The 62,838-nt window shown below is 43.6% G+C and overlaps 3 protein-coding genes, 1 long non-coding RNA gene and 3 other non-coding genes across 10 annotated transcripts; 6 read left to right on the top strand and 1 right to left on the bottom strand.

Moving 5' to 3' along the window:
• Positions 1–14,010: 14,010 nt before the first annotated feature.
• Positions 14,011–19,566, bottom strand: ub2r2 (Ubiquitin-conjugating enzyme E2 R2). Of its 3 annotated transcripts, none has more exons than XM_045702899.1 (6): positions 19,511–19,566; positions 18,232–18,480; positions 17,746–17,832; positions 17,544–17,641; positions 15,696–15,830; positions 14,011–15,490 (listed from the first exon to the last, which is right to left on the bottom strand). In XM_045702899.1, exons 2-6 carry the CDS (start codon positions 18,406–18,408, stop codon positions 15,232–15,234), a joined length of 756 nt encoding a protein of 251 aa, XP_045558855.1. In that variant the 5' UTR covers positions 18,409–18,480; positions 19,511–19,566; the 3' UTR covers positions 14,011–15,231.
• A 316-nt stretch (positions 19,567–19,882) lies between these two features.
• On the top strand, positions 19,883–21,544 carry LOC106580077 (uncharacterized). The gene is made up of 3 exons (XR_001322799.2): positions 19,883–20,343; positions 20,939–21,049; positions 21,155–21,544. It is a non-coding gene; the product is annotated as an uncharacterized lncRNA (long non-coding RNA).
• Positions 21,545–25,590: 4,046 nt separating this feature from the next.
• On the top strand, positions 25,591–25,662 carry trnah-gug (transfer RNA histidin (anticodon GUG)). Its single transcript has one exon. It is a non-coding gene; the product is annotated as a tRNA-His (tRNA).
• A 2,804-nt stretch (positions 25,663–28,466) lies between these two features.
• Positions 28,467–28,538, top strand: trnah-gug (transfer RNA histidin (anticodon GUG)). The gene has a single exon. It is a non-coding gene; the product is annotated as a tRNA-His (tRNA).
• A 2,774-nt stretch (positions 28,539–31,312) lies between these two features.
• trnah-gug (transfer RNA histidin (anticodon GUG)) lies at positions 31,313–31,384 on the top strand. Its single transcript has one exon. It is a non-coding gene; the product is annotated as a tRNA-His (tRNA).
• Positions 31,385–31,734: 350 nt separating this feature from the next.
• On the top strand, positions 31,735–45,345 carry LOC106580078 (kinesin-like protein KIF24). Of its 2 annotated transcripts, XM_014160692.2 has the most exons (11): positions 31,735–31,874; positions 32,486–33,261; positions 33,495–33,657; positions 37,640–37,737; positions 41,506–41,742; positions 43,606–43,693; positions 43,856–43,977; positions 44,419–44,524; positions 44,628–44,699; positions 44,871–44,980; positions 45,104–45,345. In XM_014160692.2, exons 2-11 carry the CDS (start codon positions 32,531–32,533, stop codon positions 45,264–45,266), a joined length of 1,890 nt encoding a protein of 629 aa, XP_014016167.2. In that variant the 5' UTR covers positions 31,735–31,874; positions 32,486–32,530; the 3' UTR covers positions 45,267–45,345. The 2 variants fall into 2 exon arrangements, with proteins under 2 accessions (XP_014016167.2, XP_045558947.1); XM_045702991.1 differs by lacking the exon at positions 31,735–31,874 and having other exon boundaries at positions 32,128–33,261.
• Positions 45,288–49,499, top strand: LOC123729129 (uncharacterized). Its single transcript, XM_045702992.1, has 4 exons — positions 45,288–47,240; positions 47,434–47,971; positions 48,236–48,327; positions 48,523–49,499. Exons 1-2 carry the CDS (start codon positions 45,563–45,565, stop codon positions 47,538–47,540), a joined length of 1,785 nt encoding a protein of 594 aa, XP_045558948.1. The 5' UTR covers positions 45,288–45,562; the 3' UTR covers positions 47,541–47,971; positions 48,236–48,327; positions 48,523–49,499.
• The last annotated feature ends 13,339 nt before the right edge of the window (positions 49,500–62,838 follow it).

Below are 62,838 nucleotides of genomic sequence, written 5' to 3'. Positions count from 1 at the left end.
CAACCCTCCAGGCATGTGGCTTGAACTTATTTCCGCCATGCCAAAGTCCCAGATGTGGTGGTCAATGAGAGAGAGGGGCTAGATGGTGATATGTAACAGGAGTTTTTTTATTGGAGTGCTATTGGCCTCAATAGCCTGACTCCTTGATCCAAATGTGCCAAATGCATAAGAAGGGAGACCTTTGAAAAAGCCTAACTTGGCAAACTTGTCTTGTTGAGAATTAATATAGCGAATAGCATCATTAGTGTGAGCTTATGAACCTTGGAATCACAGGAGGCTGCTGAGGGGAGTACGGCTCATAATAATGTCTGGAATGGTGTGAATAGAATGGTATTAAACACATGGAAACCATGTGTTTGATGAGTTCGATACCATTCCATTTATTCTGTTGCAGCCATTACTAAGAGCCCGTCCTCCCCAATTAAGGTTCCACCAACCTCGTGTGCTTCGACCCTCTGAATATAAGTTCCAAACTCTATTGATCAAGTGTAAAGTCAACAAACCTCCCATGGTCAGCTTATATATATTCTCAGTTGGACTGCTGTATATCTCACCATGAATCCATAACAATAGTGTAAGTCACAATTGTCAAAAGGCCATATTTGAAGGTTAGATCTAAAGACCTGTGTTAGACAGGTTCATGTGATGGTTGATACTTAACAATGTGATTATTATATGTTTGGAATATGTCGAGGTCAGAGAGAGAAAGAGAATGAGATAGAGGGAGAGGTTCTTCATAAAAACAATACATTTGCATTGTGGTGCTAACAAATAAGCACAACAAATAAATTCAAGGTATTAAACAGCAATGTCAAATTTGAAAGGCAGGTAGACTTTGCAGTTTATCAGGTTTACCCAAAGCAGATATAAGGTAGATAGATTATACCAATATATCAGATATGGGAGAATAGATCGGTGCACTAAATAGAAATACAAAAATTGAGAAAGCTACGACATGTGCTACATTGTACTGCCCTCTTTTCAACAGAAAGATCACCCCCTGGTGCTTTGATAGTGTCACGACACTCAATTCACTTAACTCGTAAAGAAAACCGACTGACAAACGGGATACGTTTCTTCTCAAATGTTAAACTTCCTCTAAAACATTTCTCATTAGTGCTACTGGCCTCTACTCCCTTTTCACACACTCACACATGGGGACCAGTTGCTGTCACACCACTGGCCACTGTCTGAAAGGTGAGCACAAGGGAGATGTGTGAACTCTATTCTGGGCAATGCTATGACATTTGTTGAAAAACACCAAACACCACACCCCTGGTCTAAAAACAGGAAAATAGCCTCTGTCATTATATTGGATTACATGAGTGTGAGAGCCTGCCATGTAGACAACATGGTACATATGTGAATTGTCATATTATCAGTCTAAGGAGTTGTATTATAGACATAGTTGCCGTGTTTATTAATAGACTACAGTAGGACTTGGGGTTGGTCTGGACACACCCAAGGTCATCTCATGTTGGATTGTAGGGGCTCAGGGAAAGGAGGAGGTGTCAAAAAGGCAGCCACACTGCACTGTAACAACAATGATACATGACATAGTACATGACCCTTGACAGCAATGATACATGAAGACTGCCTGTGTCATGATGTGCCATGTTTCATCAGTGAATCAAATCTTGCTAGCTAAAAACACTAACTCAACAGATTGTGTGTGAAAAGTGCACCTTTTCAACTTGAATCCACTTGAACGGACTACACAACACCATGTATTTGGCTACACATGTTATTGTGTGTGGTTATGTAAAGGCAATGCTGAATGATTTCATTACATGGGCTTCCTACTTCATTGAGGATGCGTGAGGGTGCATAAACCGAGACCATTTCTTTACATTACAGCATCTGTGCCACAACGTCTTTTAGTAAGGAAAACAACGAAGAGGAATAAAGTTCAGTCAGGTTCTGTTCTTACTGGAGATTAGCATTACATTAGCATAGTATGCCTCAAACTTAAATTGCCCGCATTAACGAAGAGGCGGAACGCACCTCAATTTCAAACTATAACTGTTGTTTGAAAATAATTTCAAATTGACAAGTTGAAACATAGCCTATAGATAATTAGCAGGCAGCGTGCCTTGGTTTGAGAGGGGGGGGGAACAAGTTAATTGTCCTGTTGTGTAACAATCACATTTTGGAACAGTGAGCGCATTCTGACATCATGTGCATATAAAAACTCACGCTGGGGGGACTGTTAGATGTATTTGGAACTGACACATGAGAAGGTTAACAGATGGTGAACAACACAGGGCTGTGAGATTTTTTTCATTTATGAAATCACCAGTGTTGTAGTCTTGTACTCGGTCTTGACTCAGTCTTGGAGAATTATAAATGTATATAAAATTGTGCATTATTTCCTGTGATTGCAGACTACTGATGGCAATAAGACATTTAGGCAAATTTGGTGTTAGAAAATGACTTTTTGGAAATCCTTAATACTTCCTGGTCTCACATTTGACTCTTGGTCTTGACTTGCTCTCAACCCCCCACTGTCTTGGTTTTGAATCAGACTGGAATAAGGTGGTCTTAGACTCTAGACTAAGCCTACTATTACAAAACTTCAACCTTGCTGTTGGGTAGGGGCGGACTCTACTGGACAAAAGTGAAAATTCATAATGTTGTGGGAAAATAAACGAATGCACAACAGTGAGATTATTGATGGGTGTTAATAATAATTATATTTATTCAAATTCGTTTTTAACACTTTCTTCAACAAAGAATTGGCCTAACGGTCACTGCACCACTTGCCTCGTGATATATGATATTGTGATATTTAACACACCTGACCCCATAATATCAAATCAACTGATTGGAAGATGTTTTATAATAAGCCTGAATAGATCTCATGTAAAATATGGATAGATGTTTGAAACGTGAGCTGACACGCTTTACTATTGGTCCATGCCACTATTCCTGTGAAGTTGCTACTACCGGGGTGTATGGCTGGAACCTGGACTCAGGGGTCTCCCTCCATTTCTTTTGATATGTTACATTTCGTATGATATGTATTCATTTGTGAATGTCCATCACAAATTCCAATTTGTTGTGGCTAACGTCAGCTAGCTGCTAGTTAGGCTAGGAGTTAGGGGCTTATGTTAGGGTTAAGGTTACAAGTTAGGTTAAAAGGTTAGGGTTAGTGTTACAGGAAGGGTTAGCTAACATGCTAAAAAAGTAGTAAGTAGTTGCAAAGTTGCTAATTAGCTAATGCTAAAGTTGTCCAGGATGAGATTGGAACACACAACATTTGGGTTGCTAGACGATATCCCCATGATACACCCATGGAAGCATAAGCAACAAAACGGGGAGGGATCTACCTGAATTTGTCCAATATAAACTTGTTTAAGTCTGCGCACCATACTGGTATCGCCAACTGTCTTTGACAATTTCAGTCAACAATCTGTTTAGGATCCCTCCATTCATTACCCTGCTACTCTCTAAATAGCAACATGGCTGAGGCATTCATTGCAGACAGAATTAAAGGGGATATAGACAAAGTAGTTTTGTTTCTAAAACCATCATGCCCATTTTGCGTAATAGCTAATGATGCTTTGTCAAAGTATGGATTCAAATCTGGACACTTGTAATTTATAGATACTTATTATACAAGAGACAATTCACAAATTTTACAGCACAACGGCAGAGTCATGTCTTAAGTGTAAAACTAACAATTACTCAATAATCCATGCCTTCTTGGAATGCTATGAAGTCCAAAAGTTATGTGCAGAGTTAGAAAGTTGTCTGTCAGAAGTATTACGTCAATTTCCTTTTAATCCACCTGTCTGCATATTTAAAGACATGGCATATTAGGGTGAAATACCCGATGGGTTGGACAATACTTTTCTTGTCACTCATCTTGAAAAACCGTATACTTAAAAACTGGAAATCAACCAATACTCTATCGTTAACAGATTAGAAAGGTCAAACGCTTTACTATCTAAATGTTGAAAGTGTGTGTGAGACAGAGAGAAACAAAATGGTACAGTTTGAGGCCATGTGGCGCAGAGTGATGCGGCGCTGGAGATGGGGGGTGTGAGCAGGTGGGTCCAGGCAGGTGTGATGTCGTTGATGTTTGTATGCTGTTGTTTGTATGCATATTTTGTATTGTTAAAAAAAAATAGAAAAGGAATTCATAGACATTACTGGACGAGATGAAGAATAAAATCCAGGATTACCTCAATACAGTAACAGGTGCGCGAACGGTGAGTGGACGCATTTTTGTTACACTTTGTCATCCATCAATTCCTAGACATGGAGTAATCCATTTTTGTAATGGTTTTGTACCAGCCAACACTTTTACCCTCCCAAAACGGGGCATACAAAAATAAAATAAAAATCGTATAGGGCAACCCTTCATGGTACAGAGAAAGTGAATTCATACTTTCATTTTACTCTTCCCAGTAAGCAAAATTATGTTGAAAAGACGTCTTTTAGACAACTTTTCAAGGAGTCAATGTCAGGTGCATTTTAGGTGAAAGCATATTTTCCGACATTGAAAATACATACAGTTGAGGTCGGAAGTTTACATACACCTCAGCCAAATACATTTAAACTGAGTTTTCCCCAATTCCTGACATTTAATCCAAGGTAAAATTCCCTGATTTAGGTCAGTTAGGATTACCGCTTTATTTTAAGAATGTGAAATGTCAGAATAATAGTAGAGAGAATGATTTATTTCAGCCTTTATTTCTTTCATCACATTCCCAGTGGGTCAGAAGTTTACATACACTCAATTAGTATTTGGTAGCATTGCCTTTAAATTGTTTAACTTGGGTCAAATGTTTCGGGTAGCCTTCCACAAGCTTCCTACAATAAGTTTGGTGAATTTTGGCCCATTCCTCCTGACAGAGCTGGTGTAACGGAGTCAGGTTTGTAGGCCTCCTTGCTCGCACACGCTTCTTCAGTTCTGCCCACAAATTTTCTATAGGATTGAGGTCAGGGCTTTGTGATGGCCACTCCAATACCTTGACTTTGTTGTCCTTAAGCCATTTTGCCACAACTTTGGAAGTATGCTTTGGGTCATTGTTTATTTGGAAGACCCATTTGCAGACCAAGCTTTAACTTCCTGACTGATGTCTTGAGATGTTGCTTCAATACATCCACATAATTTACCTTCCTTATGATGCCATCTATTTGCACCAGACCCTCCTGCAGCAAAGCACCCCCACAACATGATGCTGCCACCCCGATGCTTCACTGTTGGGATGGAGTTCTTTGGCTTGCAAGCCTCCCCCTTTTACCTCCAAACATAACAATGGTCATTATGGCCAAACAGTTATATTTTTGTTTCATCAGACCAGAGGACATTTCTCCAAAAAGTACGATCTTTGTCCCCATGTGCAGTTGCAAACCGTAGTCTGGCTTTTTTATGGCAGTTTTGAAGCAGTGGCTTCTTCCTTGCTGAGCGGCCTTTCAAGTTATGTCGATATAGGACTCGTTTTACTGTGGATATAGATACTTTTGTACCTGTTTCCTCCAGCATCTTCACAAGGTCCTTTGCTGTTGTTCTGGGTTTGATTTTATACTTGCGTACTATTGTTTGTACAGATGAACATGGTACCTTCAGGCGTTTGGAAATTGCTCCCAAGGATGAACCAGACTTGTGAAGGTCTACAATTTTTTTTTTCTGAGGTCTTGGCTGATTTATTTAGATTTTCCCATGATGTCAAGCAAAGAGACACTGAGTTTGAAGGTAGGCCTTGAAATACAGCCACAGGTACACCTCCAATTGACTCAAATTATGTAAATTAGCCTATCAGAAGCTTCTAAAGCCATTACATCATTTTCTGGAATTTTCAAAGCTGTTTAAAGGCACAGTCAACTTGATGTATGGAAACTTCTGACCCACTGGAATTGTGATGCAGTGAATTATAAGTGAAATAATCTGTCTGTAAACAATTGTTGTAAAAATTACTTGGGTCATGCACAAAGTAGATGTCCTAACCGACTTGCCAAAACTATAGTTTGTTAACAAGAAATTTGTGGAGTGGTTGAAAATCTAGTTTTAATGATCCAACCTAATTGTATGTAAACTTCTGACTTCAACTGTATGTTCTGGACATTGAAATCAGGTGCATTTTAGGTGCTGAACGGAAGGTGAAAAGACGTAATGTCCTCACTTCAAAAATATTTTCCGGACGTTAAAAATAATTCATTTACAGACTTTGAAAATATGTATTTTTAGGTCAATGATTCTTTGGCCAAATTTCAACTGCACATACTCTGAGTATACCAAACATTAGGAACACCCATTGACCCTCAGAACAGCCTCAATTTGTCAGGGCATTGACTCTACAAGGTGTTGAAAGTGTTCCACAGCGATGCTGGCCCATGTTGACTCCAATGCTTTCCACATTTGGATCAAGTTGTCTGGATGTCCTTTCGGTGGTGGACCATTCTAGATACACACGGGAAACTGTTGAGCGTGAAAAACCCAGCAGTGTTGCAGTTCTTGGCACAAACCGGTGCGCCTAGCACATACTACCAGACACCGTTCACAGGCACTTAAATATTTTGTCTTGCCCATTCACAAGCTCATACACAATCTGTCTCAATTGTCTCGAGGCTTAAAAATCTTTCTTTAACCTGTCTCCTCCCCTTCATCCACACTGACTGAAATGGATTTATCATTAAGGGATCATAAATTTCACCTGGATTCACCTGGTCAGTCTATGTCATGGAAAGAGCAGGTGACCTTAATGTTTTGTATACTCAGTGTATATTCTCAATAAAGTAAGCATTATATCACATGAATCATTTTTCAAGGCTCTTAATATAGGAAAGAGGAGCCAACTGAATATTTATTATTGCGCCCATATGTCATATGCACTTACAGTGCCTTCGGAAAGTATTCAGGCCCCTTCACTTTTTCCACATTTTGTTGCGTTACAGCCTTATTCTATATAAGGTCCCACAGTTGACAGTGCATGTCAGAGCAAAAACCAAGCCATGAGGTCAAAGGAATTGTCCGTAGAGCTTGAGACAGGATTGTGTCGAGGCAGAGATCTGGGGAAGGGTACCAAAACAATTCTGCAGCATTGAATGTTCCCAAGAACACAGTGTCCTCCATCATTCTTAAATGGAAGAAGTTTGTAACCACCAAGACTCTTCCTAGAGCTGGCCGCCCGGCCAAACTGAGCAATCGGGGGAGAAGGGCCTTGGTTAGGGAGGTGACCAAGAACCCGATGATCACTCTGACAGAGCTCTAGAGTTCCTCTGTGGAGATGGGAGAACCTTCCAGAAGGACAACCATCTCTGCAGCACTCTACCAATTAGGCATATATAGTAGTGGCCAGACGGAAGCCACTGCCCAGTAAAAGGTACATGACAGCCGTTTGGAGTTTGCCAAAAGGCACCTAAAGACTTACAGACCATGAGAAACAAGATTCTCTGGTCTGATGAAACCAAGATTGAACTCTTTGCCCTGAATGCTAAGCTGATGTTTTTCAGCGGCAGGGACTGGGAGACTAGTCAGGATCAAGGCAAAGATGAACGGAGCAAAGTACAGAGAGCTCCTTAATGAAAACCTGCTCAGGACCTCAGACTGGGGTGAAGGTTCACCTTCCAACAGGACAACGACCCTAAGCACACAGCCAAGACAACGTCAGGACAAGTCTCTGAATGCCCTTGAGTGGCCCAGCCAGAGGCCGGACTTGAACCCAATCTCTGGAGAGACTTGAAAATAGCTGTGCAGGGACACTCCCCATCCAACCTGACAAAGCTTGAGAGGATCTGCAGAGAAGAATGGGAGAAACTCCACAAATACAGGTGTGCCAAGCTTGTAGTGTAATACCCAAGAAGACTCGAAGTTGTAATCTGAATACTTATCGAAATTTCAGTTCTTTATTTTCAATAAATTAGCAACAATTTCTAGAAACCTGTTTTTACTTTGTCATTATGGGGTATTGTGTGTAGATTGATGAGGGAAAAATAACAATTGAATCAATTTTAAAATAAGGCTGTAACCTAACAAAACGTTGAAAAAGTCAAGGGGTTTGAATACTTTCCGAAGGCACTGTATATTAACTTTTTCAAAAGCTTCAAAACTGTCAGCAATGATGTTCAAAGTAGTCCAACCTACAGAATAAACCGACAGATCACTTTAACTACAATAACATTCTCAGTAACGGTTACAGATTTTATTTTTATTTTATTGCTGTGACTGTGATATGTTGTTGTTTATGTACTGTTGTGGCAAAATTACAAACTCTGTTATACACATGGGCTGTATAAACCTTAAACCTGTACATTTCCACTGTCTGTTTCTCTCATGTAAGAGGAAGCCAGTGTTTTTCCTCTCTTGTTTCTGAGTAACTGTCACGTGGCCAATGACAAAAGAGCCTCTGAGTGACCTGTTTTTTTGGTCAATCCTATTCTTTTCCTATCTTTCAAGGGCACAGCTGTGTGGAGATATGAATAGAACAGAGGCTAGCTTGAGCAGCAATGACAATTATATCAGCAGAAATGAGTAATAAGACTGGCTTTATCACTTGTTTGTGCGCGATGATCTCACACACCTGCTAAACTGCCACGTAGACAGAGATTGTATTACCCTATAAAGGCTGAGACGCGAATCTTGTTAGATAGGCTCGTAACTCTGCACTGTTGTTGAGTGGATTGATAACCAGCTCCAGATTTGCAAATCTTATAATAAAGATGGATTGTTTGAACAAATGACTAAGTCTCTCTCACTTGGTTAGAATTTCCACGACACTATCTTAGTTGAATGCACTGACTGTAAGATAAGAGTGTCTGCTGAATGATCAAAATGTAAATGTAAAAACAAACCCTTACAAAGCATACTGGGTATTATTCGAATGAGCTCTGCCCCCAAATAAGTACACATTTGTTCGGTGTGGACCAGATCCAAAACTGAAAGAATCATAGACGTCTAGGCTATGTTTCACAAGTTAACATCAGAGTACACTATGGCAGAGTATAGTACAGTAGAGCCCAGTAGAGTACAGTACGGTACAGGACAGTTTAATTTGCTAGAGTAAAGTACAGTAAAGTAGAGTACAGTATAGTTTAACTCAGTATAGTACAGTATATTTTAATAAATTACAGTAGTTTAATTCAGTAGAGTACAGTACAATTTAGTTCAGTAGCATAGAGTACATTAGAGTTCAGTAGTAGGGGTCTTCTCGGGTCCAAAAAGCTGGCTGATGACAACCAAACTGGACCCAACCCAGACCAGAGAGAGAAGTTTGAATTTTAGACCCGGGTCAGGTCTCGGGTATTCAGGTTCAGGTGGACCGGTGAAGACCTTAGTAAAGTAGGGTACAATACAGTACACTATACTTTTCTTTACTGTACTATACTTTTCTTTACTGTACTCTACTGTAGTGTACTATACTTGTCTTTACTGTACTCTACTGTAGTGTATTGTACTATACTTTTCTTTACTATACTGTAGTGTACTGTACTATACTTTCTTTACTGTACTGTACTTTTCTTTACTGTAGTGTACTGTACTATACTTTTCTTTACTATAGTCTACTGTACTGTACTATACTTTTCTTTACTGTACTGTACTCTGCTGTGCTCTACTGTACTGTATACTTTGCTATACTGTGCTGTCCAAACTTGTAAAACATAGACGTCTATGATTGGTTTAAATTTGGTCTGATCTGGACCGGACCAAATCTGAACCAATTCTAGACGTCTATGTTTGGGCCAAATATAGGCCGGTCCAGACGGACCTCTGTGGACTTGAAATCAAGGCCTGTCCAGACCGGACAAAATCTAAACTAAACACAGATGTCTAGGTTTGTGGCAAATAAAGTTCAGAAAGGTGGGCAGAAGTTGTGCAACAGGTGTCTGCTGTGCGCCTAAATCCATTCATTTCTGTGGGTTATCATCCCAGCTAACACACGCTCGCACAACTTTAGAGAACAATACCTTAATAGTCTCATTAGGTCATTAATTAACATTTTAAAGACTGATTATCGATGCCAAATAGGCAGTTTAAGGCAAACAGTTATTCTAGAGTCAAAATGTACAACAAAGTGTAAATAGGATACTTTTGGTCATTAAGTCAGTCTCCTCTAAAACGGAGTTTGGAACCGCCATGCTTCACAACGGGTAAATTAAGGTAGGGTTTTAATTTGACAATGTCCATTTGCCAACTGACATGGGGTGAACAGCTACTGTGATTGCTCTCTATCCCATAGCATAGATAGTGAGACAGACCTGCTCAGAAGCCCCGACTTTGTTTACATGAGACAACACGTAGCACATTTTTTACTTGAGAAATACTGTTCCAAACACATTTAGTTAGATGGAAAATTGCACAACTAAAACATCCTCAAAATTAATTACAGATTTCTTAAGTTATCTTAGATTCATTCTGGGGATTTTAAGGAAGTGAAATAGGCTTCCGTGTCCACAGTGTCTCATGGGGAAAAAACGTAATTAACCAAATGCAGAATCGGGTAGGAAACACACTGCCAAGATTAAGATTCTTCAAAGTAGCCACCCTATGCCTTGATGACAGCTTCCACGCTTTTTTTTTTTAAGGTATCTGTGACCAACAGATGCATATCTGTATTCCCAGTCATGTGACATCTATAGATTACAGGCCTACTGAATTTCAATTGACTGATTTCCTTATATGAACTGTAACTCAGGAAAATCTTTTGAAATTGTTGCATGTTGCGTTTATATTTTTGTTCAGTGTAGTTGACGCTACCAGCCTGGAGCCCTCGCAGACGTTTTCTCTCCCGGTGATCGCCTCAGCATCGCATCTGCAGCAAAGCAGAGGAAGGGGACGCTTCTCATCACTCTGGAGAGCACTGTGAGGGAAAAATAAGAAGCCTGTTGTTGCACTGTTATACAGTTGAACCTGTTGATACAGAAATATCCAGTGTTTATGGCTCTTAACTCTATCTATTTTCAGGCCCATGTGGCTGCAAAGAAAAAGGACAGAAGCTAGAAGGTTGAGAGCCTCACCTCACACCACAGGCAGCTGCTGGCACCTTCATTGTGGAGGACCAGCTCATAGTAATGGCTGGAACGGAATAAATGGAATCGAACACATCAAACTAATGGTTTCCATTTGTTAGATACCATCCCATTCCAGCCATTATTATGAGCCGTCCTCCCCTCAGTAGCCTCCTGTGCCACACAGGGAGATCAGTAGTGGGAGGAACTCAATGCTACAGACACCTGCGATTGAGACTCGATTGCCTCTGCTTCCATCTGCAGACTTTCTCTCATTCACCCCTCCGATTTTTATCAGCAAACTTTTGGGGGGGGGCATTTCATTTGAATGCGTTTCCTTTTTCATTGAAACAAATATCTAACAAGTGGATGTTTTTAATGGCGAAAATAATTCTCACTTTGAAATAGCTTTGACAATTTCCAGCGCTCTCTGTATTTATTTGACTTTGTGCAACAAACAACCCAAATATAAAGCCTTAGGTTCACAAAAGAAAGCTTATTTTATCTTCAGTCAACGTTCATGACTTAAGTTCAGTTAGACCATGAAAAACAATGTGAATTTTCTACTCCAAAACAAACACGTAACATTAGCTGAAAGACACCAAGGGCCGGATCCAAGCCACCCTGCCTTAGCAATGTTTACACTATCTTCGTTTACCCACTGTTTAGGCCTACATACTACTGCATAAATATTGCCCTGTGCATTTGATTGAATCAAGCCCACAGTCTCTATGCGATTCTTGAACTTAAATTAAAATTAAACATAATTGAGATATCTAATAAATTATCATAATGGTTATGAAGCGCTCTACATGTCCCCAAATGGAATGCTTTTCTATGGAATGCTTTTCTATGTAATGATTACCTATCTGTGGTCAAGGGCCTGTGACTGGCACTGGGAGGAGATCTCTTTGGCAACACAACATCATGAATCACATTTACTTTGGAACCACTTGAGGACTACCAAACTCAAATGAAAAATCAAAGACATTAAGTGGCTTTCAGTTCACTCCATTATACCCAAGCATTTTTAACCTCAATGTCTGGCTCATCAGACCTGCATTCAAATACCATTTCAAATCAAATAGTTGGCTTTCAACAGTCCGGGGTGTCCAGTGAGTGGGGTTTGCACTTTTATGACATTTTAAATTATTTCAAATAGTATGTGAACCCAGGTCTGTTGCTTATACACACCCTTAGTAGAGGAAGGTGACACACCCCAAACTTCAAGCTGTAACAAAGTGTTATGGAAATGCCAAAACTTCCCATGGTGATCCAGCATTCATTGTCTGTGTTTCTGGGTAAAGAGAGACGTTTTCATCAAACCTTGAACGGGAGATTACGGACTACAGCAAATACTAACAGAACAAATTGTCTCTACTTGAAACAGCAGTGGTGCCTCTCTCAGTGCTGTTTTCTGTGCAGAGCAGTTTGTGGCGCTCTGTGGCATGGAGGGGGGGGGTGTTGTCCACTTGTCTCCTTCACCCCTGGTGTTCAAGTCCCCCATAGGCATAGAAAGAAGTGGTTGTTACAAATCAGTCACCATGGAAACAACGCCATGTCGCCAGTCCAGTCCCCATGGAAATGATCCATCGCTGGTACCGTACCAATATTCGGAAGCATCTTCTGTTTGAGAGAACAAGAGTTTAAGTGACATCAGTCGTGAGACTTAGCATCCTGTCTCAGAAACCCTTTATCAGTTTCAGGTGCATTTCACCTCAGAAGTTGGAGCAGAGATTGCTTCTCTACGGTCTCTGGTTGAAAAGATGCATGTTGAGATGAATCCACTCAAAGAGATGCATGTTGGGAGTCAGTGCCCAACCCTTCCTATCTGCTAGCGATCTTTGATTGAGTGGATGACTCAGAGAAACACGGGGAACCAAGCAAAAATTGCAGTGTCCTTTTTGTGTTCAGATCCCTGCCAGGGCAATACAGAAAGAGTAGGTTTTTTGTTTATTTATCTTTTTAACTGAAGGGTCTTCATCTTGTTGACTATGTGTGAGAGTAAGAGTACGTTAACCTGTCTGGGCTAGGGGGCAGTATTTTCACGGCCGGATGAAAAACGTACCCAATTTAAACAGGTTACTACTCTGGCCCAGAAACTAGAATATGCATATTATTAGTAGATTTGGATAGAAAACACGCTGAAGTTTCTAAAACTGTTTGAATGGTGTCTGTGAGTATAACAGAACTCATATGGCAGGCAAAAACCTGAGACAAATCCAAGCAGGAAGTGAAAAGTCTGAGAATTGTAGTTCTTTTGATTCGCTATCGAAGCTACAGTGTCTGTGGGTGACGTTGCACTTCCTAAGGCTTCCATTGGCTGTCTAAAGCCTTCAGAAAGTGGTTTGAGCATTCTCCTGTCACTGGGCAGATAATAGGAGCTCAGTTACTGAGTGGTCTGCCTGGCAACAAAGGGATTGGATATGCGCGGTCACACGAGCACGCCAGCACGCCGTTCCTTCTTTTTCTTCTTGAATGAATATGCTATTGTCCGGTTGGAATATTATCGCAATTTTACGTTAAAAATACCATTAAGATTGATTTTAAACAGCGTTTGACATGCTTCTAAGTACGGTAATGTAACATTTTGACTTTGTCTCTCGTTCCGCGCTCGCGCGTTATGCCTTTGGATACGTGATCTGTACGAACAAAACTGAGGTATTTGTACATAAATATGGATTATTTCGAACAAAAACATTTCTTGTGGAAGTAGCAGTCCTGGGAGTGTATTCTGACAAAGATCAGCAAAAGTAACAGAACATTTCTAATACTAATTCTGAGTTTAGGTTGCGCCGAACTTGGCGGGTGTCTGAATAGCTCACCGTGATGGCTGAGCTATGTACTCAGAATATTGAAAAATGTGCTTTCTCCGTAAAGCTATTTTAAAATCTGACACAGCGGTTGCATCCAGGGGTAGTCTATCTATAATTCTTAAAATAATTATATATTTTGTCAACGTTTATGATGAGTATTTTTGTAAATTGATGTGCACATTCACCGAACATTTTGGTGGGAATACATTTTCTGAACATCACACGCCAATGTAAAATGCTGTTTTTGGATATAAATATGAACTTTATCGAACAAAACATACATGTATTGTGTAACATAATGTCCTAGGAGTGTCATCTGATGAAGATCGTCAAAGGTTAGTGCTTCATTTAGCTGTGTTTTGGGTTTTATTGACATGTCCTTGCTTGGAAAATGGCTGTGTGATTATTTTTGTCTATGTACTCTCCTAACAATCTAATGTTTTGCTTTCGCTGTAAAGCCTTTTTGAAATCGGACAATGTGGTTAGATGAACGAAAAGTTTCTTTAATATGGTGTAAAATAGTTGTATGTTTGAGAAAGTAGAATTATGACATTTTGTTGTTTTTGAATTTGCCGCACTGATATTTCACTGGCTGTGTCCTGCAAGTTAATTGAGTACATCTTACCACCCTGTTCCACAGTTTAAGAACAAATTAGAGTTAATTTAAATTGTGTTTTTACGTCTGAATAGGATTTGGTTTAACACAACGGAATTAGAACTAGTTTAGGAGAGTGCATGTTAACCCTGGGAGGGGTAGAAACCAGTGTTGCCAACTTAGTCGCTATATTAAGTGAGTTTTCAGACCCCCAGTGCAACTTTTATTTGTCAAAGGGCCTAGCGAGAAATTAAGCTACTTTTCAGGCTGCCTTGGAGATGAGTTTTGATACCCTTTAGTGACTTTTCCCACTAAATAATTCCACAAACGGAAGTGAGAAAAGCTGCCTATGCAACAGAAGTCACAGCAACACCGCACACACAGGTACAGAAGCATAAGGGGAGGGGGTGTGCAGTGAGAGAAGGGGAGAAAATGTCATGGTAACAGCAAAACATCATCTGGCAACAAATCAAGCAGCCAAATAGGAATTCTCGCAAAAAAATTGTTGGCAACACTGGTAGACATCATACAAGCCAGATTGGTGTCATTATAAAGCATGTGATTATGTTGAACTGTTTAAAACTGACCCCTCAAATTGCTGAATAAGAAAAATGCCATAAAAAAACATGAAATCTGACCACCATACAGCCGTTAAAAATCCCTGCTTCAGGTGTAGAGCGCCTTAATAGAATATGGGCATGTTAAGTGCTATGGGAAGCCGTCAAGAATGGGATGAATCCAGCAAGAGTGTGTGTTTGTGTGCGCACGTGGTAAGGAATCAGAAAGTAAGGATAGGAGGAGGCTGCAGCAGAGTCTCTGGTAGGAAGGGTGTGGGGAGGAGCAGGATAAAAAGCGAGAGGAGGAAGGTCATGACTCTTCGTTGCCCGAGTCTTCCTCGTCAATTAAGCAGTTCCCCTCCTCTCCGGCCATCTGGCACCCAGCTTCTGCATCATCCTCGTCTTCCTCGTCATCCTCCTCAATGTCATCATCGTAGAGGTCGTCGTAAAGCAGGTCCGAGCTGCTGTCGTGGGAAGGCACTTTGGTCTGGATGCAGTACTCCGCCAGCGTGGTAGGGACCTTCACCCCATCCCGCTCCGCCTCCACTTTAGTGGACACTACCTGCTTCCTGAGAGAAAGAGGGAGAGAGAGAAAAATAGAGGGTGAGAGCACAACCAACAGTAAAAACAATGTCAGAGACGAGTGAAAGAGAGTAAGATTCCAGGTAGAAAAATTAAGTGATTGACTGCACTGAATTTGCATGTTTAGTCGTGTGTGTGAAGGAGTATATTGTTGTTTTTCATTGTGTGTTAAAGACAGAGAATTCTAGGTACCTGATGATCTCAGCATACTCTTTGTCCTTGCCCTTGCTGTCTCTCCACTTGCGGAACATAACAGAGGCATCGACATTGGCCGGGGAGTAGGTGTTGGGCTCGTTCAGCAGAGAGATCACACTCAGTAGGATGGTCCTGAATAGACATTCATATACAAACAGTACACAGGTAAGGTCACAGGTGAGTACATCTGGGCCGTGTTCACTAGGCACGTCAGGGGTATGTTCAGTTGATTAAACAATTAGTACGTACTGTTGTAAAACTTAGCTAAGAGACATTCTCCTGAAATGTTGCGCACCATTTTTCAACTTTTAGGTATAGGGTGCATTTGGAAAGTATTCAGACCCATTGACTTTTTCCACTTCGTTACATTACAGCCTCATTCTAAAATTGATTAAATAGTTTTTTTCCCCCCTCATCAATCTACACACAATGCCCCATAATGACAAAGCAAAAACAGGTCAAGAAATTTTTGCAAAAGTATTAAAAATAAACTGAAATATCACATTTACATAAGTATTAAGACACTTCACTCAGTACTTTGAGGCAACTTTGGCAGTAATTACAGCCTCAAGTCTTCTTGGGTGTGACGCTACAAGCTTGTCACACCTATATTTCTCCCATTCTTCTCTGCAGATCCTCTCAACCACTGTCAGGTTGGATGGGGAGCATCACTGCACAGCTTCTCAAGGACATTCAGAGACTTGTTCCAAAGCCACTCCTGCATTGTCTTCGCTGTGTGCTTAGGGTCGTTGTCCTGCTGGAAGGTGAACCTTAACCCCGGTCTGAGGTCCTAAGCGCTCTGGAGCATGTTTTCATCAAGGATCTGTACTGTGCTCTGTTCGTCTTTCCCTCGATCCTGACTAGTCTCCCAGTCCCTGCCACAGAAAAACATCCCCACAGCATGATGCTGCCACCACCATAATTCACCATAGGGATGGTGCCAGGTTTCCTATAGGAGTGACAATTGGCATTCAGGCCAAAGAGTTCAATCTAGGTTTCATCAGACCAGAGAATCTTGTTTCTCATGGTCTGAGTGTCTTTAGATGCCTTTTGGCGAACTCAAAGCGGGCTGTCATGCACCTTTTACTGAGGAGTGGCTTCCGTCTGGCCACTACCATAAAAGCCTGAATGGTGGAGTGCTGCAGAGATGGTTGTAATTCTGGAAGGTTCTCCCATCTCCACAGAGGAACTCTGCAGCTCTGTCAGAGTGACCATCGGGTTCTTGGTCACCTCCCTGACCAAGGCCCTTCTCCCCTAATTGCTCAGTTTGGCCGGGCGGCCAGCTCTAGTAAGAGTCTTGGTGGTTCCAAACTACTTCCATTTAAGAATGATGGAGGCCACTGTTCTTTGAACTTCAATGCTGCAGATATTTTTTGGTACCCTTCCCCAGATCTGTGCCTTGACACAATCCGATCTCAGAGCTCTACAGACACTTTTTCAACCTCACGACTTGGTTTTTGCTCTGACATACACTGTCAACTGTGGGCGGCGCACAATTGGCTCAGTGTCATCCAGATTTGTCCGGAATAGGCCGTCATTGTAAATAGGAATTTGTTCTTAACTGACTTGCCTAGTTAAATAAAGGTTAAAAAAAATTCTAATGGCATATTTTTTAAGGCACTAACGGAGGCTAACTCCGCCATGGCTTGTTGGCCAAAGCCTATGGGGAAATTGGGTTTGTCAAAGGTTTTTGGATAAATTACGAAAATAAAGTCTGTGGTAACTACAGGCTTAGGAGATCTCATACGTTTTTGTTCTATGAGAAACTCATCAGCTAACATCACTTTTTGTTCATTTTGAAGCATTTACAGTGCATTCGGAAAGTATTCAGAAGGACTATTTTACCTGACATTCTGGGTGGGGTTCCATCTCTCAGAGGGTAGCTCTCCGCTCTGTGGGTCGTCAACAGGGGGGTGAAGGATGGAGATACACACTTCCCCATTCTGTAGACAAGCAACAAGTTACTCTCCACAGCAAGACCAACAATTGCCCATAAACTCATAAATCACATAAAATCAAGACAAACATACAATGTGGTATACATCACCTCATATATGTTGGGGTGCCACATCTTTGTGAGGAAACGGAAAGTAGGTGGAGAGTAGGGGTAGTCAACTGGAAACTTCATGTGTGCCTGGGAAATGAGAGTCAGTGATGTGTGAGGGAAGGAATACTCTGGCTTTTCACAAATAGTGTGTCGCATATCAACACCCACTGGAGGGTTGTGGCAAGTTCTTCCTGGGTGACAGCTTAAGACTCAGTTGTAACGTAAAATATTGCTATGTTTATTTATATGGTCAAAAAAACAATGGAAAGGCTACAAGCGGTATGCCAAGTTTGGGAAACACTGCTCTCTAGGCAGGGGTACAGGGATTGTCTACATATATCAAAAAAGTGTGTTTGTATATACTATAAGTAACGTTACTGTTTGGATTCTTGTTATTTATATACTTTCTATACTCGAGACTAGTTAGCTATAGGTCCCAGATCAGATGTATTGCCCACAGACATGACAGAAGAAATCCTCCCTCACCTTGAAGTATCCTCCCTCATAAAGTGTGTTGGGGGGTCCAAATATGGCCACCTCCCAGTTGTACAAGTCGGACTCTTCTACTGGTGTGATGCGGAAACCCTCCACTGGTTCCTCTTGGAGAGACTTCAGTTCAAGCATTAGTGCCTTCTGAGAGCTTGGCATCTGCTGCTGTGCCATGGTGACCCAGTGGCAATGAAGACTGGCTGAAAACCGGACGACCCCGTTTGCACTCGCTCTTTGGAAGCTTTCCTAACAGCCAGTCAAATAAAACAGGACCAATTCAAATTGCTCGTCCCAACAACCAATAGCTGGTTGTCATATAGAGGGGCTGCAAGCATTACCCACCAGTGGTGGCACCACGTTTAGTTGGTAGCTAGGTTAGCTAACGTTATCCATCCAACTGTGGAGCCTGCTCTAAAAACGTTAGCTAGCTAGCTACAGTAGCGAGGTAAACAAAGCGATAAAACTGCTGCTAGCTCTGTTGACAGTTCTGTAGATAATGAGGAAGCTGCTTTTGGTAGAGGCTAAAATATTCCTATACGGTTTTATGACGCGTCAAATGTTTTTAACGCCGCATATTCCTTAATCTGATCATATATGTTATGGTTTTATCCTGGAGGGAGGGGGTGCCGTTTACAAATTATCTTCTATCGAAACGTTAAAAAAATATAGCTTGCTAGCGTCTTTGATCTCCGAACAGTTTAACTTGTGTAATAATAAATTAAGACGACAAAGGGTGTTTCTAAAATGTTTCCCCGTGTCATTCGTCCGTTCTCTGTCCATAGGTGTGCACGGTCTCGGCACGTCCAGCGGGTTGTTCTCAGTCATTTGTTTGTGTGCGTGAGCATAGCAAGCTTCTCCACTAGAGTCAAACTCAACGAACGTTTAATGATTTAGTTTTAAAGCCGTCTGACAGGCATAATCTCTTTAAAATAACTACAGTGATATAAATTAATCCACGTGTGTAGGAACTTCATTTTCTCTCTCTCTTTCCTCACTTCGCAGTTTGCTTTCAACAGATTCCAGTGCACTTGCTGCCTCGCGCCATACCTGTGTGAAGCTAGCCACTTCTTCTTCGATGAGGTTTAAGGGTGGTTGGCGTCCTATAAATGTTGCATTACCGTCACCTACTAGACTGGAGTATAACTTACTTATTTTGCTTTACCATTTTTTTTTAAAACACCACCCTACTCCACTATTTAAATATATTTAGTCCTACCTCAGGCCACTTAACACACCCTGTAACTCTTCTGACGTCAAGTCTTGCACACTCAAATACCTCTCTGCAGCTGCCACCACAGCCTCAATTTTCTGTGACTTGTGTTCCATCCCTGCAGTACAGTTGATAACCATTGCTATAAATGCAAAAAATCTAATCTTACTGAAACATATTCTGTATAACTTGTTGGCCTCTCCCTCTGTACTGGTAGCGCTCTACTACTCACACCACTCCTCTCAGGATCCCTCCCCCTTGACCCATCTCCCCCTACTTTCTTCACTGCCTCAGCATATGACAACTTCTGCTCTACTCAGGACATTTCTGATCCCCAGCCCCATGGGCACCCCTACAATTAACGCATACCACTACTTTCCCCAATGCTACACATTCCTTTGTCTCATGCCCTTCTGCACACTTCCCACACCTCTCTCCTACACACTGCTGCCACATGCCCATATGCTTGACACCTGTAACAACGTAATGCATTTGGCACAAAATCTCATAAGGGATAACATATATTACAATGCATTCACAACACATTGTGTGTGCCCTCAGGCCACTACTCTACTATCATATATCTACAACACAAAATCCTTGTGTACGTGTGTGTACAGTGCGTATGTTATCGTGTGTATGCATGTGTCTCTTCATAGTCCCCGCTGTTCCATAAGGTATATTTTTATCTGTTTTTTTAAATCTAATTTTACTGCTTGCGTGAGTTACTTGATGTGGAATAGAGTTCCATGTAGTCATGGCTCTATGTAGTACAGTGCGCCTCCCATAGTCTGTTCTGTTTAGGTTAGTGTGTAGTCAAGGCTTTGTCATTAGAATTATATTGTGCCCATTTTTCAGATCTAATGCATCTGCTACACCGGCCACGACAGGTGATACAGGTAATTATCACATGTATGTATACACACATGCACACTCTCCCTCACTTGGGGCTCTATTCAATCACTTCCGCTTCAGCCGACATCCACATAGCGGTTGTTTTGGTGGTGTCTGAGGTGGAACTGTGTTAGAGCTGTCAAATCCACAAGCGGCTCCTGCCATTATACCTAAGGCGGACAATGCCATTGGCTGCACGGAGTCGCATTAACAGAAATCTCATGCAGCCCTGTTTACAGGTTAGAACGCTGCAATTTGAGATGTAATCTACACCTCGATTAGGCTGATAGAAATCCTCATTATTTAGTTTAATGATTTTGAATTTGAGCGTCATTATTTCTATATAACCTACACTTTCTCGTTCTGAACTAGTAACGAGAGTAGGACGGGTGTAGTTTTGTGACAATGATCAAGAGCTGCTGCTTACTGATTTGACATATCCAACGCAGTTACACCTCCGACACGGCCAAAACATCAGCTATGTGGTGTCGGCTATCGCAGGTTAACTCTTGATCTGATTGAATCTAGGCCTTACACTCATTCAGTCTATTTAGTTGTATGAATATTGTCAGTTAAGAAAATTGTGCCTCTCTCTTTTAGATCTGCCACCCCCAGCAGTTCAGCAGCAGTCACAGCAGTCCTCTGCTACACCGGTTCCTACTACACTGGCCGTGAAGGGAGAAACCTTTGAGAATACCTAGATGGATACAGGTAAATCAGAATTATATTGCATATGCTCACTCACACCAACAGATGTACACACAGACATGTTGTTGAGTTGTATACTTAGTGTCGCTTTGTGCATCTCTCTTTCAGATCTGGCATGCACTAGACCACTGCCTGACAGCCTCACCCAGAAGACACTGGGCCTATCAAGACTGACAAAGCAGAGATGGGCGGCTGACAAGGAAAAATAAAACAGAACTTGCACTCACACACATTATCCACAATGTAAATAAGTTGTAATTACTTGTTTATTTAATGTTTGCTCCATTTTATTTTAGGATTGGAGATATCTACTCCTTCATATCCATACTCAATATCCCACATAATTACTCTAAATATCAATCAAATCAAAGTTGAAAACATGTCTCCCTCTCACACACACTAGACCAAATGTAAATAAATTGTAATAACTTGTTTATTTTATGTATGCTCCATTTTATTTGAGGAAAATATCTGCAATAAAGTACATTCACAGTTAAAGCAATGGCTTTGATTTATTGGATATTTCTCTGAATACATTGTGTGACCAGAAGGAAGTCGGCAGACCTGCAACCCTTGGACTGTGTAGGTTTTGTCATCTGGGGCTGAAAAATAGAGAGATGGGGAGGAAGAGTGCAGTTTAAAGGTTTATCATTAATAACTGACACAATGCTAGAATAAATACATATTAGAATAATACATTATACAGGGACCAATAGTTACTGTATTGTGATTCTTCAGTGTTTTATTTACTCGATCAAGTAGTGTCCCAAGGAGGGATCGAACCGTATCTCAAAAGCAGCAGAAAAGGTCAAATAAGGTCACCAAAATGTCTGTTACGGCTATACACGCCTGGCCACCGCGTGGGGCACATGTATACTACAATAAGTTAGAAAGTCTGACATTTCCGAGTCTCCTAGTTCCAACTAGTAAGCCCCAAGTCATTACATATTTTCGTTTTTTCTTGTGCATTTTGCTATTTGCCTCATGACTCCTGCATGCTTTGTTGACTACAAAATGTCTTTACCCAACCGTGGGACAGACTGTTTGTTCCCACACTCGGGGCTCTGACTTGGTTACACGGACTTTTGGCCTCCCATCCTATTCTAACCACCTCTCGTCGGCTTTGTATTCATGTTACCTGATGAAATTGCTGTACAATATGATCTTGTTGCCATCTGATGCACATTCAGATGTCATAAATCAGCACTGCAGAGCTCTCCCTGTACTATACCTTGATTGTATTTCTGTTGATGATATCTGGAAATGTGCATGTACACCCTGGTCCATCTACTGTTGCTAGCCCCAATTCTGACTTGTGCTCTGATATCTGCTCCTCTGATTTCTGCTCCCGTAAAAGCCTGGGTTTTCTACACGTTAACACTAGAAGCGTATTACCTAAAATGGATCAATTGAAAGTGTGGGTTCAGAGCTCCAATCCAGATGTGTTGGTCATTACTGAGACGTGGTTAAGGAAGAGTGTTTTGAATACTGATGTTAACCTATTAAACTTTCAAATAGCTCTTTGTTGACTGTTGCTGGGTGCTATCGTCCTCCATCAGCACCGGCCTGTACCCTATCTGCCCTAAGCTCTCTCCTGGCCCCTTACACCAAGTCTGAATTTGTCCTGCTAGGTGACCTGAACTGCGACATGCTCTAACCACCTGACCAAGTCCTAAAGCAATGGGACTCCCTAAATCTTTCTCAGATTATTACCAATCCCACAAGGTATGACTCCAAAGACCCAGAAAAGGCTACTCTTCTTGATGTTTTCCTCACAAATATTCCTGAGAGGTATCAGTCTGGTGTTTTCTGTAATGACCTTAGCGATCACTGTTTTACAGCCTGTGTTTGTAATGGCTGCTCAGTGAAACGACCTGTCCTGATTTGTCATAGACGCTTGCTAAAAAACTTTAATCAGCAAACCTTCCTTCGTGACCTGACCTCTGTAAAATGGTATAGAATCAGCTTGATCCCCTCTGTCCAAGACGCTTGGACCTTCTTTTTGATATTTTCAGTGGTATTGTTAACAAACACGCCCCCATAAAGAAAATGAGAATTAAAAAAGGTTCAGCCCCTGGTTTGACCGTGATCTTGCAGAGTTACTCCACCTCAAGAATTCCATTTGGCGAAAGGCTCTGCACATGCATACTCAGGCTGACTGGCTCTCGTTCAGGTAAATGAGAAATAAGTGCACTCAGGCTATCCGGAAGGCCAAAGTTAGTTACTTTAAGGAGTAGTTCTCTCTTTGTGGATCTAACCCCAAGAAGTTCTGGAAAACGGTTAAAGACCTGGAGAATAAACCCTCCTCCTCACAGCTGCCCATGTCCCTTAAAGTTGATGATGTGGTTGTTATTGACAAGAAGCACATGGCTGAGCTCTTTAATCACCACTTCATTAAGTCAGGATTCCTATTTGACTCAGCCTTGCCTGTCCAACATTTCCTCATCTCCCACCCCTTCTAATGTGACTATCCCTGATGCTTCTCCCTCTTTTCCTCCTGCCCCACTACAAAGTTTCTCCCTGCAGGGAGTCACTGAGTCCGAGGTGCTAGAGGAGCTCCTGAAACTTGACCCCAAAAAAACATCTGGGTCAGATGGTTTAAACCTTTTCTTCTTTAAGTTGCTGCCCCCATCATCGCCAAGCCTATTTCTGACCTTTTTAACCTGTCTCTCCTTTCTGGGGAGGTTCCCATTGCTTGGAAGGCAGCCACAGTTCGTCCTTTATTTAAAGGGGGAAATCAAGCTGATCCTTACTGTTATAGGCCTATTTCTATTTTGCCCTGTGGATCAAGAGTGTTGGAAAAACTTGTTAATAATCAACTGGCTTTCTTGATGTCTATAGTATTATCTTGGGTATGCAATCTGGTTTCCGCTTAAGTTATGGATATGTCACTGCAACCTTATAGGTCCTCAATGATGTCACCATTGCCCTTGATTCTAAGCAATGTTGTGCTGCTATTTTTATTGACTTGGCCAAAGCTTTTGATAAAGTAGACCATTCCATTATTTTAGGCCGGCTAAGGAATATTGGTGTCTGAGGGGTCTTTTGCCTGGTTTGCTAACTACCTCTCTCAAAGAGTGCAGTGTATAAAGTCAGAAAATCTGCTGTCTCAACCACTGCCTGTCACCAAGGGAGAACCCCAGGCTCAATCCTAGGCCCCACGCGCTTCTCAATTTACATCAACAACATAGCTCAGGCAGTAGGAAGCTCTCTCATCAATTTAAATGCAGATGATACAGTCTTATACTCAGCTGGCCCCTCAGCTGGCCCCTTGTGTTAAATGCTCTACAACAAAGCTTTCTTAGTGTCAAACAAGATGTCTCTACCCATAACCTTGTTCTGAACACCTCCAAAACAATTGTCATGTGGTTTGGTAAGAAGAATGCCCCTCTCCCCACAGGTGTGATTACTACCTCTGAGGGTTTAGAGCTTGAGGTAGTCACCTCATACAAGTACTTGGGAGTATGGCTAGACAGTACACTGTCCTTCTCTCAGCACATATCAAAGCTGCAGGCTAAAGTTAAATCTAGACTTGGTTTCCTCTATCGTAATCGCTCTTCTTTCACCCCAGCTGCCAAACTAACCCTGATTCAGATGACCATCCTACCCATGCTAGATTACGGAGACATCATTTATAGATCAGCAGGTAATGGTGCTCTCGAGCGGCTAGATGTTCTTTACCATTCGGCCATCAGATTTTCCACCAATGCTCCTTATAGGACACATCACTGCACTCTATACTCCTCTGTAAACTGGTCATCTCTGTATACCCGTCGCAAGACCCACTGGTTGATGCTTATTTATAAAACCCTCTTAGGCCTCACTCCCCCCTGTCTGAGATATTTACTGTAGCCCTCATCCTCCACATACAACACCCGTTATGCCAGTCACATTATGTTAAAGGTCCCCAAAGCACACACATCCCTGGGTTGCTCGTTTTTTCAGTTTGCTGCAGCTAGCGACTGGAACGAGCTGCAACAAACACTCAAACTGGATAGTTTTATCTCAATCTCTTCATTCAAAGACTCAATTATGGACACACTTACTGACAGTTGTGGCTGCTTTGCGTGATGTATTGTTTTCTCTACCTTCCTGCCCTTTGTGCTGTTGTCTGGGCCCAATAATGTACCATGTTTTGTGCCGCTACCATGTTGTCCTGCTAACATGTTGTTGTCATGTTGTGTTGCTACCATGCTGTGTTGTCATGTGTTGCTGCCTTGCTATGTTGTTGTCTTAGGGCTCTCTTTATGTAGTTGTGTTGTCTCTCTTGTCGTGATGTGTGTTTTGTCCTGTATTTATTTATATGTCATTTATTTTTATTTATTTTATTTACAATCCCAGTCCCCGTCCCCGCAGGAGGTCTTTTGCCTTTTGGTAGGCCATCATTGTAAATAAGAATTTGTTCTTAACTGACTTGCCTAGTTAAAATAAAAGTAAAAAATAAAATAAAAATACGTGGCATAACTTAACAGTTAGCCAGTTTATTTTACCAACGTCACTACAAATCCCAATTTCTCCCATAAAGGGGCAAGCCCTGGTAGCTCGCCGTGATCGTATAGTGGTTAGTACTCTGCGTTGTGGCCGCAGCAACCCCGGTTCGAATCCGGGTCACGGCATTGCGATACACAATGTCACGGCAAAAGGGCTCTATTTTTTGATGTTTTTGAAAGAAACTTAGTCTTCACTACAAAAACAAGAATCAAGTTAACTCTAATAAGAAAAGTCTGTCAATGTTAGCCATATCCCCCCTGTGTGTAAGACCCCTGCTGTAACACAATAATGTAACTGCAGAGGAGCAACTAGGTGTTGTTTACCGTAATGTACCCTAAAACACTTGCGCTCAAACAGGTCGAACAGGTCGAGAGCTTCAAGTTCCTCAGTGTCCACACCACTAAAGAGATATCGTGGTCCACACACATTAACACAGTCGTGAAGAGGGCATGGCAATGCCTCTTCCCCCTCAGGAGGCTGAAAAGATTTGGCATCCTCAAAAAGCTGTACAGCTGCACCATTGAGAGCATCTTGACTGGCTGCATCACCACTTGGTATGGCAACTGCTTGTCATCTGAACGCAAGGCGCTACAGAGGGTAGTGCGTACGCCCAGGACACAGGGTTCGCACAAAGTGCTTGAGGTGCTTAAAGTACCTGAATTTGGCACTCTGAAATTCAAGTACTGGAATACCTTAAAATCAGACATCTTCTCAGGTTGGTACTTGAAAAGTACTTGAATTAGAATGAGAGGAGAACAGATCAAATATGTTTACAAAAAATATGATAAAAATGTATTGGTCTTGCAAATGAATTTCCAGGCAGACTACTGAGTTTTATTGCCTCACGTGTTTCGTGCTGTGGTTGCCAGGCGAGCTCGCTCATTCCACCCACACTGCCACTCAGCCAGGTTGGTACAGAACTGACTGATTAGGCACCGCCAAACATCACATCGATAGCTAAACTGCCGGGAAATATGGAACATTTCTGGGATCTTTTATTTCAGCTCATGAAACATGGGACCAACACTTTACATGTTGCGTTTTATATTTTTGTTCAGTATAATTTACTCACCTTTTCTTACCACTACATCACTGGACCCAACCAACCCACACCATGTAAGGTGCAACAAAATGTGTCAGACTGGGTGAATAGGCCCTTTGTGAATCGGCCCCGAAGAGCCACATGAAGGGGGAAAGACACAACGCTGCATCCTGCACTGGCGCCAGTTCTACATTATGTGACATTTTCTCTGCAACAACCTCCAGAGCTTTTCATTCACAGGGCTCCGGCTATATTCCGCCTTATCAAGCAACAGCCGTGCTCATGCCCTTCTGGTGGCCGTTCACGTGCCGTTTCCCTCACACAGCCCACCCAATCATTATGCTGGAGTTGTGTAGTAATGTAAATAGGAAATGTGTGTTCACCAGTAGGCATGTTCCAAAACTCTGCTATTCAAATGACAAAATCGTTAGTACTGACTTATCACCTATGTATGGAGTAAATAAGTCGGTTTTTTTTCATGAGATTGTGGCGATATACTGCCATCTGTTGGCGACTAGATCAACAACGACTACATCAACAACATAGCTCAGACAGTAGGAAACTCTCTCATCAATTTAAATGCAGATGATACAGTCTTATACTCAGCTGGCCCCTTGTGTTAAATGCTCTACAACAAAGATTTCTTAGTGTCCAACAAGCCTTCTCTACCCATAACCTTGTTCTGAACACCTCCAAAACAATTGTCATGTGGTTTGGTAAGAAGAATGCCCCTCTCCCCACAGGTGTGATTACTACCTCTGAGGGTTTAGAGCTTGAGGTAGTCACCTCATACAAGTACTTGGCAGTATGGCTAGACAGTACACTGTCCTTCTCTCAGCACATATCAAAGCTGCAGGCTAAAGTTAAATCTAGACTTGGTTTCCTCTATTGTAATCGCTCTTCTTTCACCCCATCGGCCAAACTAACCCTGATTCAGATGACCATCCTACCCATGCTAGATTACGGAGACAATTTATAGATCGGCAGGTCAGGGTGCTCTCGAGCGGCTAGATGTTCTTTACCATTCGGCCATCAGATTTTCCACCAATGCTCCTTATAGGACACATCACTGCACTCTATACTCCTCTGTAAACTGGTCATCTCTGTATACCCGTCGCAAGACCCACTGGTTGATGCTTATTTATAAAACCCTCTTAGGCCTCACTCCCCCCTGTCTGAGATATTTACTGTAGCCCTCATCCTCCACATACAACACCCGTTCTGCCAGTCACATTGTGTTAAAGGTCCCCAAAGCACACACATCCCTGGGTTGCACGTTTTTTCAGTTTGCTGCAGCTAGCGACTGGAACGAGCTGCAACAAACACTCAAACTGGACAGTTTTATCTCAATCTCTTCATTCAAAGACTCAATTATGGACACACTTACTGACAGTTGTGGCTGCTTTGCGTGATGTATTGTTTTCTCTACCTTCCTGCCCTTTGTGCTGTTGTCTGGGCCCAATAATGTACCATGTTTTGTGCCGCTACCATGTTGTCCTGCTACCATGTTGTTGTCATGTTGTGTTGCTACCATGCTGTGTTGTCATGTGTTGCTGCCTTGCTATGTTGTTGTCTTAGGTCTCTCTTTATGTAGTTGTGTTGTCTCTCTTGTCGTGATGTGTGTTTTGTCCTGTATTTATTTATATGTCATTTATTTTTATTTATTTTATTTACAATCCCAGTCCCCGTCCCCGCAGGAGGTCTTTTGCCTTTTGGTAGGCCATCATTGTAAATAAGAATTTGTTCTTAACTGACTTGCCTAGTTAAAATAAAAGTAAAAAAATAAAATAAAAAATACGTGGCATAACTTAACAGTTAGCCAGTTTATTTTACCAACGTCACTACAAATCCCAATTTCTCCCATAAAGGGGCAAGCCCTGGTAGCTCGCCGTGATCGTATAGTGGTTAGTACTCTGCGTTGTGGCCGCAGCAACCCCGGTTCGAATCCGGGTCACGGCATTGCGATACACAATGTCACGGCAAAAGGGCTCTATTTTTTGATGTTTTTGAAAGAAACTTAGTCTTCACTACAAAAACAAGAATCAAGTTAACTCTAATAAGAAAAGTCTGTCAATGTTAGCCATATCCCCCCTGTGTGTAAGACCCCTGCTGTAACACAATAATGTAACTGCAGAGGAGCAACTAGGTGTTGTTTACCGTAATGTACCCTAAAACACTTGCGCTCAAACAGGTCGAACAGGTCGAGAGCTTCAAGTTCCTCAGTGTCCACACCACTAAAGAGATATCGTGGTCCACACACATTAACACAGTCGTGAAGAGGGCATGGCAATGCCTCTTCCCCCTCAGGAGGCTGAAAAGATTTGGCATCCTCAAAAAGCTGTACAGCTGCACCATTGAGAGCATCTTGACTGGCTGCATCACCACTTGGTATGGCAACTGCTTGTCATCTGAACGCAAGGCGCTACAGAGGGTAGTGCGTACGCCCAGGACACAGGGTTCGCACAAAGTGCTTGAGGTGCTTAAAGTACCTGAATTTGGCACTCTGAAATTCAAGTACTGGAATACCTTAAAATCAGACATCTTCTCAGGTTGGTACTTGAAAAGTACTTGAATTAAAATGAGAGGAGAACAGATCAAATATGTTTACAAAAATATGATAAAAATGTATTGGTCTTGCAAATGAATTTCCAGGCAGACTACTGAGTTTTATTGCCTCACGTGTTTCGTGCTGTGGTTGCCAGGCGAGCTCGCTCATTCCACCCACACTGCCACTCAGCCAGGTTGGTACAGAACTGACTGATTAGGCACCGCCAAACATCACATCGATAGCTAAACTGCCGGGAAATATGGAACATTTCTGGGATCTTTTATTTCAGCTCATGAAACATGGGACCAACACTTTACATGTTGCGTTTTATATTTTTGTTCAGTATAATTTACTCACCTTTTCTTACCACTACATCACTGGACCCAACCAACCCACACCATGTAAGGTGCAACAAAATGTGTCAGACTGGGTGAATAGGCCCTTTGTGAATCGGCCCCGAAGAGCCACATGAAGGGGGAAAGACACAACGCTGCATCCTGCACTGGCGCCAGTTCTACATTATGTGACATTTTCTCTGCAACAACCTCCAGAGCTTTTCATTCACAGGGCTCCGGCTATATTCCGCCTTATCAAGCAACAGCCGTGCTCATGCCCTTCTGGTGGCCGTTCACGTGCCGTTTCCCTCACACAGCCCACCCAATCATTATGCTGGAGTTGTGTAGTAATGTAAATAGGAAATGTGTGTTCACCAGTAGGCATGTTCCAAAACTCTGCTATTCAAATGACAAAATCGTTAGTACTGACTTATCACCTATGTATGGAGTAAATAAGTCGGTTTTTTTTCATGAGATTGTGGCGATATACTGCCATCTGTTGGCGACTAGATCAACAACGACTACATCAACAACATAGCTCAGACAGTAGGAAACTCTCTCATCAATTTAAATGCAGATGATACAGTCTTATACTCAGCTGGCCCCTTGTGTTAAATGCTCTACAACAAAGATTTCTTAGTGTCCAACAAGCCTTCTCTACCCATAACCTTGTTCTGAACACCTCCAAAACAATTGTCATGTGGTTTGGTAAGAAGAATGCCCCTCTCCCCACAGGTGTGATTACTACCTCTGAGGGTTTAGAGCTTGAGGTAGTCACCTCATACAAGTACTTGGCAGTATGGCTAGACAGTACACTGTCCTTCTCTCGGCACATATCAAAGCTGCAGGCTAAAGTTAAATCTAGACTTGGTTTCCTCTATTGTAATCGCTCTTCTTTCACCCCATCGGCCAAACTAACCCTGATTCAGATGACCATCCTACCCATGCTAGATTACGGAGACAATTTATAGATCGGCAGGTCAGGGTGCTCTCGAGCGGCTAGATGTTCTTTACCATTCGGCCATCAGATTTTCCACCAATGCTCCTTATAGGACACATCACTGCACTCTATACTCCTCTGTAAACTGGTCATCTCTGTATACCCGTCGCAAGACCCACTGGTTGATGCTTATTTATAAAACCCTCTTAGGCCTCACTCCCCCCTGTCTGAGATATTTACTGTAGCCCTCATCCTCCACATACAACACCCGTTATGCCAGTCACATTATGTTAAAGGTCCCCAAAGCACACACATCCCTGGGTTGCTCGTTTTTTCAGTTTGCTGCAGCTAGCGACTGGAACGAGCTGCAACAAACACTCAAACTGGACAGTTTTATCTCAACCTCTTCATTCAAAGACTCAATTATGGACACACTTACTGACAGTTGTGGCTGCTTTGCGTGATGTATTGTTTTCTCTACCTTCCTGCCCTTTGTGCTGTTGTCTGGGCCCAATAATGTACCATGTTTTGTGCCGCTACCATGTTGTCCTGCTACCATGTTGTTGTCATGTTGTGTTGCTACCATGCTGTGTTGTCATGTGTTGCTGCCTTGCTATGTTGTTGTCTTAGGTCTCTCTTTATGTAGTTGTGTTGTCTCTCTTGTCGTGATGTGTGTTTTGTCCTGTATTTATTTATATGTCATTTATTTTTATTTATAATCCCAGTCCCCGTCCCCGCAGGCGGTCTTTTGCCTTTTGGTAGGCCATCATTGTAAATAAAAATTTGTTCTTAATTGACTTGCCTAGTTAAAATAAAAGTAAAAAAATACAATTTATTTTATTAAAGTTTATTTTACCAACGTCACTACAAATCCCAAATTCTCCCCTAGAGGGGCAAGCCCTGGTAGCTCGCCGTGATCGTATAGTGGTTAGTACTCTGCGTTGTGGCCGCAGCAACCCCGGTTCGAATCCGGGTCACGGCATTGCAATACACAATGTCACGGCAAAAGGGCTCTGTTTTTAGATCTTTTTGAAAGAAACGTAGTCTTCCCTACAATAAAAAGAATCAAGTTACCTCTCACATAGCTTTTTGCCCACAGCTAAAGAACAACAGACAAAATGCGAGGAGCCATGTTAGTGCAGCGCGCCGTGTGTAAATGGAATGGTTCCGATTCGCCGGCAGCCGGCGCACAAAGCAAACTAAATCTGCCTTTTCCGCCTTTCTCAACTCAATGCACATGCAGCAGCAGTAGCTCATTGGTCTGAGTTTACAGCGGGAAGAAATGCGCTAACTCAAACCGTTGTTATGGAGATGCTTTTTGTGTATGGAAACAGTCGGAAGGAGATGTCCACTGTTTAAAAATGTAATGCATACCGGTATGTTAGTTTCTTAGCTTTGATACACGAGACAGAGAGCTCGTTTGGTCAGTTAATCTTCCCGAAGAGGAGACTGACTTCGAAGTTCGAACATTGGTGAGTGATGTGGGCACTTTTGGACTAACCTATTTGCTTGGCACCTCACCTTGCTTTGTAAAAACTACAGCCAGCACACTTGCAAGAAGGTTAACTTATATAACGTAGCCAGGTGAGGCGAGAGGCAAAATTATTATTTAAATGTTTACAGCATTTTCCTCCCCTGGGTCCTCAACAACATCCCAGTGAATTCCTATTCTAAATTCCACTTTATTTGGTTCAGAGTTTTCATGACGTGGTCCTTCACAACTGCCAGAACACTGCAGCTGTCAACATAACTGTAAAGCTATGACAGCTGTTGTTCTGTTGGCTCATCTATATTTATCATATTTGCTACACTGCAATGTGTGACGTAGTGCCACCATCAGCAGTGTCAAGTTTCAGCACCAAAGCATGCAGCACACCCAGCCACAAGAGTAGGGTTAGGGTTCGGTTCATGAACAAAAAGCACGGAGGAAGGCAAGGTGTAAGCAAGGGAGTTGTCTTGTAATGTGCCACCGGTTTATACATTTGTAGTCGAGGCTACTGAAGGTCTATTTGGTTGTGCCGCCTTGGGGACAGTGCGCTCCAACGTTAACCAAATGGAATGACCACCGCTCATTCTCTCACAGGGATTGCGAACACATGCCAGAGGTGAGAAGGTACCATTTGAGGCGATGACATCATGCCTGTACGAGTGCCTGCGCGAGGTCGGGCTTCAGCGTCACTACCCTTGTTTTACAGCCATGGGATTGAGACGCGCGGGACACCTGTCTTTGCTCACCATGGGCGACTACTCGAGCTTGGGGGTCCACAGCATGGAGGACCGTGCCCGGCTGTTCCACCTGGTACAGCTGGTCAAGTCTCTGAAGGAAGAGGAAGAGGAGGACCATGGGGGCCACGATGACGATAGAGTTGTGATAACAACAAAGACTTTCACTTCAGGCAGCAAAGTCCCCACATGCAGGCAGCTAGATTTTGATGGTGATGGTAGGTCTAGCGAGCCCAAACGCGGATGGCTCAGTGACTATGACAGTCACAGGGGGGCTGGTGTCCACCCCTTCCCGAGCCCGAACACAGGGGTTAAACCCCAACCACGCTGCGACCTCAGCAGAGGGTCACCCATACACAGAACCCAGATCAGTGGGACGCCGAGGCGTAGCTGTCCTCACAAGCAAACTGTCAGACGGACCACAATGCACAGGAGCAACAGCAAAGTGACCCATCGTCAGAGCGTCTGCATTTACAAGGACGGGACGACCATCGGCAGCAGGCCAAGACCTGAGGTGTGCCGGGAGGAGGATGGGACATCCAGGAGGACGGATGAGCCCACATACATGTACACATCGAGGAGAACTCTTGGCTGCAACTATGGTCTGCCCCTGAGTAGCCCGGTGTCAACCAGAAAGTAAGTTGTATTATGTTTCAACTGTGTATAATGCTGTTGTTGTTAGTGTATGGGTTACTAGGCTGGTAGTCTCTGGTCTGCTGCTGTCTCTCCTTTCATCTGTTTTCCTACTTCTTTTCATTCTCCAAATAACTGCCCCTCACACTTGGTTAGTTGGAAAAGGTAACTCTCTCTTATTAATTATACTGTTGTTCAAAATACCTGTAATTTGTTCTTGTGTGTGTGTGTTGTAGGGAGGCAGGTGGGCAGAGGATCAGTGTGTGTGTGAGGAAGAGGCCCCTGACCTATGCTGAGAACAGGAGAGGGGAGGCAGACGTTGTCACAGCCCATGATGGAGATTCTGTGGTAGTCCATGAGAGCAAAGAGGCAGTGGACCTGACCCAGTACATACTCCAAGTAGGTACCAGGTCCAGTAGAGCCCTGCACAGGCATGAATTTAAAGCCAAGCTTCTACCCATGCTGGTCATGCTCAGGCCCTACCCTACCCAGGCCCGATTGCTTCTGCTAAATTTAAGGCCCGGCCCGGCCCTGCCCGAAACCAGAAATAACTTCCCCCGTTAGTAAATCCATTAGCTGCTCCTCTTTGTCACTCACTCCCTGCGCGAAGCACACTCTGCATGCGCTCTGCTCATGGCGCTCTGAGTCTGTGAGTATCCATAGCAATGCCTCCGCTTGGGCTGCTCTGTTCAGTGAAGAAACATGAGAGAGCAGTTAGCTGTTAGCTACTTTTCGTCACTCTAAACTCCGACAAAACTCAATGAGAATTATAATTTTTGGTGAAATAATCTCTCCAGTCTTATATTTGACGAGGTTGAAGCACTTCTGACGCCACGTTATGATCTTAGTCAGATGTGACTGTACTGCGCAGCAGGGCGCGCGCAAATGGCTCAGCTTCAACATTTTATTGATCAATTTAGTGATACCCAAGCCCTACCCGTACCCTAGTTATTGATGGCCGTAACCCGATGTATAATGTCGGGGCCTGTCGGGCTCGGGTTTGGTAGCAGAACTCTAAAGTACAGTACACTCAGAGGCTCCATCACACAGTCACAGAGGACAGAGTCTAGCAAGACTTGAATATAGCAGTGTATACAGTACAGACCGTGAATATACAGTATGTAGGTACAATAAAGGAGACATTATGTATGTTTGTATATCATACAGATGTAGGATCTTAAATTTGGGCCAGTTTGCTACAGCAGAAAAATGATCCTGCAACAACAGGAAATGTGAATTATTGTGTGGCTAATAGTTCATTTACATTGATACATTTTTCATTAGGGTAAGTCAAGTCTGAATTTCAAAGTAGAAATAACAAACTTTAGAAGCCTTTTCAAAACGCAAATACACTACAAGCTTGCATTTCCTGCCGGCCGTGCAGGAAAATTCTCAGCAACAAAAGAGTGATCAAATTAAGATCCTACATCTGTATGTTTGGATGTACTGTGTACATCATCCAGTATTAACCAGTGTTAAGGCTAGGATTGCACATTTTGGGGAATATTCAGAGGTGAAAACTTTCTGTGGGAATATATGGGAATTAACTGGAACATATTGGAATTAACAGAAATATATTAAAATTAATATGAATACCATTTAAATGTAGATGTTTTTTGCATTGGATATATTTACCATATCATATGGAAACAAACATAACCATTTTACCTTATTATAAGTAGACATAATTGCAAATGATTAAATCCTTCCAGTAGAAATAAAAATAACAATTTAGTTACGAATTGAACTTTATTAAATGAGTTGACTTTTCACATGGGATGATTTCACTGAACAACAAAAGAAAGGGAATATTGAATGATCCCCAATGATCCATCGCATCTCCCAAAAACATTTGCAACATAAATCTGTAAAATGATATTCTAGAAAATAAAGCATTTGGTTGTCTTCCTCCCAGGCTTTCATGTCTTTTCCCTGGACCTCCTCAATGTCCACCTCTTGAACAGCAGACTCTGAGGCCTCATCTTCACTGTCACTTTACAACCTTGTTTAGGATGGCTCATTGTCAGGCTCAAAAAGCCTCAAATTTGCCCGGAATGCCACCAATTTTTCAACCCTTGTATTTGTCAGCCTGTTGTGTGCTTTGGTGTGTGTGTTCCCAAACAAGGACCAGTTGCGCTCTGAGGCAGCTGATGTTGGTGGGATTTGGAGGATGATGGAGGCAACAGGGGAAAGAGCCTCAGATCCACTAAGTCCCTTCCACCAGGTGGCTGATGAGATATGTTGGCACGACTGCCATATTGCATCTCCATCCCAAAGCCCTTGCTTGGAAGTGTACTTCGCCAGACTGCCAAGAACCTTGCCCTCTGACCAGGCCAAGGTGGCGAGACACGGTAGTGATGACACCATAGGCCTTGTTGATCTCTGCACCAGACAGGATGCTCTTGCCAGCATACTTGGGGTCCAACACGTATGCTGCGGCGTGTATGGTCTTCAGGCAGAAGTCTTCACGCTTTTTGATGTATTTCAGAACTGCAGTCTCATCTGCTTGGAGACACAGTGAAGTGGGCAAGGCAGTACGGATTTCTTCTCTTACATCTGCAAGCAGAGTCTGAACATCAGACAGGATGGCATTGTGTCCCTCAATCCGTGCAATGGCTACTGCTATAGGTTTCAGGAGTTTCAGGCTGCTTACTACTCTCCCAAAATACATAATCCAGGAGGATCCTCTTGATGGGGCTGTCCATATCGGCAGACTGTGATATGGCCATTTCTTGGAGAGACTCCTTCCCCTCCAGGAGACTGTCAAACATGATGACAACACCATCCCAACGGGTGTTGCTGGGCAGCTTCAATGTGGTGCTCTCATTCTTCTCATTTTGCTTGGTGAGGTAGATTGCTGCTATAACTTGATGACCCTTCACATACCTAACCATTTCCTTGGCTTTCTTGTATAGTGTATCCATTGTTGTCAGTGCCATGATGTCTTTGAGGAGCAGATTCAATGCATGAGCAGCACAGCCAATGGGTGTGATGTGAGGTTAGGACTCCTCCACTTTAGACCAAGCAGCCTTCATGTTCGCAGCCTTGTCTGTCACCAGTGCAAATACCTTCTGTGGTCCAAGGTCATTGATGACTGCCTTCAGCTCATCTGCAATGTAGAGACTGGTGTGTCTGTTGTCCCTTGTGTCTGTGCTCTTGTAGAATACTGGTTGAGGGGTGGAGATTATGTAGTTAATTATTCCTTGCCCACGAACATTCAACCACCCATCAGAGATTATTGCAATACAGTCTGCTTTCTCTATGATTTGCTTGACCTTCACTTGAACTCTGTTGAACTCTGCATCCAGCAAAGCATGTCTGGTTGGAGGGGTGTATGCTGGGCGAAGAACATTCAGAAATCTCTTCCAATACACATTGTGAGTACCAATACAAATTGTGAGCATCAGAGGTGAACCAATTGCATAAACAGCTCGAGCAAGACATCCATCAGCATTTCTCTGACTACGTTCCTCCATTGAGTCAAAAAAACTTCTGATTCCAGAAGGACCATGAGCTGTTGCTATCGATAAGGTGTCTGATTCATTATTTTCACCTCAAATAGAAGTTGAGGGACTTTTGTCAGAGGCTGCTTGTTGTGAGCGCTGAGGGAACTTTATGCACTTGGCCAGATAATTCTTCATCTTTGTTGCATTCTTCACATATGATTTAGCACAGTATTAGCAAATGTACACAGCTTTTCCTTCTACATTTTGTAAGATACATGTTTTAAAATGAATCATATATGGAAACAGGTGAATTAACACTCCTCAGTTAGCAGGCTCAAGCAAGCTAAAACCCACATGGTAGCAAAAACTAACTAAGAGAAATTGTTAACAAGTTAGAAATTATTTAAACACACTTTGCTGTAGGCTACTATTTACTAGCTAACAAAAAAATCATATATGTCATATAAAATATATTCACCCCAACCAGTATTGTAATCAAAACTTACCAGAAAGCATGTAGTCCTTGGCTCAGACAGTGTAGTAGTGTGGGCTCAATAGCATCTCATTAGTGTGCAGGATCTTGAGTATCAGCTGTACATGTGATGGAAGAATGCACTGTGCATGCAAAGGGTTGCAATTCCATTGAATAGGGGATAGTTTAACCAAAATAAGACCTAGAATTGCCTTATGTGTATCCTACAAAAAAATTTCACTGTTATAAGCTAACTTTTTTCATCAATTTAAGCAAAATGTCCTAAATTCCAGGGCTTAACTTCCCATGAAAAATTTCTGGAAATTTCCCGGAAAGTTTCCTACTCTTTGCAACCCAAGTTAAGGTACATAAATATTATTCATATAGCTTCAGGCCCCCTGATCCTTGTAACACAGTGTTGATCTGTGTGTGTGTCTGCACTCTTCTCTGGTCCCCTCCACAGCACAGGTTTAATTATGATGAGGTGTTTGGGGAAGAGAGCTCCAATGTGGATGTGTACCTGAAAACAGCCTTTCCGCTGATACAGCATGTCCTCAACGGGTAAGGAACCTTTTGTTGTGTTCATTAGGCTCCAAACAAAAGAAAGCGGGGAGGGACTCCAATAAGAAAAGTCTGTCAATGTTAGCCATATTCCCCCTGTGTGTAAGACCCCTGCTGTAACACAATAATGTAACTGCAGAGGAGCAACTAGGTGTTGTTTACCGTAATGTACCCTAAAACACTTGCGCTCAAACAGGTCGAACAGGTCGAGAGCTTCAAGTTCCTCAGTGTCCACATCACTAAAGAACTATCGTGGTCCACACACATTAACACAGTCGTGAAGAGGGCATGGCAACGCCTCTTCCCCCTCAGGAGGTTGAAAAGATTTGGCATCCTCAAAAAGCTGTACAGCTGCACCATTGAGAGCATATTGACTGGCTGCATCACCACTTGGTATGGCAACTGCTTGTCATCTGAACGCAAGGCGCTACAGAGGGTAGTGCGTACGCCCAGGACACAGGGTTCGCACAAAGTGCTTGAGGTGCTTAAAGTACCTGAATTTGGCACTTTGAAATTCAAGTACTGGAATACCTTAAAATCAGACATCTTCTCAGGTTGGTACTTGAAAAGTACTTGAATTAAAATGAGAGGAGAACAGATCAAATATGTTTACAAAAAATATGATAAAAATGTATTGGTCTTGCAAATGAATTTCCAGGCAGACTACTGAGTTTTATTGCCTCACGTGTTTCGTGCTGTGGTTGCCAGGCGAGCTCGCTCATTCCACCCACCCTGCCACTCAGCCAGGTTGGTACAAAACTGACTGATTATGCACCGCCAAACATCACATCGATAGCTAAACTGCCGGGAAATATGGAACATTTCTGGGATCTTTTATTTCAGCTCATGAAACACTTTACATGTTGCGTTTTATATTTTTGTTCAGTATAATTTACTCACCATTTCTTACCACTACATCACTGGACCCAATCAACCCACACCATGTAAGGTGCAACAAAATGTGTCAGACTGGGTGAATAGGCCCTTTGTGAATCGTCCCCGAAGAGCCACATGAAGGGGGAAAGACACAACGCTGCATCCTGCACTGGCGCCAGTTCTACATTATGTGACATTTTCTCTGCAACAACCTCCAGAGCTTTTCATTCACAGGGCTCCGGCTATATTCCGCCTTATCAAGCAGCAGCCGTGCTCATGCCCTTCTGGTGGCCGTTCACGTGCCGTTTCCCTCGCACAGCCCACCCAATCATTATGCTGGAGTTGTGTAGTAATGTGAATAGGAAATGTGTGTTCACCAGTAGGCATGTTCCAAAACTCTGCTATTCAAATGACAAAATCATCAGTACTGACTTACCGCCTATGTATGTAGTAAATAAGTTGTTTTTTTCAAGAGATTGTGGCGATATACTGCCATCTGTTGGCGACTAGAAACAATTGCATAATATGAACTATTAAAAAATGAATGGTCCTTGAATATGACTTGCCACACTGCCTGTACGAACCCTGAGTACACCACTGGGGCCGAGCTCCCTGCCATCCAGCACCTCTATACCAGGCGGTGTTAGAGGAAGGCCCTAAAAATTGTCAAAGACTTCAGCCATCCAAGTCACAGACTGTTCTCTCTGCTACCACATGGCAAGTAGTACCTATGACCAAGTCTGGAACCAACAGGACCCTGAACAGCTTCTACCCCCAGGCTATAAGACTGCTAATAGTTAGTTAAATAGTTAAGCAATAGCTACCTGGAGCATCTGCACTGACCCTTTTTGCAATAATCTCTTTTGACTCATCACATACGCTGATGTTACTGTTTATTATCTATCCCGTTGCCTAGTCACTTTATTCCGACCTACGTGTACAGTTGAAGTCGGAGGTTTACATACACTTAGGTTGGAGTAATTAAAACTCATTTTTCAACCACTCCACAAATTTCTTGTTAACAAACTATAGTTTTGGCAAGTCAGTTAGGACATCTACCTTATGCATGACACAAGTAATTTTTACAACAATTGTTTACAGACAGATTATTTCACTTATAATTCACTGTATCACAATTCCAGTGGGTCAGAGGTTTACATACACTAAGTTGACTGTGCCTTTAATCAGCTTGGAAAATTCCAGAAAATGATGTCATGGCTTTAGAAGCTTCTGATAGGCTAATTTACATAATTTGAGTCAATTGGAGATGTACCTGTGGATGTATATGAAGGCCTACCTTCAAACTCAGTGTCTCTTTGCTTGACATCATGGGAAAATCAAAAGAAATCAGCTAAGACCTCCGAAAATAAATTGTAGACCTCCACAAGTCTGGTTCATCCTTGGGAGCAATTTACAAATGCCTGAAGGTACCATGTTCATCTGTGCAAACAATAGTGCGCAAGTATAAACACCACGCAGCCGTCATACCACTCAGGAAGGAGACACGTTCTGTCTCCTAGAGATGAAGGTACTTTGGTGCGAAAAGTGCAAATCAATCCCAGAACAACAGCAAAGGACCTTGTGAAGATGCTGGAGGAAACCGGTACAAAAGTATCTATATCCACAGTAAAAGGAGTCCTATATTGACATAACCTGAAAGGCCGCCCAGCAAGGAAGAAGCCACTGCTCCAAAACCGCCATAAAAAGCCAGACTACGGTTTGCAACTGCACATGTGGACAAAGATCGTACTTTTTGGAGAAATGTCCTTTGGTCTGATGAAACAAAAATAGAACTGTTTGGTCATAATGACCATCGTTATGTTTGGAGGAAAAAGGGGGATGCTTGCAAGCCGAAGAACACCATCCCAACAGTGAAGCAAGGGGGTGGCAGCATCATGTTGTGGGGGTGCTTTGCTGCAGAAGGGTCTGGTGCACTTCACAAAATAGATGGCATCATGAGGAGGAAAAATTATGTGGGTATATTGAAGCAACATCTCAAGATATCAGTCAGGAAGTTAAAGCTTGGTCGCAAATGGGTCTTCCAAATGGACAATGACCCCAAGCATACTTCCAAAGTTGTGGCAAAATGGCTTAAGGACAACAAAGTCAAGGTATTGGAGTGGCCATCACAAAGCCCTGACCTCAATCCTATATAAAATTTGTAGGCAGAACTGAAAAAGCGTGTGCGAGCAAGGAGGCCTACAAACCTGACTCCGTTACACCAGCTCTGTCAGGAAGAATAGGACAAAATTCACCAAACTTATTGTCGGAAGCTTGTGGAAGGCTACCCGAAACGTTTGACCCAAGTTAAACAATTTAAAGGCAATGCTACCAAATACTAATTGAGTGTATGTAAACTTCTGACCCACTGGGAATGTGATGAAAGAAATAAAAGCTGAAATAAATCATTCTCTACTATTATTCTGACATTTGACATTCTTAAAATAACGTGGTGATCCTAACTGACCTAAGACATGGAATTTTTACTAGGATTAAATGTCAGGAATTGTGAAAAACTGAGTTTAAATGTATTTGGCTGAAGTCTCTGTAAATTTCCGACTTCAACTGTACATATCTTCCTAAATTACCTTGTACCCCTGCACATCGACTCAGTACTTGTACCCCGTGTATACAGCCAAGTTATCGTTACTCATTATGTATTTATTCCTTGTGTTATTATTTTTCAATTTATTCCTTGTGTTATTTGTCTATTTTTCTATTTCTTCTACTATTTCTAAATTTTTTCTCTCTGCATTGTTGGGAAGGGCCTGTTAGTAAGCATTTCACTGTTAGTCTACACCTGTTGTTTACGAAGCATGTGACACATAAAATTAGATTTGATTTGAAATGGGATATTGTGTGACCTAGTTCTGTCTGTATGTACATTGGCAGAGGCAAGGCCACTTGTTTTGCATACGGCCAGACGGGAGCAGGGAAGACACACACCATGCTGGGTTGTCCTCCTCAGAGACAGGGGCTATATGCTCTGGCTGCCAGGGACATATTTACCCAGCTGCACTCCACCCAGGACTGTGGCAACTCTACAGTCCCATCCCACGTCTATGTCTATGTCAGCTTCTTTGAGATCTACTGTGGCCAGCTCTACGACTTGTTGGACTGTAGAAAACGGTGCGTGTGTGATTGTGTATGTACTCAAGTTCAGGACTGACTTAACTCGACCAGTAGTAGTGACTTTGTTTTCAGAAAATATTTCATAATGTAACACTCTAACTTGGACTCTGACTCGAACACTAGAGACTTGGGACTTGACTCGCACTCGAGGTTTAGTAAATTGACTACATCACTGAACATAACCCTGCTCTCTGATTGGTCCATTCTCGAGGTCGACCGATTATGATTTTTCAACGCTGATGCCGATTATTGGAGGACCAAACAAAGCCGATACCGATTAATCGGCCTATTTTTTTCCTGTATATATATATATATTTGTAATAATGACAATTACAACAATACTGAATGAACAATGAACACTTTTATTTTAACTTTAAATAATACATAAATAAAATCTATTTAGTCTCAAATAAATAATGAAACATGCTCAATTTGGTTTAAATAATGCAAAAACACAGTGTTGGAGAAGAAAGTAAAAATGCAATATGTGCAATTTAAAAAGCTAACGTTTAAGTTCCTTGCTCAGAACATGAGAACATATGAAAGCTGGTGGTTCAATATTCCCAGTTCTTCAATATTCCCAGTTAAGAAGTTTTAGGTTGTAGTTATTATAGGAATTATGACGCGTCGACTATTTCTCTCTATACCATTTGTATTTCATATACCTTTGACTATTGGATGTTCTAATAGGCACTTTAGTATTGCCAGCCTAATCTCAGGAGTTGATAGGCTTGAAGTCATAACCAGCGCTGTGAAGCAAGCATTGCTAAGAGCTGCTGGCAAACGCAGTAAAGTTTGAATGAATGCTTACGAGCCTGCTGCTGCCTACCACCGCTCAATCAGTCTGCTCTATCAAATCATGGACTTAATTATAATGTAATAAACACAGAAATACGACCCATTGGTCATTATTATGGTAAAATCCGGAAACTATAATTTAGAAAACAAAAACTTTTATTCTTTCAGTGAAATACGGAACCGTTCTGTAGTTTATCGAACGGGCGGCAACCCTAAGTCTAAATATTGCTGTTAAATTGCACAACCTTCAATGTTATGTCATAATTATGTAAAATTCTGGCAAATTAGTTCGCAACGAGCCAGGCGGCCCAAATTGTTGCATATGCCCCGACTCTGCGTGCAATGAACGCAAGAGAAGTGACACAATTCCCCTAGTTAATATGCAGGTTTAAAAAAATATACTTCTGTGTATTGATTTTAAGAAAGGCATTGATATTTATGGTTAGGTACATTCATGCAACGATTGTGCTTTTTTTGCAAATGCGCTTTTGTTAAATCATCCCCCGTTTGCCGAAGTAGGCTGTGATTCGATGATAAATTAACAGGCACCACATTGATTATATCAACGCAGGACAAGCTAGTTAACCTAGTAATATCATCAACCATGTGTAGTTAACTAGTGATTAGGTGAAGATGGATAGTTTTTTTATAAGATAAGTTTAATGCTAGCTAGCAACTTACCTTGGCTCCTTGCTGCACTCGCGTAACAGGTAGTCAGCCTGCCACGCAGTTTCCTCGTGGAGTGCAATGTAATCGGAATCCAAAAATGCAGATTATCGATTGTTATGAAAACTTGAAATCTGACCTAATTAATCAGCCATGCCGATTAATTGGTCGACCTCTAGTCCCTTCACAATGACATGGTCATAACCATGCTCTCTGATTGGTCCCTTCATAATAACACTGAACCATTTTAACCACAACCACTCAGTGAACCACTCAGCGAACCACGGAACCAGTGAACTACTCATTGAACCACTCAATGAACCACTCAGGAAATAAGTGAACCAGTAAACCTCTGATTGGTCTCTTTATAATGACATCTGTGTCTTCTCTATGCAGCTTGTTTGCAAGGGAGGATGGGCACCAAGTGGTTCAGATAGCAGGGCTAAGAGAGGTCAAAGTGGAGTCTGTCAACTCATTGCTGGAGGTGAGACTTTTATCCCTCTCTTCTCATTCTTCCTATTCTCGTCTGTTTTGCCTCGCTGTTTTGATTTATTTCCCTTCTCCATTCCATCCTCCTTTCATCGCTTCTCCTGCCTCCACCCCTCCTCATTTATCCTCCCCACCTTCTCCTCTCTCCGTCCTCCAGGTGATTTTGTGGGGTACAGGGGAGCGCACCCAGGGGGTGAGTGGAGTCAATCCTGTGTCATCCCGCTCCCACGCTCTGCTCCAGATACAGCTCAGAGACTCTGGCAATCGGGCCACTGGCAAGTCAGTGTCACGTTATAATAAGTAATAGGACAAATTCGCCAAATTAGTTCCAGGTAGCCAAACTGATATATAGAAAATGATTAACCAGGTATATGGAGTTTGCACCTTGCAATTCAGACACATTTTTTGGGGGACTTTTTCAAGATTAGGACATTTTATAATCTAAAATAAAACACATATTCAGCAATATCCCTGAGATTGAATGTGTTATTTTATGTATGATTAGCTATAGTACACAGTGTGTGTGTGTGTGTGTGTGTGTGTGTGTGTGTGTGTGTGTGTGTGTGTGTGTGTGTGTGTGTGTGTGTGTGTGTGTGTGTGTGTGTGCGTGTGTGTGTGTGTGTGTGTGTGTGTATGCAATTCAGTAGCTTTGTAACATAGTTTAGGTGACATTAAATTAAAAGTAATCGGACCAGATGTATCCCACACTGTGTTGTGTAGGATGTCATTTGTGGATCTGGCTGGGAGTGAGAGAGCAGCAGACTCCAGAGACCCAGACAGACTGAGTCGCATGGAGGGGGCAGAGATCAACCAGAGTCTACTGGCAGTGAGCGCAACACACACAATAGGATGCAATACAATACTTTATTGTTCACTTTCACACACACATAACATGGGATTGCTGTTAACATGTAGCCTATTTGTTTCAGCTGAAAGAATGTATCCGTTCTCTGGACCAAGAGCAGTCACACACACCGTTCAGACAGAGCAAGCTCACGCAGGTAAAGAATCTCACACACACATTGCAAACGTTCACGGGTTCAACTCTCAACGACACATCTGAGCAACTCCACACCGGGCTTGTGCTTCAACTGTGTTGTCCACAGGGAATGCTAGAATTTGGGTCAGTACCACTTTTTTTTCAAACTCTGTTTACCTTGTTGTCTGTATAGGTTTTGAAGGACTCCTTTGTTGGTGATTCAAAGACATGTATGATTGCAAACGTTTCCCCCAGTCACCTAGCAACCAAACACACACTCAATACGCTGAGATACGCTGACCGGTGAGTGTTACGTATTAACTAGGTCATATGAGAACACACACTCCGACTCAACAGTTTTGAGGACATTGATTAATTGGTCAGTGACATTGGCCTGTGATATATCATCTCTTATTGGCTCTACAGGGTGAAGGAGCTGGGGGGGGGAGGGGGGAGAAGACGGCCCACAGTCACCCCGTCCCCATCCCCGAAACATGATCAGACTAGCAGCAGTGGTACTAGTGCCAGCAGGGGGAAAAGTCCCCCAAAAAGGGTGAAGTTGGGGGACACAGGGAGGCCCGAAATGTGACTGGCACCCCTGCCAGGAGGTTAGCCCCAGGGGGAGCTCTGCTCTGCTCCACACCAAAGGGCCGGGGGGCGGGGGAGGGCTTTGGGAGGGGGAGAGAAGACCTCTGTTTGGAGCACGCCACACCTGTGAGGGGCTCACTGGGCCAGGGGCTTTGGAGGTGCAGGAGGAGTGAGGGAGTGGGAGAGAGGGAGAGGAAGTGGGATAGAGAGAGGGAGGTGGAAAAGAAAGGGCACAGAAAGGAACGTGAGAAGACAGATGATTCCAACACAGAACAGGACCATGGTGTGGCTCGGGTGATGAGACAGCGAATGGGAGAGGGGAGGACAACCCTTTGGGAAATACCCAGAGAAGGAAGAGCCACTACAAGCCAGATGGCCATAGGTAAAAGGGCAGCTGCTGCTTCCTGCCTCAGAGGAGCAGAGAGGCAGAGGACTACTATGAGTAAAGGAGAGGGAGAGGGCAGGAGATGGATAGAGCAGGACCGAATTGTGGGGGAGAGGGAGAGAGAGAAGACGGCTGAGGGACAGAGAGAGTTAGGAGAGGGCAGGGAGAGAGATAGGAGGACTAGTACAGAATGGGAAAGAGAGAGAGAAACTGAGACGCCAAGCGAGCGGGAGAGCGAGAAGGAAAGAGAGAGGCATTTGAGAAGATACCACCAGCAGCTGCAGCAGATGCAGTGGCTCCAGCAGCCTCTGCCTGGCTCTCCATCTGTCTGCCGCGGTCTGGAGGAGCTGCTGGCTGGGTACAGGGCCACGACTGGGGCCGGGGGAGACCACCTCTCGCTCCGGGGGGAAGGGACCGCAGGGGTCACAGTGGAGGCAAAGGGGAAGGGACAGAGTCACCTCTCTAACAACACGTCTCAGAGCCACTGCCGCAATGGCGATAATGATGTTGATGATGATGATAATGAAGGAGATAATGATGGTAGTGGAGAGCACATCCTCGAGTGTCTCGTCCCCGGGGCTGGATCAGTGCTGTCTACCATCAGCAGGCTGGATGACCGAGGGACAGGAGGAGGAGGAGTGGAGAGAGGGAGTGGGGACGAATGGGGGTCACCCAAGGAGGAGGAGAGGAGAGGGAGATGGGCATGGCCAGAGTGTAGAGTGGTCGAGTCAGAAGAGGGCGGCAGGTGGACAGGGGCTGTGTTGCGTCTTGGGGAAGAGGAACGGTTACCATCTAGCCTCCGCGGGCCATTTGAGAGGAGGGGGTGGGCAGGGGAACACAAGGAGAGAGGAGAAGAGGACATGCTGCTGGAGGCTGAATGGAGCACAGAGGAGGAAGGAGAGGTTAATGACTTCCCCCGCGGCTCCACAGACAGCAACAGTGACAACGACAACATTTACCGACACTGCAGCCACCACGCTCCGGCCGAGAGGCCCCTCTCTCCACCCCCGCCCCCAGCCAAGCTCAACGACCTGTCCCTGGAGTCCAAGCACATCAACCAGAGCTCCAGTGGCCTGTGCCTACACTTCCAAAATGTCCCCCTTTGCCCCTGTCAGCAGGGAGTACCACTGAGCCCCAGAGAAAGGACAGCGCTACCAGGTGCTGAGCTGCTACGTCAGATAGACCCTGCCACCCCCCTTCTGTCCTTTGTGCAGACGTGGAGGGGAGCAGCTTTTGGCACCACAAGGCTTCCCCCTGAGAGCCAAAATAATTCTGGAGTTGTGGCTCAAATGCCCCCTTCTTCACCACCACACTGTGAGTCCTCGGGCGATTCATCTAGATGCACCATGGACCCCCTCTCACTTTCCTTGCTTCAAGTAGACAGGCTGGCAGCCACAGACTCCTTCCTCTGCCAGCAGGTACCACACAGCACCTACTCCCCCTCCCTCTTGCCTAGGGAAGGTGGAAAGAGAAAAGGGGTGGTGGAGGGTGGCCAGTCTCTAGTACCAACTCTAGGGATAGATGGGAAGAGTGAAGGCCACATGGATCAGAGGAGATCCAAGATGGACGCTGCTCCTCTCTGGAGAATGGGTGAGTCACATACACAAGCTTGTGCAATGCCTTTTTCCCCCGCATTGTTTACTTAAAATCTCTGTAAATAATTGCCACCTTCTCATTGACATTGTTCATTTGTGAGAATTGCGGTTTTGTTAGGGGATTGCGTGTAAAAAAACAAAAATGTCAAATATTGCTCTAATTCTCTTGTGTTGTCTGTTCTGTCCAGCTATGACCAAACCATCTGCCCCTGTGGTCTCCCTGGTGTCTGTCCAAGACCAAAGTGGAATCCTGAAAACCCCAGCCCAGTTAGGGAGGGAGGTCCTAGGCTCCTGAGACTCTACCTGTCCCCCTGGCCCTTCTCCACACCTCCACTCACCACACAACCTCACTGTATCCAATACACACACAACCAAGTGCTCCCAAGGCCCAATCCAGCCCAACACACAAACATCACACCCTCTGCCTTCCACCCATATACCACAACGTACACATACACCTCCCATCACTACTAAACACACATTTCAGGATACACCCAACTCCTCTATCCCTAGTGTGCAAATTCTCCAACAAATGAACAACCCTGTGCAATTTAACATTTTGCAGGACCAATCTCAGTCACCCAGTTCAAACAGTTCTCCTAATCTCCACACTCCATGCCGTCTCAGCGGTTCAAGCAGTCCAGACGGTCCAAACGGTCTGTTAAAGCATGTTGGACCCCCAGCCATCCTCTCCTTCTCTACTCAGGAAGCACTGGAGCATGCCTAGTAAGTTCAAGTCTATCTGTTATGTAGCATGAACAATGTGTAGGTGTATGGTTCCTTACTCATCCTGGCTCTATCCCTTGCCATCTCTTCCTCTTTCCTTCTCTTCCTCTTTCCCTCTCTTCCTCTTTCCCTCTCTTCCTCTTTCCCTCTCTTCCTCTTTCCCTCTCTTCCTCTTTCCTTCTCTTCCACTTTCCTTCTCTCTCTGTCTCTCTCTCTCTCTCTCTCTCTCTCTCTCTCTCTCTCTCTCTCTCTCTCTCTCGTCAGGTGGTGTGTTGTCCAGACCCATTGGGAGCAGTTGAAGCAGATAGTCTCTGTGTCGTAGAGAGGGGACATTGCTGTGCCAACAGCCTGACATGGTGAGAACGCAGCACCTTGTATATACAAGTATTCAATATACTAGCTCATATATCATGGATTGGATTCATTGCAATTACTCTTTTTGTTGCTGAATGGGACACTTGGTTTGAGAGTAGTGCTCTCCATGACTGTCTACCATTTGTTGATCCATCTTCCTTCCCTGTCTGTCTCACCGGTCCCTCTCTATTCTTCAGGACTTTAGGGAGTACGTTCAGAAACTGGAGGAGATCATGGAGCAAAAGGCTGTGTGCGTTCAGAGCCTGAGAGCTCTGCTACAGCCCTACCTCACCCAACTGAAAAATCCTTGTTGAAAAATATTAGTCATTTTGAATTCATGGAGTGAATTTCAATTCAGTTCTGTTTCTGAATTGAAAACTGAATTGACCCCAAACCTGCCTGACGTACCTTAAATTACACCAGGCAAATCATTTGTGTGAGTGTGGAGTGAGCTGTATTTTTTTTAACAGTAGCCTACAGGAACAAACACTTATAGTCAGTACCTTCATGATTAAGGCACTGTACTACTGTATCACAAATAATGAGATTCCCATAGAGAATGATAGAGTCCTCTAGTGGCCAAAAGGCCATGTTAGCATGGACAGCACCATTGAGGGCTTCCACCATTATAATGTAGTCAACTGGATTGGACTTTCAACTTCATTGTCTAATGCCTCCTGGTGATCCTGTTGGAGTCATGTCCAACTAGGTAATCAGGAGGGATCAGCCAATTGTGTACATCAAAATGGAGATAGCCTCAATGGTGCTGCCCATGCTGTCACAGACGCTATAGTGGCACAGATACAAAGATGAGTCCTCTATCTCTATGGAGATTCCCAACCTCTGTCATTTCAAGAATTTTGCTACGAGTAACTTATCATAAAAAGTTATGGAATCATTATAATGTTGTACTTTGGTAGTTTGCGTAGTCTGTCCACGAGAGATTAAATATACATGGAAGAAAAATCACTGTTTTTATGTGGTAGGCCTATCCTCTGTGGTTGGCCTTTGAAATGCATACGCAAAGAAGATGTCTGCCAGTTCTTCATCTGTCTTGCCAACAGATGGAGGCGCTGTGTGTGAAAATCCTTGTTTTCAGAGTAGAAAATGTATTGCACAATTCACTCAAAAAGAAAAGTCACATGCTTCATAAAACAACCGGTGTAGACTAAAAGTGAAATGTTTACTTACGTGTCCTTTTCCAACAATGCAGAGTTAAGATAAATATATCAAAATTATATCAAAAATTGATATGACACGAGGCATAAATACACAGTGAATAACAAAAATCTTGAGTAAAAATAGCATGGCTATATACAGGGAGTACCAGTACTGAGTTGATGTGCAGGGGTATGAGGTAATTGAGATAGCTATGTACTTATAGGTAGGGGTAAAGTGAACTAGTCAACAGGATAGATAATAGACAGTTGCGTATATGTTGAGTGTGAAAGTGTGTGTGTGTGTGTGTGTGTGGTGTCAGTATGCATGTGTGTGCATGTTATGTGTATGTGGGCGTATGTAGTGTGTGTGTGTGTGTGTTGTCAGTGTAAGTATGTGTGAGTGTCCAGTGTTTGTGCATAGAGTTAGTGCATAAAAGGATCAATGCAGGTAGTCCGGGTAGCCATTTTATTAGCTATTTAGCAGTCTTGTTTAGCAATCTTTGTCAAGGGTGTGTACGGGAGGCGAAGTCAGGTGCAGGAGAGCAGAGTGTAGTGAACAGGCGCACTTTAATTCCGTTCCACAAAATACAGCACATACAGTGGGGGGAAAAAGTATTTGATCCCCTGCTGATTTTGTACGTTTGCCCACTGATAAAGAAAGGATCAGTCTATAATTTTAATGGTAGGTTTATTTGAACAGTGAGAGACAGAATAACAACAAAAATATCCAGAAAAACGCATGTCAAAAATGTTATAAATTGATTTGCATTTTAATGAGGGAAATAAGTATTGGATCCCCTCTCAATCAGAAAGATTTCTGGCTCCCAGGTGTCTTTTATACAGGTAACGAGCTGAGATTAGGAGCACACTCTTAAAGGAAGTGCTCCTAACCGCAGCTTGTTACCTGTAAAAAAGACACCTGTCCACAGAAGCAATCAATCAATCAGATTCCAAACTCTCCACCATGGCCAAGACCAAAGAGCTCTCCAAGGATATCAGGGACTAGATTGTAGACCTACACAAGGCTGGAATGGGCTACAAGACCATCGCCAAGCAGCTTGGTGAGAAGGTGACAACGTTTGGTGTGAATATTCGCAAATGGAAGAAACACAAAAGAACTGTCAATATCCCTCGGCCTGGGGCTCCATGCAAGATCTCACCTCGTGGAGTTGCAATAGTCATGAGAACGGTGAGGAATCAGCCCAGAACTACACGGGAGGATCTTGTCAATGATCTCAAGGCAGCTGGGACCATAGTCACCAAGAAAACAATTGGTAACACACTACGCCGTGAAGGACTTAAATCCTGCAGCGCCAGCAAGGTCCCCCTGCTCAAGAATACATATACATGCCCGTCTGAAGTTTGCCAATGAACATCTGAATGACTCAGAGGACAACTGGCGAAAGTGTTGTGGTCAGATGAGACCAAAATGGAGCTCTTTGGCATCAACTCAACTCGCCGTGTTTGGAGGAGGAGGAATGCTAACTATGAGCCCAACAACACCATCTCCACCGTCAAACACGGAGGTGGAAACATTATGCTTTGGGGGTGTTTTTCTGCTAAGGGGACAGGACAACTTCACCGCATCATTTGACGGGGCCATGTACTGTCAAATCTTGGGTGAGAACCTCCTTCCCTCAGCCAGGGCATTGAAAATGGGTCGTGGATGGGTATTCCAGCATGACAATGACCCAAAACACACGGCCAAGGCAACAAAGGAGTGGCTCAAGAAGAAGCACATTAAGGTCCTGGAGTGGCCTAGCCAGTCTCCAGAGCTTAATCCCATAGAAAATCTGTGGAGGGAGCTGAAGGTTCGAGTTGCCAAACGTCAGCCTCGAAACCTTAATGACTTGGAGAAGATCTGCAAAGAGGAGTGGGACAAAATCCCTCCTGAGATGTGTGCAATCCTGGTGGCCAACTACAAGAAACGTCTTACCTCTGTGATTGCCAACAAGGGTTTTGCCACCAAGTACTAAGTCATGTTTTGCAGAGGGGTCAAATACTTATTTCCCTCATTAAAATGCAAATCCTTTTATAACATTTTAGACTGATCATTTCTTTGTAAGTGGGCAAACGTACAAAATCAGCAGGGGATCAAATACTTTTTCCCCTCACTGTAAAAACAATAACGTGCCAAAAACACGGAACATGGCAAAACTAAAGCGCCCAACAATAATCCACATCACAAACAAACAATTACACACAAAGACATGGAGGGGAAACAGGACTAAATACATGCAGTAATTATGGAATGAAAACCAGGTGTGTAATGGAACAAGACAAAACCAATGGAATATGAGAAATGGAGCGGCGATGGCTAGAAAGCCGGTGACGTCGATTGCTGAACGAACAAGGAGAGGAGCCGCCTTCGGTGGAAGTTGTGACAATCTTATGGCTTGTGGGTAGAAGCTGTTCAGGTTTCTGTTGGTTCTTGACTTGGTGCACTAATACCGCTTGCTGTGCGGTAGCAGAGAGAACCGTCTATGGCTTGGGTGGCTGGAGTCTGAAAATATTTTGGGCCTTTCTCTGACAACGCCTGGTATAGAGGTCCTGGATGGAAGGGAGCTCGGCCCCAGTGATGTACCCCAGTGATGCCGTACTTACCACCAATGTTCCCTCTAATTTGTTTCGGAACTGAGCAAATCAAGTCTGCTGAGCGCAAACGTTAACACTGTGAAAATTCTGTGCAACTTTCAGCATGTGTTTACTGTGAACACTGAGGGTGTACCCGCTTTATGTTACAGTTTTAACAGTGGCCATGTAGGCTACTTGATCATAATGTAGGCATACCAGAGTGACCTACAATCAAAAACAATGGAGAAAATGTATACCATAACATTTTAACGCGGAAATAGCTGTTCTCATTCAGCCTAAAGTAGCAGCCAATGTGTGGTGTTCAATGTAGGCCTACATTCCATGAGACATTTGAAAAAAATATGTAGGGCTTGACATTAAACTGTTTATCCACCTGTCCTTCAGACAAGGAGTTCATTGGAAATGTTGTTATGTTTTTGATGCAGGAAACCGCTTTACAAAATAAAATGTATTATTATTTCCATACCATTATTACAGAGAATCAGACAAATTATGCTACCCTCTGCCTATTGGCTACTTAGTTTATTCAAGCATGTCTCAAAATGCAACACTGCCCCTCTAGGAGAAAATAATTAACACTCCCCTTTTGCTGACTAAAATTATCTATAACTGGGCTAATAACTCACTAACTAACAAAGGATATGAACAAAATGTGCACCCTTGGCTACATGAAGCTCTCGCTTTGATCTCAAAACAAGCGCATCTACAGTACCAGTCATAAGTTTGGACACACCTACTCATTCAAAGGTTTTTCTTTATTTTGACTATTTTCTACATTGTAGAATAATAGTGAAGACATCAAAACTATGAAATAAAACATATGGACCAAACAAATCAAAAATATATTTTATATTTGAGGATTCTTGAAAGTAGCCACCCTTTGCCTTGATGACATCTTTGCACACTCTTGGCATTCTCTCAACCAGCTTCATGAGGTAGTCACCTGGAATGCATTTCAAATAACAGGTGTGCCTTGTTAAAAGTTAATTTGTGGAATTTCTTTCCTTAATGTCTTTGAGTCAATCAGTTGCGTTGTGACAAGGTAGGGGTTGTATACAGAAGATTGCCCTATTTGGTAAAGACCAAGTCCATAATATGGCAAGAACAGTTCAAATAAGCAAAGAGAAACAACAGTCCATCATTACTTTCAGACATGGTCAATTAATCCGGAAAATTTCAAGAACTTTGAAAGTTTCTCCAAGTGCAGTCGCAAAAACCATAAAGTGCAATGATGAGGACTGCCTGAGGACTGCCACAGGAAAGGAAGACCCAGAGTTACCTCTGCTGCAGAGGATAAGTTCATTAAAGTTACCAGCCTCAGAAATTGCAGCCCAAATAAATGCTTCACAGAGTTCAAGTAACAGACACATCTCTCAACATAAACTCTTCAGAGGACCCTGCGTAAATCAGGCATTCGTGGTCGAATTGCTGCAAAGAAACCACTACTAAAGGACACCAATAAGAAGAAGAGACTTGCTTGAGCCAAGAAACACGAACAATGGACATTAGACCGGTGGAAATCTGTCCTTTAGTCTGATGAGTCCAAATTTGAGACGCAGAGAAGGTGAACAGATTATTTCAGCATGTGTAGTTCCCACACTTTTTTGGTTACTACATGATTTCATATGTGTTATTTCATAGTTTTGATGTCTTCACTATTATTCTACAATGTAGAAAATAGTAAAAAATAAAGAAAAACCCTTGAATGACTAGGTGTGTTCAAACTTTTGACTGGTACTGTACTTGAGACCACTCATGCTGTAAACCCAGTCCAGTTCCTTGCATTTGACGTAACAAGAGGTGATGCAGCTAGTCAAGATGCTCTCAATGGGGCAGCTTTAGAACCTTTTGAGGATCTGAGGGCCCTTGCCAAATCTTTTCAGCCTCCTGAGGGGGAAGAGGCGTTGCCATGTCCTCTTCACGACTGTGTTAATGTGTGTGGACCACGATAGTTCTTTAGTGATGTTGGCACTGAGGAACTTGAAGCTCTCGACCTGTTCGACCCTCCATTTCCTGTAGTCCACAATCAGCTCTTTTATCTTGCTGATGTTGAGGGAGACGTTGTTGTCCTGGCACCACACTGCCAGGTCTCTGACCTCCTCCCTAAAGACTGCCTCATTGTCGACGGTGATCAGACCTACCACCGTCTTGCGGTCAGCAAACTTGATGATGTTGGAGTAGTGCGCGGCCACGCAGTCGTGGGTGAACAAGGACTACAGGAGAGGACTAAGCACACACCCCTGAGGGGCTTCATGTTGATGGTAAGCATGGCGGATGTGTTGTTGCCTACCCTCACCGCTAGGGGATGTCCCATCAGGAAGTACAGGATCCAGTTGCAGTGGGAGATGTTCAGTACCAGGGTCCTGAGCTTGGTGATGAGCTTGGAAGGGACTATGGTGTTGAATGCTGAGCTGTAGTCAATAAACAGCATTCTTACAAAGGCCCTACACCCAAACAAGGGCACTGCGTTCATCCACCTCTGGCCTGCTGGCCCCCCTACCTCTGCAGAAGCACAGTTCCCGCTCAGCCCAGTCAAAACTGTTCGCTGCTCTGGCACCCCAATGGTGGAACAAGCTCCCTCATGACGCCAGGACAGCGGGGTCAATCACCACCTTCCGGAGACACCTGAAACCCCACCACTTTAAGGAATACCTGGGATAGGATAAAGTAATCCTTCTAACCCACCCTCCACCCCCCCAAAAAAGATATAGATGTACTATTGTAAAGTGGTTGTTCCACTGGATATCATAAGGTGAATGCACCAATTTGTAAGTCGCTCTGGATAAGAGCGTCTGCTAAATGACGTAAATGTAAATGTATTCCTTTTGTCCAGGTGGGTGAGGCCAGTGTGGAGTGTAATAGAGACTGTGTCATCTGTGGATCTGTTGGGGCGGTATGCGAATTGGAGTGGGTCCAGGGTGTCTGGGATGATGGTGTTGATCTGAGCCATGACCGTGGCACTCACATCGGTAGCCATGAAGTGCTTTGAAAGGCTGGTCATGGCTCATATCAACAGCATCCTCCTGGACACCCTAGACCCACTCCAATTCGCATATCGCCCCAACAGATCCACAGATGACGCAATCTCAATCGCACTCCACACCGCCCTTTCTCACCTGGACAAAAGGAACACCTACAGTGGGGAGAACAAGTATTTGATACACTGCCAATTTTGCAGTTTTCCTACTTACAAAGCATGTATAGGTACACTTCAAATGTGAGAGACGGAATCTAAAACAAAAATCCAGAAAATCACATTGTATGATTTTTAAGTAATTAATTTGCATTTTATTGCATGACATAAGTATTTGATCACCTATCAACCAGTAAGAATTCCGGCTCTCACAGACCTGTTAGTTTTTCTTTAAGAAGCCCTCCTGTTCTCCACTCATTACCTGTATTAACTGCACCTGTTTGAACTCGTTACCTGTATAAAAGACACCTGTCCACACACTCAATCAAACAGACTCCAACCTCTCCACAATGGCCAAGACCAGAGATCTGTGTAAGGACATCAGGGATAAAATTCTATACCTGCACAAGGCTGGGAGGGGCTACAGGACAATAGGCAAGCAGCTTGGTGAGAAGGCAACAACTGTTGGCGCAATTATTAGAAAATGGAAGAAAAGATGACGGTCAATCACCCTCGGTCTGAGGCTCCATGCAAGATCTCACCTCGTGGGGCATCAATGATCATGAGGAAGGTGAGGGATCAGCCCAGAACTACACGGCAGGACCTGGTCAATGACCTGAAGAGAGCTGGGACCACAGTCTCAAAGAAAACCATTAGTAACACACTACGCCGTCATGGATTAAAATCCTGCAGCGCACGCAAGGTCCCCCTGCTCAAGCCAGCGCATGTCCAGGCCCGTCTGAAGTTTGCCAATGACCATCTGGATGATCCAGAGGAGGAATGGGAGATGGTCATGTGGTCTGATGAGACAAAAATAGAGCTTTTTGGTCTAAACTCCACTTGTCGTGTTTGGAGGAAGAAGAAGGATGAGTACAACCCCAAGAACACCATCCCAACCATGAAGCATGGAGGTGGAAAGCTCATTCTTTGGGGATGCTTTTCTGAAAAGGGGACAGGACGACTGCACCGTATTGAGGGGAGGATGGATGGGGCCATGTATCGCGAGATCTTAACCAACAACCTCCTTCCCTCAGTAAGTGCATTGAAGATGGGTCGTGGCTGGGTCTTCCAGCATGACAACGACCCGAAACACACAGCCAGGGCAACTAAGGAGTGGCTCCGTAAGAAGCATCTCAAGGTCCTGGAGTGGCCTAGCCAGTCTCCAGACCTGAACCCAATAGAAAATCTTTGGAGGGAGCTGAAAGTCCGTATTGCCCAGCGACAGCCCCGAAACCTAAAGGATCTGGAGAAGGTCTATATGGAGGAGTGGGCCAAAATCCCTGCTGCAGTGAGTGCAAACCTGGTCAAGAACTACAGGAAACATCTGATCTCTGTAATTGCAAACAAAGGTTTCTGTACCAAATATTATGTTCTGCTTTTCTGATGTATCAAATACTTATGTCATGCAATAAAATGCTAATTAATTACTTAAAAATCATACAATGTGATTTTTCAGGATTTTTGTTTTAGATTCCGTCTCTCACAGTTGAAGTGTACCTATGATAAAAAATTACAGACCTCTACATGCTTTGTAAGTAGGAAAACCTGCAAAATCGGCAGTGTATCAAATACTTGTTCTCCCCACTGTATGTGAGAATGCTGTTCATCGATTACAGCTCAGCGTTCAACACCATAGTACCCACAAAGCTCATCACTAAGCTAAGAACCCTGGGACTAAACACCTCCCTCTGCAACTGGACCCTGGACTTCCTGACGGGCTGCCCCCAAGTGGTAAGAGTAGGCAACAACACGTCTGCCACGCTGATCCTTAACACTAGGGGCCCTCAGGGGTGTGTACTTAGTCCCCTCCTGTATTCCCTGTTCACCCACGACTGCATGGCCAAACACAACTCCAACATCATCATTAAGTTTGCTGACAACCCGACAGTGGTAGGCCTGATCACTGACGACGATGAGACGGCCTATAGGGAGGAGGTCAGAGAACTGGCAGTGGTGGCAAGATAACAACCTCTCCCTAAGTGTGAGCAAGACAAAGGAGCTGATTGTGGACTACAGGAAAAGGCGGGCCGTACAGGCCCCCATTAACATTGACGGGTCTGTAGTGGAGCGGGTCAAATCAAATCAAATGTATTTATATAGCCCTTCGTACATCAGCTGATATCTCAAAGTGCTGTACAGAAACCCAGCCTAAAACCCCAAACAGCAAGCAATGCATGTGAAAGAAGCACGGTGGCTAGGAAAAACTCCCTAGGAAAAACTCCCTAGAAAGGCCAAAAACCTAGGAAGAAACCTAGAGAGGAACCAGGCTATGAGGGGTGGCCAGTCCTCTTCTGGCTGTGCAGGGTGGATATTATAACAGAACATGGTCAAGATGTTAAAATGTTCATAAATGACCAGCATGGTCAAATAATAATAATCATAGTAGTTGTCGAGGGTGCAACAAGCACGTCCGGTGAACAGGTCAGGGTTCCATAGCCGCAGGCAGAACAGTTGAGACTGGAGCAGCAGCACGGCCAGGTGGACTGGGGACAGCAAGGAGTCATCATACCAGGTAGTCCTGAGGCATGGTCCTAGGGCTCAGGTCCTCCGAGAGAAAGACAGAAAGAGAGAAAGAGAGAATTAGAGAGAGCATATTTAAATTCACACAGGACACCGGATAAGACAAGAGAAATACTCCAGATGTAACAGACTGACCCTAGCCCCCCGACAAATAAACTACTGCAGCATAAATACTGGAGGCTGAGACAGGAGGGATCAGAAGACACTGTGGCCCATCCGATGATACCCCCGGACTCCAACCACCAACTTACCGTCCTAAGACAAGGCCGAGTATAGCCCACAACGATCTCCGCCAAGGCACAACCCAAGGGGGGGCGCCAACCCAGACAGGAAGACCACGTCAGTGACTCAACCCACTCAAGTGCCGCACCCCTCCCATGGACGTTATGGAAGAACACCAGTAAGCCAGTGACTCAGCCCCTGTAAAAGGGTTAGAGGCAGAGAATCCCAGTGGAAAGAGGGGAACCGGCAAGGCAGAGACAGCAAGGGCGGTTCGTTGCTCCAGCCTTTCCGTTCACCTTCACACTCCTGGGCCAGACTATACTTAATCATAGGACCTACTGAAGAGATAAGTCTTCAGTAAAGACTTAAAGGTTGAGACTGAGTCTGCGTCTCTCACATGGGTAGGCAGACCATTCCATAAAAATGGAGCTCTATAGGAGAAAGCCCTACCTCCAGCCGTTTGCTTAGAAATTCTAGGGACAATTAGGAGGCCTGCGTCTTGTGACCGTAGCGTACGTGTAGGTATGTACGGCAGGACCAAATCGGAACGATAGGTAGGAGCAAGCCCATGTAATGCTTTGTAGGTTAGCAGTAAAACCTTGAAATCAGCCCTTGCCTTAACAGGAAGCCAGTGTAGGGAGGCTAGCACTGGAGTAATATGATCAAACTTTTTGGTTCTAGTCAGGATTCTAGCAGCCGTATTTAGCACTAACTGAAGTTTGTTTAGTGCTTTATCCGGGTAGCCGGAAAGTAGAGCATTGCAGTAGTCCAGCCTAGAAGTAACAAAAGCATGGATTCATTTTTCTGCATCATTTTTGGACAGAAAGTTTCTGATTTTTGCAATGTTACGTAGATGGAAAAAAGCTGTCCTTGAAACAGTCTTGATATGTTCATCAAAAGAGAGATCAGGGTCCAGAGTAACGCCGAGGTCCTTCACAGTTTTATTTGAGACGAATGTACAACCATCCAGATTAATTGTCAGATTCAACAGAAGATCTCTTTGTTTCTTGGGACCTAGAACAAGCATCTCTGTTTTGTCCGAGTTTAAAAGTAGAAAGTTTGCAGCCATCCACTTCTTTATGTCTGAAACACAGGCTTCTAGCGAGGGCAATTTTGGGGCTTCACCATGTTTCATTGAAATGTACAGCTGTGTGTCGTCCGCATAGCAGTGAAATTTAACATTATGTTTTCGAATGACATCCCCAAGAGGTAAAATATATAGTGAAAACAATAGTGGTCCTAAAACGGAGTTAGAGCCCAGTCTAAGTTCGTAGATAAGATGAGAGCACCCCTCCAGCTAGGATGGAGTCCGTCACTCCTCAACAGGCCAGGCTTGGTCCTGTTTGTGGGTGAGTCCCAGAAAGAGGGCCAATTATCTACAAATTCTATCTTTTGGGAGGGGCAGAAAACAGTTTTCAACCAGCGATTGAGTTGTGAGACTCTGCTGTAGAGCTCATCACTCCCCCTAACTGGGAGGGGGCCAGAGACAATTAATCGATGCCGACACATCTTTCTAGCTGATTTACACGCTGAAGCTATGTTGCGCTTGGTGACCTCTGACTGTTTCATCCTAACATCGTTGGTGCCGACGTGGATAACAATATACTCTCTACACTCGCCAGTTTTAGCTTTAGCCAGCACCGTCTTTAGATTAGCCTTAACGTCGGTAGCCCTGCCCCCTGGTAAACAGTGTATGATCGCTGGATGATTCGTGTTTAGTCTAATACTGCGGGTAATGGAGTCGCCAATGACTAGGATTTTCAATTTGTCAGAGCTAATGGTGGGAGCCGTCGGCGTCTCAGACCCCACAACGGGAGGAGTAGAGACCAGAGAAGTCTCGGCCTCCGACTCCGACTCGCATAATGGGGAGAACCGGTTGAAAGTTTCTGTCGGCTGAATAAGCGACACCGGTTGAGCATTCCTACAGCGTTTCCCTCCAGAAGCCATGAGAAAGTTGTCCGGCTGCGGGGACCGTGCGAGGGGGTTTAAACTAACGTTACTATCTGTACTTACTGGTGGCACAGACGCTGTTTCATCCTTTCCTACACTGAAATTGCCCTTGCCTAACGATTGCGTCTGAAGCTGGGCTTGCAGCACAGCTATCCTTGCCGTAAGGCGATCGTTCTCCTGTATATTATAAGTACAACGACTGCAATTAGAAGGCATCATGTTAATGTTACTTAGCTTCGGCTGATTGAAGTCCTGACGAACCATGTCCAGATAAAACCTCCGGGTGAAAAAGTTGAATGAAAAAAGTTGAGTGAGGAAAAAGTAAAAATATACGGGTCGAGAGTTTCAAGTTCCTTGGTGTCCACATCACCAACGAACTATCACAGTCCAAACATACCAAGACAGTCATGAAGAGGGCACGACAAAACCTTTCCCCCCTCAGTAGACTAAAAGATTTGGCATGGGTCTTCAGATCCTCAAAAGGTTCTACAGCTGCACCATCGAGAGCATCCTGACCGGTTGCATCACCGCCTGGTATGGCAACTGCTCGGCATCTGACCGTAAGGCGCTACAGAGGTAGTGCGAACGGCCCAGTACATCACTGGGGCCAAGCTTCCTGCCATCCAGGACCTATATAATAGGCAGTGTCAGAGGAAAACCCATAAAATTGTCAGAGACTCCAGTCACCCAGGTTATAGGACCAAATGGCTCCTCAACAGCTTCTACCCCCAAGCCATTAGACTGCTGAACAATTCATAAATATCACCACCGCACAACAATTTACATTGAACCCCCCGTACACTGCTGCTACTCGCTGTTTGCAGATTAACAGATTACCTCAACTAGCCTGTACCCCTACACACTGACTCGGTACCGGTGCCCCCTGTTTGTAGCCTTGTTATTGTTATTCTTATTGTGTTACTTTTTATTATTACTTTTTATTTTAGCCTACTTAGTAAATATTTTCTTCTTTTTGAACTGCACTGTTGGTTAAGGGCTAGTAAGTAAGCATTTCACGTTAAAGTCTAGTGATTTAAGTGATTTAGGCAGGTAACCTTGGCGTTATTGGGCACGGGGACTATGGTGGTCGGCTTGAAAAAGTTGGGTTTGCAGACCGGGTCAGGGATAGGTTGAAAATGTCAGTGAAGACACTTGCCAGCTGGTCAGTGCATGATCTACAGTGAGGGAAAAAAGTATTCGATCCCCTGCTGATTTTGTACATTTGCCCACTGACAAAGAAATGATCAGTCTATCATTTTAATGGTAGGTTTATTTGAACAGTGAGAGACAGAATAACAACAACAAAATCAAGACAACGCATGTCAAAAATGTTATAAATTGATTTGCATTTTAATGAGGGAAATAAGTATTTGACCCCTCTGCAAAACATGACTTAGTACTTGGTGGCAAAACCCTTGTTGGCAATCACAGAGGTCAAACGTTTCTTGTAGTTGGCCACCAGGTTTGCACACATCTCAGGAGGGATTTTGGCCCACTCCTCTTTGCAGATCTTCTCCAAGTCATTAAGGTTTTGAGGCTGACGTTTGGCAACTCGAACCTTCAGCTCCCTCCACAGATTTTCTATGGGATTAAGGTCTGGAGACTGGCTAGGCCACTCCAGGACCTTAATGTGCTTCTTCTTGAGCCACTCCTTTGTTTCCTTGGCTGTGTGTTTTGGGTCATTGTCATGCTGGAATACCCATCCACGACCCATTTTCAATGCCCTGGCTGAGGGAACGAGGTTCTCACCCAGGATTTGACGGTACATGGCCCCGTCCATCGTCCCTTTGACGCGGTGAAGTTGTCCTGTCCCCTTAGCAGAAAAACACCCCCAAAGCATAATGTTTCCACCTCCATGTTTGATGGTGGGGATGGTGTTCTTGGGGTCATAGGCAGCATTCCTCCTCCTCCAAACACGGCGAGTTGAGTTGATGCCAAAGAGCTCCATTTTGGTCTCATCTGACCACAACACTTTCGCCAGTTGTCCTCTGAATCATTCAGATGTTCATTGGCAAACTTCAGACGGGCATGTATATGTGCTTTCTTGAGCAGGGGGACCTTGCGGGCGCTGCAGGATTTCTGTCCTTCACGGCGTAGTGTGTTACCAATTGTTTTCTTGGTGACTATGGTCCCAGCTGCCTTGAGATCATTGACAAGATCCTCCCGTGTAGGTCTGGGCTGATTCCTCACCGTTCTCAGATCATTGCAACTCCACGAGGTGAGATCTTGGATGGAGCCCCAGGCCGAGGGAGATTGACAGTTCTTTTGTGTTTTTTCCATTTGCGAATAATCGCACCAACTGTTGTCACCTTCTCACCAAGCTGCTTGGCAATGGTCTTGTAGCCCATTCCAGCCTTGTGTAGGTCTACAATCTTGTCCCTGACATCCTTGGAGAGCTCTTTGGTCTTGGCCATGGTGGAGAGTTTGGAATCTGATTGATTGATTGCTTCTGTGGACAGGTGTCTTTTATACAGGTAACAAGCTGCGGTTAGGAGCACTCCCTTTAAGAGTGTGCTCCTAATCTCAGCTCGTTACCTGTATAAAATACACCTGGGAGCCAGAAATCTTTCTGATTGAGAGGGGGTCAAATGCTTATTTCCCTCATTAAAATGCAAATCAATTTATAACATTTTTGACATGTGTTTTTCTGGATTGTTTTGTTGTTATTCTGTCTCTCATTGTTCAAATAAACCTACCATTAAAAGGATAGACTGATCATTTCTTTGTCAGTGGGCAAACGTACAAAATCAGCAGGGGATCAAATACTTTTTTCCCTCACTGTAAGTACATGTCCTTGTATTCTGTCTGGCCCCGCGAATGTTAACCTGTTTAAAGGTCTTACTCACATCGGCTATGGAGAGAGCACACATTCGTCCGGAACAGCTGGTGCTCTCGTGCATGGTTCAGTGTTGCTTGCCTCGAAGCTAGCATAG

The sequence above is a fragment of the Salmo salar genome, chromosome ssa20 (genome assembly GCF_905237065.1).
Source record: "Salmo salar chromosome ssa20, Ssal_v3.1, whole genome shotgun sequence".
Classification (NCBI taxonomy): domain Eukaryota; kingdom Metazoa; phylum Chordata; class Actinopteri; order Salmoniformes; family Salmonidae; genus Salmo; species Salmo salar.
Note: the sequence above shows the minus strand (reverse complement) of the source record. Positions and strands in the feature narration are given on the sequence as shown.

Bases quoted from the DNA above. Each gene is read 5' to 3' on its own strand.
- LOC106580078 (XM_014160692.2), top strand. From the start codon at position 32,531: ATGACATCATGCCTGTACGAGTGCCTGCGCGAGGTCGGGCTTCAGCGT. The intron at 33,262-33,494 runs GTAAGTTGTATT...TGTGTGTTGTAG, and splicing joins AGCCCGGTGTCAACCAGAAA to GGAGGCAGGTGGGCAGAGGA. The intron at 41,743-43,605 runs GTGCGTGTGTGA...TTCTCTATGCAG, and splicing joins TTGTTGGACTGTAGAAAACG to CTTGTTTGCAAGGGAGGATG.
- ub2r2 (XM_045702899.1), bottom strand. From the start codon at position 18,408: ATGGCACAGCAGCAGATGCCAAGCTCTCAGAAGGCACTAATGCTTGAA. The intron at 17,642-17,745 runs GTGATGTATACC...GCTTGTCTACAG, and splicing joins GGCACCCCAACATATATGAG to AATGGGGAAGTGTGTATCTC. The intron at 15,491-15,695 runs GTACCTAGAATT...TCTTTCTCTCAG, and splicing joins GAGTATGCTGAGATCATCAG to GAAGCAGGTAGTGTCCACTA.
- LOC123729129 (XM_045702992.1), top strand. From the start codon at position 45,563: ATGAGACAGCGAATGGGAGAGGGGAGGACAACCCTTTGGGAAATACCC. The intron at 47,241-47,433 runs GTGAGTCACATA...TGTTCTGTCCAG, and splicing joins TGCTCCTCTCTGGAGAATGG to CTATGACCAAACCATCTGCC.